Below are 65,124 nucleotides of genomic sequence, written 5' to 3'. Positions count from 1 at the left end.
ATTCTTTCAGCTGGATAATGCCCCCTGACACACTGCAGAAATTGTTTAGGAATGGATAAAGTATACACATGACAAAGAGTTCAAGGTGTGTTGATTTCAAGTTCCCCAGATCTCAGTCGGCTCAAGCATTCTGGGATGTGAAGGAAATAGTCTAATCCATAGAGGCCTCATCTCACAATTTACAGGGCTTAAAGAATTAGTATCAGTAAAAATAAACCTACTTTTGGCAGGTCATGCAGACATGTCAAAAGCTTTGTATCAGTTGGGGACACTGAGACCCCCACTAATATTTAGATATAGCCAAGTGAAGCACACGGCAGCCACGCACTCTACTCCTCGGTACTCAGTCTGTCATGTTGCAGGTGACTCTCATTACAGGAGACAGACTCCATTATATTCTATGGAACAAGTCTCCTGCAATGAGCGTTGAGTAAGGGAGTGAAGTGTGTGGCCTTTTCACCTGGCTATATCTAGAAATTGGTAAGGGGCTCAGAGCTGAAACCTAGACTAACCAAAACTTTTGAGAAGACTGCATGACCTGTGAAAAAGTTTTTTAAGTGATAATAATACTAAAGGATCTGCTTCTGACATTATAGCACCAGATACCACAAGATTCCTTCAGAGGTCTAGTAGAGTCCATGCTTTGATGGGTCAGAGCTGTTTTTACACCACCAAGGGGACATAAAATTAGGTAGTTGGTTTTAAAGTTATGGCTAACTTGAATAGTTTTATTCTAAAAAGTTTACCATACATATTTGTACTTATTAAGCAAAAAAGAAACTGTGCTACATAGTTACATAGTTCATAAGGTTGAAAAAAAACAAAAACAAAGTCCATTAAGTTCCACCTATATTCCCTATTGTGTTGATCCAGAGGAAGGCAAAAAACCCTTATGAGGCTGATGCCAATTGTCTCGTCCCATGATCAAGGTTCTATCCGTATAAATCTAGTATCCATAACTTGTTATGTTATTGTGATGTCCCAGCACAGGATATAGTCCCGTACAGTACTTAAGCCCTGTCAGGTTGAGTCCCTCTGTGTCCTAGGGGCCCTCCTGCAGTGTCTCCCCATAGTAATATATATTATGTATAGTGTTATGTGTGTTATGTATTAAGGACCTTTGTGATAGTCACACGATAGGGTGTTCACATGATGTGCTTATTACCCAGAGAGCAGCAGCTAACCAGGTGACCTGCAGCTTGACCTATGGGCTTCTGGCAGCCATTGCAATCGCTCTCTTCTACCACTCTTAGATCCTGAAGTACAGTAAAGACCAGACGTCTCAGAGCTAGTGTCCAGCATCTGGATGCCTCAAGCCTACCTACAGCCACATGCCAGTAAGTCAAGTCTTCTATGTCTGCTGTCACTACCTACAGTCAAGTCTATTATAGTCAGCGTGGTTGTCCTAAAGTCTGTCAAAGTCACTACAAGTCCCAGCAAGCTGCAAGGTCCTTTTGTGTTACTGGCCACCTCTCTGGGGTCCTGGCCTAGCTGTAAAGACTATTTCCATCTGTCTACCTCAGAAAAGCTACCGTTAACCCTAACCTGGTCTTGGACTTTTATTGCCCTGCCTAACCTTGCGATAGCGGTACTACCATTTGGGTGGTTACTTGGAAAACCACGCCCTGGCATCACAAACATTTAGGGGTTAATAACATCTTGCCCCTGGGCTACAACATCTGCCCCATGCACCTCACCTTTACACCCCGAGACACCACATTATTACTCTCCAGAAATAAATCCTGGCCCCCTTTGAACTCTTTTATTAAGTTCATCATGACAACTTCTTCTGGCAGAGAGTTCCATGGTCTCACTGCACCAAAGTGTAGACATGCCTGACGAAGCGACTGATCCGGTCGTGAAATGCATCGCAAATAAAGAAATGAACAGATTGAATATTACACAGAGTTGCTTACCATCTTACTGTTTGACCTGCGCTGAAAATTCACTTGTCATTTGTCACTATTCAGGGCAGACGGACAGCCTGACCCACAGCTGGCCTGGCCCACCGGGCAAATGCTCAGTGTGCCTGATGGCCAGACTAGCTCTGGTCAGTCAGATAGTGACTCCAGTCATCTCATTTTTGAACCGTATCCTTTTTATTGCTGGACTGAAAACAGTGGCAGAACAAAACTAGATATGGTCCATAAATGAGCTGACCGGAGTCACTATCTCACTCTGTCTGGCTCATTCAAATGAATGGGATGCGATGTCAGTCCAGCGCGATATGAGAGCGGCTGGGTTTTAAATTCCCCCGGCAGATATGACAGACGAATTACAAAAACGTGATGTGAATGTAGCCTTACATTTATTAGTGTTCAACCTCATCTGCGACTGCTCAGCCCAAACCTCCAACCTATCCAGATCCATTTGTAACAGTTCACTATTGTGTAAACCATTTTGCAGAGCTTAGTATCATCTGCAAACATTAATACTTTACTGTATAATCCCTCTACAAGGTCATTAATAAATATATAAAAAAAAAATATAAGATCCAAAACTGACCCCTGTGGTGCCCCACTAGTAACAGTCACCCAATCAGAATAAGTACCATTAATAACCACCCTCTGTTTCCTATCACTGAGCCAGTTACTTTACATACAAGGGAGGTTAAACTAACTGGTCTTTAATACTCGGGGTCACTTTTTGGCCCCTTTTTGAATATTGGCACCACATTTGCTAGAGGTCTGTCTATTACATTACTTAACTCACTTAGAACATGGGGAATGACTTCTGGATCTGGTGATTTGTCTATTTAGATTTTTATATGCAGCCCTGCATTTCTTCCTGGGCTGGACAGCACAATATGTCACGTGTGACCCTACCCTTAAAGGGGTCCAAAGGATAGGGTATAAGATGTTGGATCGCGGGGGTCCTGCTGCTGAGGACCCCCGCAATCTCCGGCGCAGTACCCCTGTCATTTGGAGCACGGAGCGAATTCTTCTTCGTGTCCGATGACTTGTGATACGGTCCGCCCCTCCATTCACGTCTATTGGAGGAGGCGTGACGGCTATATACCAACCGTCACCCCCTCCCATAGACATGAATGGAGGGGGTGTGGCGTGATGTCGAGAACACAGAAGCTGCAGGCTTACACATTCCGGATGCTGTCGCTGCTGGACCAGAGATCGCGGGGATAGGGGATAAGATGTTTTCAGCAGAGTATCCCTTTAAATGGCCAACACTTTCATTTTTAACATTTTTACTATTTATATAGTTAAAGAACATTTTGGGGTTAGTTTAACTCTTTTTGGCAAGGAGTCTTTTTGTCTCCACTCTTGCTGCTCTATGTGACAGACATTAATGATCATTAGCAATGCATACACACAGTTTATATAATGCTTTCTGGGAAAGAACAGTAACCATCATTAAAAATACATGAATGGTTTACCTCTGATGAAATGTGCAGAGACAACAGATACGCACAGAGCATAATGGTAAGATGTCTAACTGCTGAAAACTGAGATCATTTTGTGAGCGGCATACATTTAAAACATGAAAAATAGTTTAATCAATAAGTTATACAACCCCGAAATGATGCCATTGAAAAGTACAATGTTCTGGCAATAAGGCCTAAGTTGGCTTTGTCATTAAGGGGTTAAAAATCATTCAATAAATAAATAATGCAAGTTGTAAGTGCATATGTATTCACCCTCTTTGCTATCAAACCCCTAAATAAGGTCTGGTCCAACCAATGTACTTTAGAAGTCACCAAATTAGTTGAATGAGTCTCCAACCCCCTAAAGCTTTGCGAACAAACCAGAGACAAAGCTATACAAATATAAATCAGATTTGGGCTATTAAAAAAAATTACCAACCATTGAAAATCTCATGGAGCACCATTAAATCCATTATGACAAAATGTGGCACAACAACATGTGGTGTCCTGGTACCGCATCCTATCCGGTACCTGTGTGTATAGGTCCCCATAGCCAGAGTCCCTAGGACACGGGGTCCTTTTTGCCTAGTCTTCCCCTTACCACCTCTCATCTAGATAGTCATTAAGCTAATCGTTTATTCAGGATTTGTGTAAATATAATAGTACTAATGTATATAATTGTTTAATTACCTGTACGGAGCGTAGCGGGACCTACGGGTCACGTGATCAGGTAAACTCTATGGTTTGTAGTTCAAGGACCTTTGGGAGGAAGTCAGGTGATTACCCACCATGCCTTGTAACAGTGAGTGACAGCTGTATGGACCAATCTAAAATGGCTCAGCCCCCTGCCCATATAAGGGAGCTGCAGCCATTAATCTCTCTCTTGTTCCTGTGCAGCCAAGCAAGCAGCATCGCTCTTTCCTCGTGGGCTGTTGACAGGGAAGGATCTGCGCTACTGTCATCAGTGAATTTAGGCCCTAGCCTTGCGGCGACGGCTGATCTCTTCTAAACCATGAGTGTATCAATCCCTAAGCAGTCTGCAAGATCATCGGACCTTATCTATCCCCTAAATCCGGACAGATCTTCAAAATTACCCTAAATTCAGAGACTTATAATACAATTCAAGGTCTGCAACAACTGTCAGTCACTGAACTATATAGAGACTGTTTGAATGAGACTGTTATTGTGCATTGGATTCAGGGGCGCCATCAGGGGGGTACAACCCATACACTTGTATGGGGCCCGGAGCTTCAGGGAGGCCCGGACGTCCCTGTACCTTTTTTTTTTTCCGGCTTGTCAGTGAGTGACTGCGACTGTCACTCACTGACTCCTGGCTGGGCGCCTGTCAGAACTATGACCAGGAGTCGTAGTCCGGGGGGCCCGCAGGACTATGAGGCCGGCTCTTTCTAGGACGCGGGCCCCTTAAGAAGTATGGTTGGGCCGGACAGGCCAGGGGCTGATGGGAGTCGACGTTCCCCGCGCAGGCACGCACGTCTACTCCAGTTACCTGACCTGTCCCAGCGCGATCTCCAGTCCAGCATCCTCCCGACAGATCCTCCCCGTGCAGTGGAACACTGTGACAGGAGCAGCAGCTGCACCGAACCCCGCGGCAGGGTAAGTGAAGGGGCGGAGCGGGGGGGGGGTGTTGTTTGCAGACTACAATGGTGATGAGAGGTGCAGGGGAAGAGGTGCTTGGGGTGTTATAGGGGTGACGAGAGGTGCCTGGGGAGGTTATGGGGGTTATGAGGGTGATGAGAGGGGGGGTTATGGGGGTAATGAGAGGTGCAGAGGGCTGTTATGGGGGTGATGAGGTGCATGGGGGGGTTATGGGGGTGATGAGAGGGGGGTGTTATGGGGGTGATGAGAGGTGCAGGGGGTGTTATGGGGGTGATGAGAGATGCAGGGGGTGTTATGGGGGTGATGAGAGGGGGGTTATGGGGGTGATGAAAGATGCAGGGGGGTTATGGGGGTGATGAGAGGGGGGTTATGGGGGTGATGAGAGATGCAGGGGGGTTATGGGGGTTATGAGAGGGGGTGATGAGAGATGCAGGGGGGTTATGGGGGTAATGAGAGGGGGGTTATGGGGGTGATGAGAGATGCAGGGGGGGTTATGGGGGTGATGAGAGGTGCAGGGGGGTGTTATGGGGGTGATGAGAGGTGCAGGGGGTGTTATGGGGGTGATGAGAGATGCAGGGGGGGTTATGGGGGTGATTAGAGGAGGGGTTATGGGGGTGATGAGAGGTGCAGGGGGGTGTTATGGGGGTGGTGAGAAATGCAGGAGGGTTATAGTAGTGATTAGGAGAGGTGCGGGGGGTTATAGTAGTGATGAGGAGAGATGCGGGGGGTTATAGTAGTGATGAGGAGAGGTGCGGGGGGTTATAGTAGGGATGAGGAGAGGTGCAGGGGGGGTTATAGTAGTGATGAGGAGAGGTGCAGGGGGGTTATATTAGTGATGAGGAGAGGTGTGGGGGGTTATAGTAGTGATGAGGAGAGGTGTGGGATGGTTATAGTAGTGATGAGGAGAGGTGCGGGGATGGTTATAGTAGTGATGAGGAGAGGTGCGGGGGGTTGTAGTGATGAGAGGTGCGGGGGGGTTATAGTAGTGATGAAGAGAGGTGCGGGGGTTATAGTAGTGACGAGGAGAGGTGCTGGGGGGGTTATAGTAGTGATGAGGAGAGGTGCGGGGGGGTTATAGTAGTGATGAGGAGAGATGCGGGGGGTTATAGTAGTGATGAGGAGAGATGCGGGGGGTTATAGTAGTGATGAGGAGAGGTGCGGGGGGGGTTATAGTAGTGATGAGGAGAGGTGCCGGTGGGTTATAGTAGTGATGAGAAGAGGTGCAGGGGGGTTACAGTAGTGATGAGGAGAGATGCGGGGGGTTATAGTAGTGATGAGGAGAGATGCGGGGGGTTATAGTAGTGATGAGGAGAGGTGCGGGTGGTTATAGTAGTGATGAGGAGAGATGCGGGGGGTTATAGTAGTGATGAGGAGAGGTGCAGAGGGGTTATAGTAGTGATGAGGAGAGGTGCGGGGGGTTATATTAGTGATGAGGAGAGGTGCGGGGATGGTTATAGTAGTGATGAGGAGAGGTACGGGGGAGTTGTAGTGATGAGAGGTGCAGGGGGTTATAGTAGTGATGAGGAGAGGTGCGGGGGGGGTTACAGTAGTGACGAGGAGAGGTGCTGGGGGGTTATAGTACTGATGAGGAGAGGTGCGGGGGGGGTTATAGTAGTGATGAGGAGAGATGCGGGGGGTTATAGTAGTGATGAGGAGAGATGCGGGGGGTTATAGTAGTGATGAGGAGAGGTGCGGGGGGGGTTATAGTAGTGATGAGGAGAGGTGCAGGTGGATTATAGTAGTGATGAGGAGAGATGCGGGGGGTTATAATAGTGATGAGGAGAGATGCGGGGGGTTATAGTAGTGATAAGGAGAGATGCGGGGGGTTATAGTAGTGATGAGGAGAGGTGCGGGGGGTTGTAGTGAGGAGAAGTGCTGGTGGGTTATAGTAGTGATGAGGAGAGGTGCGGGGGGGTTATAGTAGTGATGAGGAGAGGTGCGGGGGGGGTTATAGTAGTGATGAGGAGAGGTGCGGGGGGTTGTAGTGATGAGAGGTGCAGGGGGGTTATAGTAGTGATGAAGAGAGGTGTGGGGGGGTTATAGTAGTGATGAGGAGAGGTGCGGGGATGGTTATAGTAGTGATGAGGAGAGGTGTGGGGGGTTATGGGGGTGATGAGAGGGGCAGGGGGGTGTTATGGGGTGGTGAGAGATGGGGTTATGGTATAGATGAGGAGAGGTGCGGGGGGTTATAGTAGTGATGAGGAGAGGTGCGGGGGGGTTATAGTAGTGATGAGGAAAGGTGCGGGGGGGTTATAGTAGTGATGAGGAGAGGTGCAGGGATGGTTATAGTAGTGATGAGGAGAGGTGCGGGGGGTTATGGGGGTGATGAGAGGGGCAGGGGGGTGTTATGGGGGTGGTGAGAGATGGGGTTATGGTATAGATGAGGAGAGGTGCGGGGGGTTATAGTAGTGATGAGGAGAGGTGTGGGGGAGTTATAGTAGTGATGAGGGGAGTTGCGGGGGGTTATAGTAGTGATGAGGAGAGGTGCGGGGGGGTTATAGTAGTGATGAGGAGAGGTGCGGGGGGGGTTATAGTAATGATGAGGAGAGGTGCGGAGGGGTTATAGTAGTGATGAGGAGAGGTGCGGGGGGATTATAGTAGTAATAATGAGAGGTGCTGGTGGGTTATAGTAGTGATGAGGAGAGATGCGGGGGTTATAGAAGTGATGAGGAGAGGTGCAGGGGGTTGTAGTGATGGGAGGTGCGGGGGGTTATAGTAGTGATGAGAGGTGCGGGGGGGTTATAGTAGTGATGAGGAGAGCTGCGGGGGGTTATAGTAGTGATGAGGAGAGCTGCAGGGGGGTTATAGTAGTGATGAGGAGAGGTTTAGCGGGGGTTCTGGGGGTGATGAGAAATGATGAGGACACAGGATAAGAGGTATTATATTTATTGGGTATAGTGTGTGGCAGGATTATATTTAGTGGGTACAGTGTATAACAGTATTATATCCAGGGTACAGTGTATAGCAGTATTATATTCAGGGTACAGTGTGTAACAGAATTATATTCAGGGTACAGTGTGTAACAGAATTATATTCAGGGTACAGTGTGTGGCAGGTTTATATTTAGTGGGTACAGTGTATAGCAGTATTATATTCAGGGTACACTGTATAGCAGTATTATATTCAGGTACAGTGTGTGGCAGGATTATATTGAGTGGGCACAGTGTATAGCAGTATTATATTCAGGGTACAGTGTATAGCAGTATTATATTCAGGGTACGGTGTGTGGCAGGATTATATTTAGTGGGCACATTGTATAGCAGTATTATATTCAGGGTACAGTGTATAGCAGTATTATATTCAGGGTACAGTGTGTGGCAGTATTATATTTAGTGGGTATATGAAAGACAAGAAGAGAAAACACGGAGTGCCTCATAGAATATTATCCTTTGTTGCAAATCAGCTACAAGGTATATAAAAACAGGGTGCTCACCTGTGTAGGTTGGGGATTAGCCACAACACTATTATACGTCAGTCTATCCCTCTCCGGGGAGAATTCCAGGGACATGCAGCACGAAGACTATAACCGGGTTGGACTAAACATATGTCCACCCATGATAGGTAGGCAAAGAGAAAGTGAAAAAAGCTCCAGTTGCGCAACGATTCCCCTTAAGTGCTATGAATGCACTTGTCAATCATGTAGAGTATAAAAAAGTTTAATTTATTAGTCCATAACAAGCGCTTTCGGAGTCTGAACTACTCCTTCTTCAGGTTCAAAGACTATAATTATAGTCTTTGAACCTGAAGAATGAGTAGTTCAGACTCAAAAAGCGCTTTTTATGGACTAATAAATTAAACTTTTTTATACTCTACATGATTGACCAGTGCATTCATAGCACTTAAGGGGAATCGTTGCGCAACTGGAGCTTTTTTCACTTTCTCTTTGCATATTTAGTGGGTACAGTGTGTGGCAGTATTATATTCAGGGTACAGTGTGTGGCAGTATTATATTCAGGTTACAGTGTGTGGCAGGATTATATTTAGTGGATACAGTGTATAGCAGTATTATATTTAGTGGGTACAGTGTACAGCAGTATTATATTCAGGTTACAGTGTGTGGCAGGATTATATTTAGTGGATACAGTGTATAGCAGTATTATATTTAGTGAGTACAGTGTACAGCAGTATTATATTCAGGGTACACTGTGTGGCAGGATTATATTTAGTGGGTACAGTGTATAGTAGTATTATATTTAGTGGGTGCAGTGTACAGCAGTATTATATTCAGGGTACAGTGTGTGGCAGGATTATATTTAGCGGGAACAGTGTGTGGCAGTATTATATTCAGGTTACAGTGTCTGGCAGTATTATATTCAGGGTACAGTGAGGGGCAGTATTATATTCAGGGTACAGTGTGTGGCAGGATTATATTTAGTGGGTACAGTGTATGGCAGTATTATATTCAGGTTACAGTGTGGGGCAGTATTTTATTTAGGGTACACTTTCTGGCAAGGTTATAATGATTACTGTCTTCATGCAGAGGATGAGGATCAGCTGACAGTGAGGAGCCAATGATGTCTGGATGTCAGACTCTGCAGAGAAGATGGAGCTGGAGGAAGACCTGGTCTCTTGACCAGATGAAGAAGAAAAGATAACAGAGAAGATATCACTCAAGTCAGAAGACGTCACTCAGGTCACTGATATCATTGTGTGTTCTCCTGACTGTCATCAGAGCTGTAGTCACTTATAAGTTCTGCAGTGATGATGGGTAAAACTGTGTGCAATCTGTGTCTCTCCAGCTGTTACAAAACTACAACTCACATAATGCCTAAGGCTCTCCAGAATGAAGGGAGTTTTAGCTTTCCGACAGCTGGAGAACCACTTCAACCGAGGTGATCGGTGGGGGTCTCAGCGGTCAGACCCCCACCCAAAAAAATAGCTGCTTATACTAAAATGTCCGGGCCTTGGAAGGGAGGGGAAGGGGGAGCCGTTAAAGGAGTGGTCTGGTGAAAAATAACTTATCCTCTATCCAAGGATAGGGGATAAGTTATAGATCGCGGGGGGTCTGAGCATTGGGCAGTTTGCCGGAAGCTGATGTCTGTACCCCGCAGGAAGCCGTGGCCGGAACACTCCCTCCATGAATGCTCTAATCTAATTAGAAATATATATCTAGAAGATAAAATAAAATTGGGGGCAGGCCACGGGGGTTTGGGGGGGGGCCAGGCCTTGAGTTGCGTAAGGGACCCCGAAATTTCTGATGGCAGCCCTGATTGGATGTACCCTCAAGCATTTAAGTAAAGTTATCCAAGTTCAACTACTTTGTGGACCTTCAGTCATTTTATGCATGCACCTATCGTTACTGGGAAGGGCGGCGATAGGCCAGAGAATTACCTCAGCATACTAGCCCTCAGCCTGGCGTCACGAACTATAGGGTTAACCTTAACCCCTCATCTACCGAAACACCACCCCAACTACCATACACCCCCCAAGGGCTACCACGCAGCCTTTTTGGCGTTGCACAAACAGGATTCGGGTGTCTGCCTGCTACAATTGCCACTAGTGAAAGTGTACTTCCCCCCAGAAAACGAACTTTATTCATGTTCTGTAAACCGTGTTGCTGTGTACGGGAGCAGTGTCCGTGGTGCGCCATACAAGGGGGCCACGAGAAAAGTAAGGGGGGAGGCAAAGATTTATCTGCAACTGAAATGTGTAAACTGCGCAACGAGTTCATGCTGCGATCCTTTGGTCCGGTCGGCACAGGCGGAGCCGAACTGCTGCCGGAAAAGAGCACGAAGAAAGCCCGTGCTGCGCCACGCCCTGCCCCTGGGCGTGGCCACCAAGTTGCTGTGTCGCAGTCGAAAGGGAACTCAGAGATACAGGAGTCATTTCTGGAGGGACCGGAAGTCGGGGCTGCACCGATAGTGTCCTTCCTGCCGGGCGCCATTTTGGAGAAGCCCACTATAAAAGACACCAAGCAGAGCAACCTCTTCAGTCTGCACGGAGAGCCGGAGAGTACAGACATGGCGGAGAGCAGCGTTCCACGGAGTGAAGTTGGCAAAATGGCGCCGGAAAAGCAGAAAGTTGTGGCAGTCGCAGCCCGACTTTTCCAAGAACTTGCTGACCATCTGCAGCAGTTGTCATTAGACGAAGAGGGGGCCTGCAATCTTCCCCCACTGCCTGATGATGACGACGATTGGCCAGAGACACCTCCAGTGGAGAGCGCAGGGACACCTGGAGGTGCATCACTGGTTAGATTGTCCCCTCACCACAGAACCTGGGGCTCGTGGGCTGAGATCCCGTCGGAGGAGTCTGCTGTGAGTACCCGCCAGAGGCGGCCTATTCTTCCTCCTACAGCCCTGAGGTCATTCCTCGAAGAAGAGCAACTGTGGCCAAGTTCGACAAGGTCAGAGGTTATGGGACACTCCTTTACTGCCACACTGGGCAGACCATCCTCGTAAACCAGCGAGCAGTGCAAAGGCCATATCTCCATAAGAAGTTCTACACCTTGGAGGTGGGTGAAATTGTGGAGTACACCCCCGTCAAGAGCCTTCATGGAGAATGGGCTGCAGCGGTCACCAGACCAACAGCCCCAACACAGCTTCCCCTCAAATATTTCCCGTCAACTGATTGGGAGTCCGATCCCTTCAACTTGAGGCCGACAAGGTCTGCTTCTAAAGCCTCCACCAGCGTACCCAAGGAGGAGGAGCCTCAACAGTCAAGTACATAATCTTCTATGTCCAGCAAAGAGTCAAGTTCATCATCTTCTATGTACACCAAAGAGCCAAGTTCTTCATTTTCTACAGATCGTCGAGGGTGAAGTCCTGCTCAAGTTCAAGAAAGTAAGCCCAAGTTGCGGGCACCAAAGACCGTACCTAGGCCCTCTTGGAGCAATGAGAGTTTGCCTCCTGCACAGGTACCAACGCATGTACCAAGGCCCTCTTCTGACATGGAGAGTTTGCCTGCTTCCAGGGTACCAACGAAAGAGTCATGGGTCCATCCTAGTTTGGAGATGGTACTCAAGCCCTATTGCCCCACTTTGATCCCAGCTAGTAAGCCTATAACCCCTTCTAATGCTGCTTTTCACCACTCCATACTCACCAATGTGGTGTGGCAAAGCTATGTCAAATCCAATCCTGCCCCTGATGTTGGCAGATACAGAGGAACCCAGAGAGGCACTAGAAGAGTAAAGAAGAATATTCTTTAAAGAGACTCTAAAGTAATGTCCTATTGTTTCTTATGTTAACCACTGTTATTTTGCAGCAACCAAGTTCAAGAATTGTGCCTAGCAGGACTGTCCTAAGATTGTTCCAGTTTAAAGTTCAGCAACGTAACCACTAAGCTTGTGCCTGACTATTAAGTCAAGAGACTCCTAGCCTGTAGGAGATTCATTAAGGACTGTACCCGGCTGAGTTGTGGTTAAGGCCGTGTTTACCTTTCCCTTCCATGGACTCTTAGTGTAGGTGGACTGCTGATCTTACACGCTACTTTGTATATTTCCCTTTAAATGGACTCCTAGTGTAGGTGGAATGCTGATCCTTACACGTCTATTTTATGTATATACCAGCAGCTTCATAAGAACTCTTATGCTAAATGTTGCACTTATCAGGTGAATGCGTCTGAACCATATTGGAGTGTTGATAATTGTGTAAATTGTGTAGTAAATATGTATATGGTTCTTGTACACAGGAAGGTATCCTCGTGTCTGTGTACACAAAAAAAAATAGGTAAGGGTTGTACATAGAAAGATAGTCTAATGTCTATGTACATAAAAAGTGAGTTAGAGCTGTACACAGAAAATATCGGTGTGCTGCCCGTGTACACTCAATACTAAAAACATAAATAATTCTTGTACATACAAATGTATAAAATGCTAAAGGTGTTTTAGTAGGTAACTCAACCGGTGACACCTCGTCTTCTCCGTGGGTAGTATTATTGCTGTCGCCAATCGCTAGCACCTGTCTCAACAAAATTAATAGGGAAGATTCCCCTTAAAATAGTACTTGCACACATAATACTCTAGATTACTGACTTAAATGTACTACCCCAAGTTTCTCTAGTACATACACCAAAGTAAATATCTCACTTAAGAAAACACTTTAGGGATTGTAGCATATTGATACCCAATTCCTGCCACTGTTAGGTACACTTCTTATTCTCCTTCTTTGCGTGTGTGAGATGCTGTACCTGGCCAGTAGGTGCTCTTGCGAGCTAACAAATGAAACACGTAATTCTTAAAGTAACCTAGTAAGGTTATTTTGAAAGTGCTCTAGGGGTAAGTAGCGTGTATCCGATAGACCCTAGCAGCCAATCTTACTGTGACCTAGCTTGCGGCTAGCCAGTATAACCTTTCGTGTACTAACAGGTAACTTATTGTTGGCGAGTAAAATGTGTGAGATAATAAAAATGCCTAGTCAGCTTGAAAGAGCTTGAAGTATAGAGAGCTGTACTAATGTTTAGTTTAATCTCATAAAAATGTGTAGAGATCTAATAAAATGTCATAGGAGCTAGCAACTACATGTCAGATAGCTGCCTAATTGTCTAGTAAGCTTTAAAGTGTATAGTAGGTTTAATAAAATGTCTAGGAAGCTAGAAACTAAAGTATAGATAGCTTCGTTAATGTCTAGATAGCACCAATGTCTAGATAAATTTCTATTGTCTAGTCCAGATACTACAAAGAGTATCAGAGAATGTAAATGTGTTCAATGTTTACTTAGAATGTATAGCAAATTTATAGATCATCCTGTTCTAGTCCTAGTCCCTCTGTCTTAGGGGACAGGCGTCGAGGTCCACTTATCTTAAGTAAGGGGGTTGTGGTGTCCCGGTACCGCATCCTATCCGGTACCTGTGTGTATAGGTTCCCATAGCCAGAGTCCCTAGGACGCGGGGTCCTTTTTGTCTAGTCTTCCCCTTACCACCTCTCATCTAGATAGTCATTAAGCTAATAGTTTATTCAGGATTTGTGTAAATATAATAGTATTAATTTATATAATTGGTTAATTACCTGTACGGAGCATAGCGGGACCTGCGGGTCACGTGATCAGGTAAACTCTATGGTTTGTAGTTCAAGGACCTTTGGGAGGAAGTCAGGTGATTACCCTCCATGCCTTGTAACAGTGAGTGACAGCTGTATGGACCAATCTAAAACGGCCTAGCCCCCTGCCCATATAAGGGAGCTGCAGCCATTAAAGGGGTACTCCGCCCCTAGACATCTTATCCCCTATCCAGAGGATAGGGGATAAGATGTCAGATTGCCGCTGTCCCGCTGTTGGGGAGCCCGGGATCCCTGCTGCGGCACTGCGCTATCATTACAGCACAGAGCGAGTTCGCTCTGCACTTAATGACGGGCAATACAGGGGCCGGAGCATCATCATGTCACGGCCCCGCCCCTTGTGACGTCACGGCCCGCCCCTTTCAAAACAAGTCTATGGGAGGGGGCGTGGTGGTCGTCACGCCCCCTGCCATAGACTTGCATTAAGGGGACGGGCCGTGATGTAACGAGGGGCGGAGCCATGACGTCACGCTGCTCCGTCCCCTGTATCGCCCGTCATTACACACAGAGCGAACTCGCTCTGTGCTGTAATGATAGTGCGGTACCGCAGCGGGGACTGCGGCGATCTGACATCTTATCCCCTATCCTTTGGATAGGGGATAAGATGTCTAGGGGCGGAGTACCCCTTTAATCCCTCTCTTGTTCCTGTGCAGCCAAGCAAGCAGCATCTCTCTTTCCTCGTGGGCTGTTGACAGGGAAGGATCTGCGCTACTGTCATCAGTGAATTTAGGCCCTAGCCTTGCGGCGACAGCTGATCTCTTCTAAACCGTGAGTGTATCAATCCCTAAGCACTATGCAAGATCACCGGACCTTATCTATCCCCTAAATCTGGACGGATCTTCAAAATTACCCTAAATTCAGAGACTTATAATACAATTCAAGGTCCGCAACAACTGTCAGTCACTGAACTATATAGAGACTGTTTGAATGAGACTGTTATTGTGCATTGGATGTACCGCAAGCATTTAAGTAAAGTTATCCAAGTTCAACTACTTTGTGGACCTTCAGTCATTTTATGCATGCACCTATCATTACTGGGAAGGGCGGCGATAGGCTGGAGAATTACCTCAGCATACCAGCCCTCAGCCTGGCATCACGAACTATAGGGTTAACCTTAACCCCTCATCTACCGAAACAACACCCCAACTACCATACACCCCCCAAGGGCTACCACAAAGCAATCTACCAAGATGAGGTGGCCCACCAAGACCCACAGACTTTTCAAGGAGGGCATTCAACAGAGATTTCACCAAGATACCAGACACTAAAGAAGCACCACAGATGAGCTACACAAAGGAGGTAGAGGTACCTGTGCACAGGGTCACTAGAAGCTGTACATTCTGCAGAGTGGTGCTTTATGGAAGCATGGCTATTGCTTGAAGGAAAACATAAGAAAACATTATTTAGCAGATGAGGCTAAAATTAAAAATTTTGGCCATCATGGAAAACTATAGGAAATCATTTCATTTATATATAGGCTTCTCAAAAATAAAAGAAGCAATCTGATTCGCTGCTATGGGCAACTGGTCAACTTTTCCTTTACAAAGGTTATTATAAATCTCTGCCACCATTCCCACAGTGAAGCAGGGTGTTGACATCACACTGTGCAGATGCTATTTGATTGAAAGAACTGAAAATATAGAGTTTTGAGAATGAGGCTAGGTTCACACGGCCGTTTGCATCCCACCTGTTATCCACCATAAGGGGTTATCCAGGTGATTTTAGTACATACCTGGCAGACAGTAATGGACATGTTTAGGAAGGATCTGCGCTTGTCTTGGGGATAAATGGCTATGTTGTGAGATTACCATAATACTGTGGCTAGCTTTCTGTGAACTGGTATTTCCTGTTTGAGTTTCCTTCTTTGCCTACAAATCCCATAATTCCATTTTCCTCCCACACATCAGCCACCCCACCCATTGAAACATAAATGAGCTGCATCCATTCAAAAGACCTGTGTTTTCCAATCAGGGTGCCTACAGCTGTTGCAAAAATACAATTAGTTGCAGATTGATCTTTTTCTCGCTCCCCCCATTGAAGCAGACAGGCTCCCTGCCATCAGATGACTAGTGATGTCAGGTCTCAGCCGCATTGCAACCTGGGAAAAATCTGAGACAACAGTAATTTTGCATGCTGTTAAAAATAAATATTGGGGTGAAAATCACAGAAGAATTGTGAGACAACTGTCACACACAGGTACATACACTATATTATGAACTACTCTAACCTTACAGACCCTGTAGCATAGTCAAATAAAAAAAATTCCTGGAATACCCCTTTAACCCCTTAACGGCCACAGATGTAAATGTACGTCGTGGTTTGACGGGACTTCCCACACCAGGACATATATTTACGTCCTGTGTATGACCGCGAGCATCGGAAGGGTGCTCGCGTCATACACGGCAGGTTCCGGCTGCTAGCAGCAGCCGGGGATCCGCCCGTAATGGCCGAAATCCGCGATCGCTCGGATGTCCGCCATTAACCCCTCCGATGCCGTGATCAATACAGATCACGGCATTGCGGCACTTTGATTGAATAATCGGATCGCCGGCAGCGCTGCTGCGGGGATCCGATCATCCAGCATGACAGCCGGAGGTCCCCTTACCTAGCTCCGGCCGTCTCCCGGGGTCTTCTGCTCCGGTCTGCGATCGAGCACTGCACAGTATTAGCAATCAAACGATTGCTATAGGACATAAAAAGTGTAAAAAAAAAAAAAAGTTGAAAAATGTAAAAATAAAAAGTAAAAAAAAAGTGAAAAATCCCCTCCCCCAATAAAAATGAAAATTGTCTGTTTTTCCCATTTTACCCCCAAAAAGCGTAGTTTTTTTTAAAAATAAACATATTTGGTATCACCGCATGCGTAAATGTCCAAACTATAAAAATACAATGTTAATGATCCCATACGGTGAATGGCATAAATGTAAAAAATTTTAAAAGTCCACAAATGCTGCTTTTTTGACACATTTTATTAAAAAAAAGTAATAAAAAATGATCTAAAAGTTTTATATATGCAAATGTGGTATCTAAAAAAAAGTACAGATGACAGCACAAAACATGAGCCCTCATACCGCCCTATATATGGAAAAATGAAAAAGTTATAGGTGGTCAAAATAGGGCGATTTTAGATTACTGATTTTGTACAAAAAGTTTTAGATTTTTTTTAAGCAGTACAAAAATATAAAAGTATCTAGCCATGGGTATCATTTTAATCATATTGACCCAGAGAATAAAAAACACATGTAATTTTTACCATAACGTGTACAGTGCGAAAAAAAAAACTCCAAAATGTGCAAAATTTAGGTTTTCATTAAAATTTCCTCCCTAAAATTTTTTGGGGAGGGTTCGCTGTACATTTTATAGTAAAATGAGAGGTTTCATTAAAAAGTACCATTGGTCAAGTAAAAAACAAGCCCTTATATGGGTCTGTACATGGAAATATAAAGGAGTTATGGATTTTAGAAGGCGAGGAGGAAAAAACGAAAACGCAAAAATAAAATTGGCCTGGTCCTTGAGGTGAAAATGGACTTGGTCATTAAGGGGTTAAGGGTCCGATTGGCTCTTTTAAAAAAAAAAATTTTTTTGAGCCGATAGGACCCTGAATCGGGTTGAATGTCTGATCTTGGGGGTCCCGCCGCTGAGGACCCCTGCAATCTGGGCTGTCACGCTCCCTCCCATGGATTTGCATTGAGGGGGCGTGACATCACACGGGGGCAGAGTCTTGACGTCACGATACTCCGGCCCCGTGGTTGTCACACTGCACACTCGGAGCCTCCAGCGCTGGCAAAGATGGCAAAGATGGGTGCTGAATGACAGAATGCGGGGGGCCACAGCGGCAGGACCCCAGCGATCAGACATCTTATCCCCTATCCTTTGGATAGGGAATAAGATGTATTAGGGCCGGAGTACCCCTTTAAGCAAAAACATTAAATGTATTCAAATCCTCTTGTCAAAGCCAAGACCTCCATCCCATTGGGAAACAAACCAAGAGGTGAATACGTTCACACTGTACATGTTTGTACCAGTTAATACAACATAACTATTAGGTAAAACAAAAGCTAGTGTCTACACACCTGGACCAGCTCTCACCTCTTGCTTATGACCAGAATCTCTGCTTTTATGGATTTATTAATAAATGTCAGGTTTTACCTCAATCTTGAAGCTGGATTTTCCTTTTTTTCTTACTGAACTATTAGGTAAGTTATTATAGGCACAAACACAAAAATAGGTAAACCTCAAATTTTATTGCATATGTTAGAATGATTTCCTTTATTTATTTGGTTAGGCTAAATAAAGTGAAATTATACAATATCTCACAGTTCATATTTGTAGAGTTCTGGGATTAAATGAGTTTTACAATAGTTATAGATTTGGATTTGGCAAAGAAACCTTCATTGTGTTGTGTGGTGTTGCCATAAAAAAAAGTTAGTCTGTTTTTTGTTTTTTTTCCGGTAAATTAGCTGACTGGAATAAGGGTGCATCCACTCAATACATCTTAGTTTTCCATAAAGAAGTATGAAAAGAATTAAGCACTCACTAGGGCTTTTTGGCAACGGTCCATATCCGGATACGGACCGTCACCCAACCGACTCCCCTACCAGCTGACATGCAATAAAGAAACTTACGGTTCCAAAAAGACCTGGTGAGTGCTTCATTCTTTTCATACCTCTTTATGGATTATGCTTTGGACTTACCTATGTGAGCACCGGGAAGGTCACAACACCAGGGAAGCCTAGTGGGATCTATATTAGTGAAACTGCATTTCCGGGTATTACCTGTCTTGGATTGTTTGTATCACATCTTAGTTTTCTTTACCATGACTAAAGTGACCATTTAGCCAATTATATGTATCACTTTAAAGGCATACACCAGTTATGATAAACCTCTCTTAACCACAGGGTAAGGGATATGTGTCTGCCTTCAGGTGGGCCAAAAGCTGGCAGCTCTGGCGACCTCCAGAATGGGGCTTTTCTCTTACTGCTTAGTGCTCCTGTCCCCAACTTTCAAGACATACTAGTCTCAACAGTGACAGGCCTCTCAGTCAATCATCAGCTGCAACAGTGTGCCACCCCAGCCAGTGAGTGAGCCGTCCCGTCACTGCTGAAAACATTCTGGAGTTCACAGGGGTCCCAGTGAATGTACCCCCTGTTATCAGACACTAAACCTTTATCCTGTAGATTGATATCTTGTGATCTGGGCCAGACTGGGGCCAAAAGTAGGCCTGGGCATATTAGATTATGCAACCCATTTTTTTTTTTGGTTGGGGGTCGCAGTAGTCCGACCCCCATTAAAATAAACTGGGCTGCATAGTCTAAAATCCTCTTGGGTCAAGTGGCTCTCCAGCTGTTGCAAAGCTACATGCATGATGGGAAATGTAGTTTTGTAACAGCTGGAGAGCCACAGATTGGGGTACAGTTTTGCCTGTCATGCAGGATACACAATGGTATAATGACTCACAGGAGAACCTTCTTTGTTGTCTTCTCTTTTTCTTTTCTTCTTCATTTGGTCAAGATGCTGTGTCTTCTTTCAGCTACATGTTCCTCTGCAGAGTCTGAGGCCCGGACATCATTGACTTCTCACTTGTCAGCAAATCCACATCCTCTGTATGACGACAATAATCATTATAATACTGCCATACATTAAAAATAATACTACCAGATGCTGTTTCTTCTGATTTCCAGAATCCCCACCCCTGTATTGTCTTCCCTTAGACTTATTAAGTCCTCTCAGACTAATCCTTCCCCTCATCCTCAGGGCTCCTCCACACTGTGGCCATTCAGCCAGCAGAATGTCTGCTTGCAGCAGGCGCCATCGATGCCATTGGCAGTAGGACCGCATGGTCGTGCGCCATCTCTATAGATGGGATTGCAGTGTGGTGGAATTCCGCCAGCAAAATGGACTTCCACCCAAAAAAACAAACATGTTCATTCTTTCAGTGAATGTCCATTCCAACGGAGAAATTCTGCTGTGGCTATTCTACAGTGCACCCAGGGCAGCAAAACAATTGGACTCTGCTGCAAGCTGATTTCTGCCAGAGCAATGTCCTCAATGTCGATGGGCCTTAAGTCCCCCCCCCCCAGATACCTTAGTCCTCTTCCATACCCATCTTTCCCCTACTCCTTCAGATCCCTTAGCCCCCCAGACTCCTTTGCCCCCCCCCCAGACCTCTCAGTCACCCTCCTTTACTCTTTTGTCCCCCTTCCCGACCCCTCTGTCTCCTTGTCCCCCCAGACATCCTCCTTTACACTTTCGTCTCCCCCCCCCACTTCCCTCCCGCTCTAGCCTCAGTCATCCTCCTTCATGCTTTCTTTCCCCCCAGATCCCTCTGCCCCCTTCTCCCCCAGACCCCTCAGTCTTCCTTCTTCTGACTTTTGTGCTCCCCCCCAGACCTCTCTGCCCCTTCTCCCCCCAGACCCCTCAGTCGTCCTTTGTCTAACCTGTGTGCCCCCTCTGTCCATTTCCCCCCCCCCCAAACCCTCCAACTTTTGTATCCCCCCTCCTCAGTCTTCCTCCTTCCAACTTTTCTGCCCCATCCCAGACTCCTCTGTCCCCTTGTGACCTAAACCCTCTGCCCTTTCCTCACTATGCTGGAGGCTCAGTCGGCAGGGCAGGGACACGTCTGTGACGTCAGGGGCGTGCCTGTGCATGGACGTCTTCTGCTTTTAAAGCAGCAGTGTCCCTGCCCCGGCTTACTAACAGGAGTTCTTGGTGCTGGGAATCCGGCCAGGAGCGAGGCCCCCTTCAGCATGATCTTGGAAGGGGGTCTTGCGCACTCCAGAGGGGGCTGGTGGTGGTGCAAATAGAGCAACAAGGGCTGCATTTGTCTGGTGCTGGGCAGATGAGCGGCCCTACGGATGGCCCGACTGACCAGGCAAATACCCAGTGTGCCCGATGGCCAGTCCAGCCCTACTTTTGATAATTCTCAATTTGCAGTGAACAAAATGTGAATCTTACAGGGTGGGCTATACTGTGCATCCAGAGACCCCCCCCCCCCCAACACACACACAGCACCAGCTACTAGATGATTGGTTGATTCACTTGGAGGGTATTTATGCTGATAACGTCACAAATGCTCTTTGGAATTTTGATTTTCTGAGAAGAGAACGAGAGCGGCTGCCAAATGCCCCATTAATACCCAGCAAAATCTTGCAACTATTGCCCACTGCATTTAGTTGTGGTTTTGTCTACATGCTGCAGCTATAACATGTGAGAAAACCTGACAGGGTGTGTCTTGGATAAACAACCCCTCTTTACATAGCCTCTTCTATTAATTGGAGACAAAAGGTGCACCAGGCATGGTCCTTAACACACTATGATAGGTATCCAGTGTCCACTGAATTCATGTGCTAAATCAATACAAAGTAGTAAAACAAATATACCCTTGAGGTGAAACCACATGAACAGTCTGTGTTGCAGTTGCTTTGTGTTTGCGTTGCGGTTGACCACATGCAGTAACTTATAAAATGCCGCTGTTAAGCTGTTTTTTTAATACTTGCCAGCAGTTTCTATTTACCAGTATTTGTGTTCATTTATATTTAACTTGCTCATTAGTTTAATTTGCTGTTTCTGTGTCTGCTTAAATAGTGTCTCAACCACACACAGTTCAGCAGAAACCAGGACAATGTGGTCAAGATCTGCGTGTAGATGAACACAAAAAATGATCGGCCACAGACTCAACAGCACAGATGCTAAAATGCACTATTAGTACAGCAAGGAAATATTTCCAGTACAGTGGTCCCTCAAGTTACAATATTAATTGGTTCAAGGACGACCATTATATGTTGAAACCATTGTATGTTGAGAACATGACTCTATGGAAACCTAATAATTGGTTCTGAAGCCACCAAAATGTCATCCACAAATAGGAAAAAGTGAGGATTAAACAAAAATAAGTAGATAACTAATACAGATGAAGCAAGTCCTTACATATAAAGTAAGACAGATCTGCTGGGAGCTGTAAATCACTGTCTATGTAGAGGACAGGAGCTTCTTCAGGGTCCTTTACAGTACACACAGTGTCCAAAAATTTTTTTAATGGAGCTGCCCTTACCTGGAGCATAAATCCCTGGCACAGGTAAAGAGTAGTACAGAACATGTAGTACCTCCCTGTACTGTAGGGAAGTGATACCAGACAGCCAGTCAGTGCATACGCTTCAGTAATACAGGTGTTTTACCAGTGAATGCCCATTCTGATTGGTCAGTTCTTCCAGCCATTGACATGTTTCACTGATCTGGACTGTCTGTAGCATTGTATGTTGAGTCTGGTTTCAAGTTACAATGGTTCAGAAAAGACCATTATATGTTGAAACTATTGTATGTTGAGGGATCAGTGTACTTACAATGAGAAACTGACGATGCATTTACAAACCGCAATGCAACCTGATCTTGTGGTTCCACCCTTACACAACAGTTCACCTGGCAAATCGCAGTGGTAGATTCCACATAATCGCAATAAGTGCCCTGCTGCTCAAAAAAGGGTTATTCTTATCAGATCACCTTTTATTTTCAGGGTGCATCAGAGTTTCGGAGCATCCATGTGTGCAGAGTAAGGATAGTTGTCATTGTTTTGGCTATTATAACCATCGCAGCTTAAGTCTTAATGTCATATGATCATTACACAATAAAAAAACATTAGATACTTGCAGTTTGTGCAATCTAGATTGTAAAAAGCCCTTGGAAGCTGCTACATAACCATTTTGTCCTTGGACTTCAAGGTCCAGCCGAAGTCCATTTGCAGAAACTATAGTACATTCTGAAGTCTAAATATTATTTGCTTGACCTGCGCGGTCTTTCTTCATATGGAGGCACTGGATCCTGATAGATGCTGATACATGAATCACTTGATGCCTTTAGGATTGCTTCTTCATATGGGGGAGGTAAGCATATAGTTAGAAAAGAGGCATCTGGTACCAGTGTACAGTAATGAAAAGGCTCTGTACTCCAGGGTAAAGTATGGAAGAAATCCATTTCTCTGTCTGGAAGATTCTCCTGGAGACTTATAGCAAAGATTTGCCCTTGAGGGATCTTACGCCGGCACTTCCGATAGAGGAAAAGGATGCAGAACCCTACTACCAGCAATGCGGTTGTAGGGAGTATGATGCATAAGAATGGCTGTAGGTCTTCTTTGGTAGAACTGATTTGATTGTGATGTTTGGTCTGGAAAAAGGAAACAAGAGAATCATTAAATGATACTTTCACCCTAGATATGGGTAAACTGGGACACGACACATGGCTCAGGCGAGCTTACAACCATGGCCAGCTATAAAAGGCAAATGAGGGGAGGCAATGGGATTTTTTGCTCTACAACTAAATGGTGCAACGCAGTCATGCCAAACAGTATGTGCACAATCTTGGTTGGCTTTAAAGTGGTGTGCTAGTACTGGTAGTTAGTGTTGAGCGGCATAGGCCATATTCGAATTCGCGAATATTCGCGAATATATGGACGAATATTCGTCATATATTCGCGAATATTCGCATATTCGTTATATTCTCGTTTTATTTTCGCATATGCGAAAATTCGCGTATGCGAAAATTAACATATGTGAATATTGGCATATACAAAATTAGCACATGCAAAAATTCGCATATGCGAAAATGCGCATATGCTAATTTTCGCATATACGAATTTTCGCACGCCAGTCTCACACAGTAGTATTAGAGCCTTCTTTACACCACACAAGCTGGAAGCAGAGAGGGGTGATCACTGTGATGTGTACTGTGAAAAAAAAAAAAAAAACTAAAAAAAAAAAACGAATATTCGTAATTACGAATATATAGCGCTATATTCGCGAAATTCGCGAATTCGCGAATATGCGATATTCGCGAATAATATTCGAATTGCGAATATTCGTGAGCAACACTACTGGTAGTGAGTGGTGTCAAGTATGAGTCTATGTTTTACCGGTAATGCACATACTTTATAATAGTTTTGTGGAAAAGACACTTTACTTTGGATATATAATTTGGAAAACTATAACAAATACTGGAGAGATTTATGAAAGTGAATGGAATAGAAAAGCATTGCATGAGCATTTGCCATACCAAATGGTGCAATAGCATTAGGCTATATACCTTTACTGGTACTTCAAGGCCCCACTGAGGATTCCATCAATTCTCTTCCCATAAATGCTAGGGAATAGTTTGGTGTCGTTGACTACAATTCCAAGGACCCCACTTTACTGCCCCTACCTTTAACTACTGGCTCAGCCCACTGCTTACAGGACTTGTCCAACCAGGTCTTCAACTCAGGCTGTGCAGTTGGCCACACTTACAGTTCCAGCTCTCCAGGCCACTGTACAGGCCTGTAGATTAACCAATATGGGCCTAGCTACAGCCTCCCCTTGGTTTGGTCACCTAACCATTAACCCACCAGATATATATATATATATATATATATATATATATATATATTCATATGCTGATAAGCCTACACCATCTCAGGGGCAGCTTCCATGCTTCCATGGCAAGAACAAGCTCCTCACAGACCAGCACCATTGTTTCCTGTCCATGGACCAACAGCCCTTCTTACTGCACCTCATGTGACTATCTTCTCGCTCTCCCCACTAGGTGCCATTTAAAGGGGTACTTCAATGGAATTTTTTTTTTTTTTTTTTAGCAAATGGTGCCAGAAAGTTAAACAGATTCGTAAATTACTGCTATTAAAAAAAAACTTAATCCTTTCAGTACTTATCAGCTGCTGTATAATCCACAGGAAGTTCTTTTCTTTTTGAATTCCCTTTCTGTCTAACCACGGTGCTCTCTGTTGGCACCTCTGTCCATGTCAGGAACTGTCCAGAGCAGGATAGGTTTGTTATGGTCATTTGCTCCTACTCTGCACAGTTCCTAAAAGGTGTCAGCAGAGAGCACTGTGGTCAGACAGAAAATAAATTCAAAAAGAAAAGAACTTCCTGCAGATCATACAGCAGCATACTGGAAGGATTAAGATTTTTTTTATAGAAATAATTTACAAATCTCTAACTTTCTGGCACCAGTAGATTTAAAAAAAAAAAAAAAAAAGATTCCAGTGGAGTACCCCTTTAACACTTCACACGGCTCCTCCTTCTAAACATGATGGAAACACAGATTTTCCTTCCACTATTGGAATATGTGTACATATCCTTCCCCTTCGGTTGGTAGGCTAGGAGGTACCCATCCCCATTTATTTCCTCCACAATCTAATATGGTAACACCACTGGGCATTTCAGCCTCCTACTGGCTGTATCCCTCCCCTATAAAACCATACTTAATTTAAATAAATTAGTGAAGCAACACAATTCTTTAACTTTGTGTGGGTGGGAATCGGCCACAGCTCTTTTTCTTTATAAAAAATATAAATATAATAAATAACTTTAACAAAAGGCACCGTTGGCTTCTTGCAGACCCGAGAGGTGCAAAGCTGAGACCTGCCAGTGTCATGGATTGTTCTTAATCATCATCTAAGAAGACCAGGTGTTGTCAATCTTAAAGGTTTTAAATGCCCAGACTCATCTGACCTTGCCCCAACAATCCAGCACCATGGGTTCTTCTAAGCAGTTGTCTAGAAATCTGAAACTGAAAATAGTTGACGCTCACAAAACTGGAGAAGGCTATAAGAAGATAGCAAAACGTTTTTAGATGTCAATATCCTCTGTTCGGAATGTAATTAAGAAATGGCAGTCATCAGGAACAGTGGAAGACCAAGAAAAATATCAGAGAGAACAGCTCGCAGGATTGTGAGAAAAACAATTCAAAACCCACGTTTGACTTCACAATCCCTCCAGAAAGATCTGGCAGACACTGGAGTTGTGGTATAATATTCCACTATAAAGAGATAATTGTACAAATATGGTCTTCATGGAAGAATCATCAGAAGAAAACCTCTTCTACATCCTCACCACAAAAATCAGCGTTTGAACTTTGCAAATTAATATATAGACAAGCCTGATGCATTTTGGAAACAAGGTCTGTGGACCGATGAGGTTAAAATTTTACTTTTTCGCCGGAATGAGCAAAGTTACGTTTGGAGAAGAAGGGGAACAGAATTGTATGAAAATAACCTCTGTCCAACTGTTAAAGGGGTACTCCGGTGCTTACACATCTTATCCCCTATCCAAAGGATAAGGGATAAGATGCCTGATCGCCTATCACGCCCCCTCCCGTAGACTTGCATTGAGGGGCGGAGCGGGACGTCACACGGGGGCGGAGGCGTGACGTCACATGCCGCCGGCCCTGCGGTCGACCGTAATCATACCCGGAGTGAACACGCTCCGGGACTGATTACAAACGGGGTGCCGCGTGCATGATCACGGGCGTCCCCAGCTGCGGGACTCCCGCGATCAGGCATCTTATCCCCTATCCTTTGGATAGGGGATAAGATGTGTAAGCACCAGAGTACCCCTTTAAGCATGGGGGTGGATCAATCATGCTTTGGGGTTGTATTGCAGCCAGTGGCACAGGGAATATCTCACAAGTAGAAGGAAAAATGGATTCAATAAAATTTCTGCAAATTTTGGATGCTAACTTGATACCATCTGTGAAAAAGCTGAAGTTAAATAGAGGATGGCTTCTACAAATGGATAATGATCCTAAACCCACCTCGAAATCCACGGGGATTACATCAAGAGGCATAAACTGAAGGTTTTGCCATGGCCTTCACAATCTCCTGACCTCAACATAATTGAAAATCTATCGATAGACCTTAAAAGAGCAGTGTGTGATAGACAGCCCAGAAATCTCAAAGAACCAGAAGACTTTTGTAAGGAAGAATGGACAAAGATACCTCAAACAAGAATTGAAAGACTCTTGGCTGGCTACAAAAAGCGTTTACAAGCTGTGATACTTGCCAAAGGGGACAGTACAAGATATTAACTCTGCAGGGTGCCCAAACTTTTGCAGACGCCATTTTTTTGTTTTATTTTGAAAGTGTAAATGATGGAAATAAAATCAAATTTTTGTTGACAAAATTATAATAATGTCTAATCTGTAATTAGATGCCTTTTGGAGATTTTTCCATCTTTCCTTGGCTTCTTTATGCACATTAATACAAATTTTTACCTGGGGTGCCCAAACTTTTGATCCCCACTGTAGTGCCTTATTTGTGATCTAAGTAGATTTTAGGGGTCTTAAATGCTAGTATGGACTGGTTTACACATCCAGGTGGGAGGAAATATGATAACAAGCCCCTATTAAAAATGAAAATTAGTTGAGAAAAGGAAGAGTTGAGGACAGTTAAAAAAGGATTTATTACTAGCTGCTCTCTCCCCTTTGGGGATTAGGTCAGGCCATTGTAACCTTGGATCATGTGATGAGGCTTCCTGCTTCTGTAAAAGAGTAAAACCTGTCCTAAAGCTTGAACCTTAGTGAAGCTCCTAAGGAAAGGTCTATGCCTATGTTATCTAATGTAATGTGTATAAATTGTTATGCCCTTTAAATACTGTTGTCAGGTGTTGTAACCAATGAAGGTACCAGTGACCATGTGGCCTATAGGGTGACCTATGGGACCCCTCCAGAGTCTACCCCATATAAACCCTGGGAGGAGCTAGCTAGTTAGTCTTATCTGAGCTACAGTAAAGTCAAGACCTGGAGAGAGTGTCTGGTGTCCTGAGGAGACCAAAGGCCTACCACGCAGCCATGCTTTCACTAATCCAGTGCCCCACAGGTGAACGTCAAAACCTGGTAAGCTACATACGCGTGGAGTCGGTCTAGTCAAGTCAGTCAAGATCAGTTTGTACCAAGTCAGCGTGGGCCTGCAGCAAATTGTCCAAATCCACTATAAGTCCCAGCCAGCCCTAGAGTCTCTAAATTCACTGGTCACCTCCTTGGGCCTAACTGAGCTGTCAAGACTATTACACCTGTCTACCTCAGTAAAGCTGCCATTGTTCCGTAACTTGGCGCCAGAGTAATTATTTGCCCCGTGCCTAGCTCAGGATTCAGCGGCATACCTTCGGGTGGTGCAGAGGTTAAACCACGCCCTGGCATCACGAATACAAGGGGTTAACGCCATCTGCCCCTAGGGTAATAACATCTGCCCTCATCACACCCTCACCACAGACTAGTGACACAGTTCCAGCAACAGGCCCCCTCATGCACATGTAACCCTTTCTAAGCAACCAGAATTGGGCATTCAACAAAGACTGCACTGTTTAGAAAGTGTGCAGCTCAAAACAAAATTAGACCTACTGGGAGAGTGAACTGAGGTTAACTGAATGGCACTCTATACCCAATGTGCCTGAAAATAATCTATGAGATAGATAACAACGAATACAGTCTGTACGTTCTCTCTATAGGGATATCAGTAGGTCTTTCCCATACAAACTCCCTCATACCTACAGATATTTGTGGTGGCCCAGTACAGGAGTTATACCCCTGTACCCTTGCTGCCCTATCAGGCAACCTCCCTGCAGTGTCCCCTGGGCCCCCCCAACACCTGTCCCCTTATGTATATATATTTTTTCTGCCATGTGTTATACTGTAAAATGTATATGAGTGTTATTACTTTAAGAAATGTTAATATGTGATCACCAGTTGTCATGTGAGTTGTCATGTGAGTGTAACCCGTGAGGTATCAGTGACGATGTGACCTAAGGGTGACCTATGGGACCCCTCCTAGTCTACCCCATATAAGCCCTGGGAGGAGCAAGCCCTCTCTCTTATGCTCTTGATTTCCAGTTAAGTCTTTGCTGAGGTCCAGTGCCGTCAAGTCCTAGAGTGTGTCTGGAGTCCATAGGAGGCCTCAAGTCAGTCCTGCAGCAACAAGCCTTCAAGTCTACAAGTAAGCTACAGTCACAGCTTAGTTAGTCTCAAGTCAAGTCAGTCACAGTCATCTATTGTCAAGTCAGAGTGGCCTGCACTAAAATTGTCCAAATCAACTACAAGTCCCAGCAAGTCCTTAAGGTCTCTAAAGTCACTGGTCACCTCCGTGGGCCTAGCTGAACTGTATAGACTGTTCCATCTTTCACTCAGTAAAGGTACCGTTGTCCGTAACTTGGCGTTGGAGTCATTATTGCCCCCGTGTCTAGCCCAGGATCCAGTAGTATACCTTTGGGTGGTATTGAGGATAAACCGTGCCCTAGCGTCACGAATACAAGGAGTTAATGCCATCTACCCTGCATCACACCCTCTACCACAACTTTTGGCATCCTATGAACTGGATAAAGGTGTGCGCCTTATGTCTAAAGTACCCCCTCAGTCTGAACTGTGTTCAGTATTGCCAAAAAATCGCATGCCAATGCAAATAAAATTTGCGCCAGAAAGTGTACTGGACTTTGTCAGTGAAAAGTGTTTTACCCGAGGCGCTGGCGAAATAGAGGGGGAGGTGAAGAAAAGACGGTTGTCCACCATTGTGAAGTGTTTAAGTACTGTGTCAACCTTGTGCAAAATCAAGTCCGAAGCTATGCTACATTATATGAAGTGTTGCCTGTACATGCAAGGGTTAAATATGTGCCGGAGAAACGCGCAAAAATGTCCCACGCTTGTCAGCATCCTGCCCCTGGACATGGAAACCATGTTGCTGTATCGATGCCAAAGTAGAACTGTAAACATCCTCCCCTTGTTGCCGGGGGAAAGGAAGTCAGCGTTTCCAGCCAGCACCCATTTTTCCGAAGCCCTGCATAAAAGGAGTAGCGCTGCCGGATCCCAAGTCCCAAGATGGCGCCGGAGGCCCGGAAAGTCGCTGCGGCAGCTGCGCAAATGTCTCAGGAGCTGGCAGATAGCCTACAGCACACCTCCATCGGGGCCAAAGAGGCCTGCTACCAAATCCTGTTGCCCGAGGACGATGGAGACTGGTCAGCAACCCCAGCGGAGGGAACACTGGCATCTTCCCGTGCATCATCGCCGATGAGGCTGTCACCTCACCACCGGACCTGGGGATTCTGGGCCAAAATCCCCACAGAGGAGTCAGTAGTAAGTACCCTGGCTGAGGCCGCTTTCTCTACCCCTCCTTCTAACCTTAGCCCAGAGCAAACCCCCCAGGTCCAGAAGTCTGCTGTACATTCCCGGTCACCACCATTTCCCTGATGGCTCTTTGGCAATGAGCCCGGACTAATCCAATACATGAGGGAGCACTTTCTTCTACCAGGGAAGCCCCATCCCTCAGTTACGACAGTCCAGTCATCTACAGATGTGCTCAGGCCTACTCCTGTTATCGAGGAGGTTTGGCCTAACCAGTGGGTCCCAACTGAAGTGCCTCAGGTGAACTGGACTACCCGAGTGAGTCAATTAGAGGGGGCAAAGTCCCATGGACCCTGCTACATGTCCCAGCCTCGGAAGCAGTCTGACAGGCAAGGCTGGGATGGCAAGAACCCAGGCTGAAGGGTCTACGTGTACCCACTCTGCTAATGAGTCATGAGACTAACTTTGTTTGTGAACTATTCTTATTGTTTTCAGGTTATGCAACATTTAAGGAGAAGTGCCTGACGAACTTGTCAAGAAGTTTATTTGCAACCATATGTGTAAGCATGTGCCCGGCTTTTAGCCGTTATCCTTTGCTGAGAACTCAAAACTTACCAGGACTGTGGAGCGGTACTAAGAAAAATATATATATATAAATATATATTTTCAGAGTAATATATTTTGTCTATCCCATTATTTGCACAGGTGCAGGCAAAATGTTGTTTTATGTTGTCCATGTGTTTACAAATTTATTCCCAAAAGGAGTATGTATGGACATTTTCACAAAGCGCTACATGGACTCGTCCCTTGTTTTTGTTTCCCATATTCAGACCTGTGAAGGACATTCTACAATAATGCCCCAGGAACTGTTATCATCACCAGGCCCCATTGGCCACTTCCCGTCGTCCTCCCTCCAGGACTGGGTGCCGAGGACGGCTGTGTTTAAGAGGGGGAGTTTGTGGTGGCCAAGTACAGTTATACCCCTGTACCCTTGCTGCCCTGTCAGGCAGCCTCCCTGCAGTGTCCCCTGGGCCCCCCGACACCTGTCCCCTTATGTATATATATATATATTTTCTGACATGTGTTATACTGTAAAATGTATATAAGAGTGTTATTGCTTTAAGAAATGTTAACATGTGATCACAAGTTGTCATGTGAGTGTAACCCCATGAGGTATCAGTGACCATGTGACCTAAGGGTGAACTATGGGACCCCTCCTAGTCTCCCCCATATAAGTCCTGGGTGGAGCTAGCCCTCTCTCTTATGCTCTTGATTTCCAGTTAAAGGGGTACTACGGTGGAAAACTTATTTTTTTTAAATCAACTGGTGCCAGGAAGTTAAACAGATTTGAAAATTAGAAGAAGAAAGCAGGTAGATGCCAGCGGATAAGAAACTTCACCTTTATTTTCATCACGTTAAAATCGTAGACATGGAGAGACTTCAATAAGACATATGGATAGCATCTGATGGCATCTGATGAAAGGTCACATGACCTGAAACGCGTCATGCCCGGCGCTTATTACAAGGATTTTATCCATATGTCTTATTGAAGTCTCTCCATGTCTACGATTTTAACGTGATGAAAATAAAGGTGAAGTTTCTTATCCGCTGGCATCTACCTGCTTTCTTCTTCTAAACTTGGAGGATTATTTTGCCATGCGGTGACCGGGTGAGCTGACTATTTGCTATTTTACAGATTTGTAAATTACAAATAGCACATCAATCCCACATTAGTGTAACAGGTCTACGCTTTGACCACAAGATAAATACCACAAGAGAAAAGAGCGTATAGCGACCAAATTATTGATGCAAAAATAATTTTTATTAAACACATATGCTCAAAGATGACAAAAACTTAAAATCACATAAAAACATAATGTCAGAAAAAGGTGCAAGAGGATCGACTGAAATGGGGGCTACACGCATAAAGATCAGCCTAATAGCTGAAAAACAACGGCATCAAGGCATCAGACAATGTAAACATGGCACCGCATAGAGATAAACAGTAAAGTGCAGAAGTACATAGTAATGGTAAAAGTGCAATGGTTGCTATCCAACAAAGCAAACAGTACCAAAAAAATATTAAAGTGCTATACTAAGATGCTAAAGAGGGATGCAAAAAGTAAATTACCACAGTGGGATAGATTGCGAGCGTGTGCCTCCACCACCAGACGTTTCGCTGAGGAGCTTCTTCCGGGGTGTCAAAGGGCGATACATGTGTAAAAAGATTTTATTTTCATGTTTTCGCCGCTATGGGGGTGTTGGAGGGTATCGCCCTTGATGATGTGGCTGCATTGAGTGCAATGCAGAAAGGGATATATATCCCATTCCTTTTACTCTGGAGGAAGGTCTGGTGTGTGGTGGTGAGTGTGGAACCAATGTCTGCTCTGACTAGTTTGTCTCGCAGATTGGGTGCCCTTTTATTGCGGTCTCCTATACGTTGGAGAGACCACCCAGAATGTAGGAGACCGCATCAACCGTCACAAATCAACCATCTGTTGTAAGCACTTACTCTTTCCCATTCCACATCACTTTGATCGAATGGGCCACAACATTTTCCAATTAAGATTCCAAGTGATAGACCTTGTTGAGACACCACGTAGGGGGGGGGGGGCGACATGAAAAAGTTACTACTTAGAAAATAAGCTTTCTGGATCAATCGTCTCAATACACTAGAACCCAGGGGTCTTAATCGTGACTATGAACTCAGTCAGATTCTATAACTTATGCTGTTGATTATATTTTTATTCTTTACGTCTTCCTTTTTAGATTCACCATTGATATCACTGTCACTGTCAATCACAAACATAGAGCACGGTCAGAATGATTCCTCAGGAATCTCTATATAGCCTCAGACCAGTTTGTATCTTTAATGCCATGATGTATGCTCTTTTGTTTTTCTCTTTTGTTCAGTTTGATGGTTGTCTATATGCTATTTGGTGTAACACTTTGTACAGTGAACATACCTTCCGGTTTTCAAAACAGGTGTTTTCACCTTTGACCCGGAAGGGGATGGCTTCCTACCCGTATATACCTGTCTATTGCTATGTTCAGGTAGATCAGTTGATGAAGGCCATGAGGTGGCCGAAACGCGTCCTGTGAATTGCCATATCACTATGTATGCTTATGAATAAACACTTCAGGTGAATTGCATCAAGATTGTGTGAGTGCCGGGATTCCTTCTATTTACCTATTGCTTACCTGTCCACAGGCACCACGAGTGCCGACTCTCAATACTACTACCTCTCTGCTGACATCTCTGTCCATTTTAGGAACTGTCCAGAGCAGCATATGTTTGCTATGGGGATTTTTTCCTGCTCTGGACAGTTCCGGACATGGACAGAGGTGTCAGCAGAGAGCACTGTGCTCGTGATGTCAGCAGAGAGCTCTTTGTTCCAAAAAGAAAAGAATTTCCTCTGTACTATTCAGCAGCTAATAAGTAATGGAAGGATTCATATTTTTTAATAGAAGTTATTTACAAATCTGTTTACCTTTCTGGCACCAGTTGATAAAAAAAAAAAGTTTTCCCCCGGAGTACCCCTTTAAGTCTTTGCTGAAGTCCAGTGCAGTCAAGTCCTAGATTGTTCACCATACAAAGTAAAGGGATACACAGTACAGCGCACACCCAAAATTATAAACATATAAGTTTATTAGGTTATCAAATTACACAGCAGACAAAGGACAGTTTGAACTAGATGGACTGTGCAAAGGAAATGCTGCCCAGTTGCCCATAGCAACCAATCAGATCGCTTCTTTCATTTTTAACAAGACCTCTGCAAAATTAAAGAAGCGATCTGATTGGTTGCTATGGGCAACTGGGCAACATTTCCTTTGCACAGGTTTTGATAAATCTCCCTCTATGTTACTATGTTACATTTAAAAACAATTAAAAGGGCCAACAAGACCACTGCACAAACAGGGTGGGTCCCTAAAGGACCCCTACCCAGGGCACCAGCTTCACACAATATATTGTATGCCCGCTCTAAACTGTACTATGAATAAATGCACATTGTGACAATCCTAGCTATTATACAACCTGCATCCAGGTAAGTAAGGTAAGCTGGAGGAGGATATGGGCTGGTGCCCACCTGGACCCCACACGTTACGTTGCTCGTCGGCAACTTCCTTCACCCCTGAGGAAGTTGCCAACGAGCAACGTAACGCGTGGGGTCTAGGGGGGGCGCCAGCCCGAATCCTCCTCCATCTGCTGTCTTTCTCCATACCTGATCTTACTTACCTGCAGGTTGTATAATAGCTAGGATTGTCACAATGTGCATTTATTCATAGTACAGTTTAGAGCGGGCATACAATATATTGTGTGAAGCTGGTGCCCTGGGTAGGGGTCCTTTAGGGACCCACCCTGTTTGTGGAGTGGTCTTGTTGGCCCTTTTAATTGTTTTTAAATGTCTTTTGTCTGCCGTGTAATTTGATAACCTAATAAACTTATATATTTTTAATTTTGGGTGAGCGCTGTACTGTGTATCCCTTTTCTTTGTATGGTGAAATGTCAGTGCTTTGATGGACATAGTAGCACCCCTTTGTATCATACGGTGATTGATATAGCTGAGCCCACTTGTTCTAGTGTGTGTTGTAAAGTCCTAGATTGTGTCTTGAGTCTATAGGAGGCCTTAAGTCCGTCCTGCAGCAACAAGCCTTCAAGGTTACAAGTAAGCTACAGTCACAGCTAAGTCAGTCTCAAGTCAAGTCAAGCCAGTCACAGTCATCTATTGTCAAGTCAGAGTGGCCTGCACTAAAATTTTCCAAATCTACTGCAAGTCCCAGCAAGCCCTTCAGGTCTCTGAAGTCACTGGTCACTTCTGTGGGCCTGGCTGAACTGTATAGACTGTTCGATCTGTCACTCAGTAAAGCTACTGTTGTCCGGAACTTGGCGTCGGAGTCATTATTGCCCTCATGCCTAGCCCAGGATCCAGCGCTATATCTTTGGGTGGTGTTGAGGATAAACAACGCCCTGGCAACGCCCTGAGGATAAACAACGCCCTGGTTTAATGCCATCTGCCCCTAGGGTAATTCCATCTGCCCTGCATCACACCACATATTCCTATAGAGAGAACCTAAGAAAGGCTGTACTGTCTCCCAGCAAAGAAAACGTTGCACCTCCTCCTTGTCTACCTTTGTCTGGTATCATCTGCACCTACACCATCTTGCATTCACACTAGAGCACTAGACTGTTTTCTTAATCCCTCTCCTGTCTGCTCCCACTGGATTTCTGAACATTACAGCCTCCGTTCCCACAACGTGTGTTTCCCACTCCTGCCGACTTCCGCGACATGTGTATCTAATCCAGTGTGCTCCCAGAAACCTTATGCAACACACCGGTGTAATTTTATTACCCTCAGTGTTATTTCATGACCCCCATGTGGCATTTCATCACCCTCTTGTGCCATTTCAGAGGTTTGGGGGACTGTGCAGGATTTTGCGCGACCCACTGTATGTTCTGTGACCGTCCACTCCTGTAAAAAAAAAATTATCATAGGACTTGTGGGATCCCAATACCATTGCAGTCCTTTACCCCACACTCCATCAGTTAGGCACAGTACCTGATTGTGTTCTTTAAGAACCTGCATCACCATCACTTTAGCGCAACCTCTCACTCTCTGACAACTATGTTGTGACTCCAAGAGGACATTGGGGTTGTTTGTACCATTCCATCCATTTGTGACATAGCCATGACAAGTACCCATGAACCCTGTCTTTCTACTGTGTCCTCTGTGGGTCACCACACTTGTTATTAAGTGTAAAATGAATTATACTCTATATATAACAGTTCATAAAAACCATGATAGTCTATGCACCCCAACACCATTTCGTTGTCCCACTTTCTCAAGGGGCCACGTTCTACTTCCTATCTAACACAGGGCTCTTATATATCATGTCATTAGTCCCGTTTTGGAGTTTTGTTTCTTTGATGCTTTGTGTGTGGGGTGGTGCGGCCCGGAGCCAGGGTCTTTGTCGGGCAGAATTGGGGCTGCCTGGCCACTGGGTCGCTCCCCCTGTGGGCATGGTGTTGCAGTGGCGGTTACTGCCGCACAGCACTACACCAATGTTGGGTTAGGGACCCACTCTAAATAGAAGGCCTTGACGTGGCGAGTGGGCTTGTACTTTTTGATCAAAAAGTATACTAACAACCTGTAGTGTTTGAATTTATGCTGAGAAGCAAGTAGATCAAAATACAAATTGTGGATGTGTGGCTCTGTTTCTTTTTCTCTATTTTTATTCTACAATTGTAGTCTGTCCCCTCTTTATAGCAAGCACTCTGCTCCACCCATTCGGCCCAGGCATTTTTAATTAGCAGGCGACTGCATAAGGGTTTCCTCCTAGCATTCTCCCAGCCCTCTGGCAGGGAGCACTTAATAGGTATTTACATTGGTGTGGTTGCACTGCGGCAGCCATTGTTACTGGGAAGCTTTGTCTGTGGGGTGGTGTGGCCCGGAGCCAGGGGCTTGGTCGGGCAGCAGTGGGGCTGCCTGGCCACTGGGTTGCTCCCCCTGTGGGCATGGTGTTGCGGTGGTGGTTCGGTTATGGACCCACTCTGAATAGGTGGCCTTGATGTGGCGAGTGGGCTTGTACTTTTTGACCAAAAGTATACTAATAACCTCTGGCAACCTCTGTGCAATGTTAATAACCAAAGTGCCATTGATATCTGTGCTTTATATACCTTATAATTACTCAAGTGCACTAATACATGAATTATTATCCATATATATGATGATTCCATACATTAACAAATATACTAAAAATACAAATCCATACATAAAGTGACTAGTTAAAAAGAAATTATTTAGCAACCATTTACTCCATTATAGAAGAGAGTTTGCTCAAATAATCCATTTATGTGACCCAAATACCATAAAAACGTGTAATAAAATCTCTAAAATATCTAAAAAAAAGTGTCCATACATATATTTCTGTACATAAATATACTAAAAATACTAAAATACACCACCTTGAATAAAAAACATATGTAAACAATTCATAATATTACAAAAAAAAAAGGGAGAGGTGTAGCGCCTTATAAATACATTGTTAAAACTTTATTGCCATAGCTTCTTTTTGCAGATTCTGCCGGGTATGTTCATGTTCATAACATAATAAAAGGACTCAACTCTAAAACTGAAGATAAAGGAATAAGACACACAGTTAAAATCACTAATGGACATAACATTGATAGAAACGCAGCAAATGATAACTGTTCTTTTAGGCCTCTAGGTGTCATCGTGCCCAACTGCACTATCCGCCGACACTCTTTCTGTGCCAACACTTTTTTTTTATATTTTCCTCCTCTAATGCCCAGGTTTACTCTTTCGATCCCCCTCACTTGTAAACTTGAGGGATCACAAATTATGTTCAGATCTAAAGTGCCTAGGTGGAGTTTTTAGCACTGTAAAATCCTGAGCATTCTTTGCCGTCAGTATATCTCGTACATGTTCCCGGGTGCATATCTTTAACTGCCTAGATGTTAGGCCTACATGAATCTTTGAGCACCCACAAGTTGCATGATATATATAAAGCATCCAACACGAGGACTACTCACACCAAAGGGGTGTGGTACATTTGCCACATAGTGGCTTCTCATAAGTTTGTTTTTAAGGTTCATGCCCCTCCTAGAAGTGACAGACACCCTCCCCTGAATTAATGTTGCTAACACTGGGTCCGTTTTCAAAATCCCCCAGCGTTTTTCCACAGCTTGTCACATTACATTCCACTGGCCGTTAAATATGGAGATGAATCTCACTTTTGTTTTTTTGTCTCCTCTTATTTTGGTATTTCAACAGATAATTTCTTTGTTCTCTCTTTGCTCTCTGATACCCTTGTTTTATCATTCTCTTACTATAGCCTCTCATTTCAAATCTTTCCTTTAAATCCTCATTCTCCTTTTCAAAAAGGATATTGGAAGAATATATCCTCCGCATTCTGAGGAACTGGACGGGGACGGGGCACAGGCCGGGCCAATTGCAGTGCCGTGCTTTTGTAGGTAAAAACAATCTTTTAAAGTAAAAAAAATTGTGGCTTAATATAAAGTACAAAAATTCCAACATAAAATGGCAGAGGTCTGTGTCAAAATTACTTGTTTCAAGAAAGAATTTAGTCGCATTTAATCTGTCTACGTTTTCTACATGTGTACAGCGACTCAACGTCTGCTGTGACTAGGAGCATCTAAAAAAAATCCCCTCGAACCTCCCGAGCACGTTTGTAGTGTCTAGTGTCTTTAACATATGAGGGTATTGTTTCCACCAAAGATTTTAAATATATGTCAATGTTAAACAGCATCACACACTCCGTCTATACCTGACACTATAGGACGGCCGGGAGGGTCGAGGGGGTCCTTGTGCACCTTTGGGATCCGATAAAATGTTGGAACCTGTGGGTACATATTGAGCAACCCCTATTTTGTTGTTTTATTGATAATACCTTTTCCAAAGGCTTTCTCCAAATTTGAAGCCAATTCTCTTTGATATGCCTCCACTGGATTGTGTGCTAATTTAACATAGGTTTCCCTATCTCTGAGTTGTCGGAAGGCTTCTTTTTCGTAAGATGTTTTAAGCCAAATTACTATATTCTCCCCTTTGTCTGCCTGTTTTATTACTACATCATCCCAACTTTGGACTTCCTGCAGTGCTTCTTTTTGTCTCTTTGTCAAATTATCATTAGATGTTTTGTTTGGGATTTTTTTAAACTCTTCTGTTACCAGCTTAGTAAATACATCCGCTGCTGGGCAGAGAGAAAAGGGGGGAATAATTTGGATTTAGGCAAAACAGCATTTACCAACTCACCATAATTATATGGTGACTGTTCCTCCCATAAATCTTCCAAATTTTTTTAACGCTGTCGCATTTGGCGTGAGGAGTCCAGGTTACGCATGTAGTTTTTTCAGCATGATCTTACGTGAAAATAATTGTAGGTGTTTTAATGCTGTAAAAAAATTAAAGTTGTTAGTGGGGGGGGGGGGGGGGGAATGTTAAACCTTATTTTAAAACTTCACATTGTGTTTCTGTTAAGTCCTGGCTATACAGGTTAATTACCTCCATATTGTTCTTGGCCCGTTTATGTTGATGTTTTGGAGGGGACCTTCTTCTCTTGTTTCTATATCAAGAGTCTCTGTTTGATTGTAATTGAGGATCCCGGAGCTCATTCCTTATTCTCCCTTCACTCAGATGGGAATTTTCTTCCCTCGAGGTGTTAGATGAAATTGATGTAGATCTCGATCTCGGAATGGATTCCTCATGATCGCTTCTCTGTCACCATTTGTACATTCGGTTTTGAGTCAAATCAAGATTATCCCTCTGAAATTTTTTAGATTTTGTAGTACTAATCTCCTTTCCCCAATTTTGAAACAATCCTTCCAACTCTTGGTTTAATTTTTCCAGTTCATTATTGGGCAACTTATTTTTAATTTCCGTCTGTAGCATTTCAACTTCTCTTTCTATTTCCATGAACCCACGTGAACAAATACCTGCCAGATCTTTCCATTTAGTTCTGAAGATGGCATCATCCACTGGGAAGGAGGGGCACACTTGAACCCTTAGACCTCTTGGTATGAGACCCTGTGATATATATTTTTCAAGGAACACTTTGTTCCACCAAAAAGAGACTCTCGATATGGAACCAAGAGAAGAAGGCCCCTTCCAAAACATCAATATAAACAGGCCAAGAACAATATGGAGGTAATTAACCTGTCAAGCCATGACTTAACAGAAACTCAATGTGAAGTTTTAAAATTAGGTTTAACGTTTTCCCTCACTAACAATTTAAATTTTTTACAGCATTAAAAGACCTACAATTATTTTCACATATGATCATGCTAAAAAAATGGCATGCGAAACCTGAACTTCTCATGCCAAATGCCACAGAAAGGGAAGGGTTACAAAATTTGGAAGATTTATGGGAGGAACAGTCATCAGATAATTATGGTGAGTTGGTAAATGCTGTTTTGCCTAAATCCAAAATATTCCACCCCTTTTCTCTCTGCCCAGCATTGGAGGTATTTACTAAGCTGGTAAAAGAAGAGTTTTAAAAAATCCCAAACAAAAGCTCTAATGATAATTTGACAAAAAAAAAAAAAAAAAAACACCAAAGAGAAGCACTGCAGGAAGTCCAAAGTTGGGATGATGTAGTAATAAAACAGGCCGAAGGGGGGAATACAGTAATTTGGCCTAAAACATCTTACGAAAATGAAGCCTTCTGCCAACTCAGAGATAGGGACACCTATGTTAAATTAGCACACAATCCAGTGGAGGCATATAAGAGAGAATTGGCTTCAATTTTGGAACATGCCTTTGAAAAAGGTAAAAAAAACAAAAGAGGGTTTGCTAAATATGTACCCACAGGTTCAAACATTTTATCTGATCTAAAAGGTGCACAAGGACCCCTTCGACCCTCCCTGCTGTCCTATAGTGTCAGGTATAGACGAAGTGTGTGATGCTGTTAGTAAGTACATTGACATATATTTAAAATCTTTGGTGGAAACAATATCTCATATGTTAAAGACACTACAGACGTGCTTGGGAGGATCGAGGGGACCTTTTTAGAGGAGGACGTGCTCCTAGTCACAGCAGACGTTGAGTCAGTGCACACATGTATAAAACATGTAGACGGATTAAATGCGACTAAATTATTTCTTGAAACAAGTCATTTTGACACGGACCATTTTTTGCTGGAATTGTTGCACTTTATATTAAGTCACAATTTTTTTACTTTCAAAGATTGTTTTTACTTACCAAAGTGAGGCACTGCAATGGGAGCAGCCTGTGCCCCATCAAACGCAAACCTTTTCCTAGGAGTGGGAGGTTTTGCAGTGCTGCGGGGCGCAGCTTGTGAGCCAGCTGCAGTGCTGGCTGCGATACATAGACAACATTTTGTTCATATGGCAGGGGTCTGTGTCAGACTTGGAATTATTCATGCAAACTCGGAATTCCAATGATGTCAATATTAAATTGACATATAGATATAGCCATCATGAGGTAGATTTTTTGGGATGTAAAAATAATGAGAGAATCAAACGGTAGCCTCACAACTGATATTTTTAGAAAGAAAACATCTACAAATTCAATATTGCATACGTCTTAGGCGCATAATAAATCGACAGTGAAGGCTATAACGGTGGGACAGTTCCTGTGAATGCGGAGGTTATTTTCTTCCGATCTCCTTTTTGAAAAGCAGAGTGAGGATTTAAAGGAAAGATTTGAAATGAGAGGCTATAGTAGGAGAATGATAAAACAAGGGTATCAGAGAGCAAAGAGAGAACAAAGAAATTATCTGTTGAAAGGAGACAAAAAAAAAGAAAGTGAGATTCAACTCCATATTTAACTGCCAGTGGAATGTAATGCAACAAGCTGTGGAAAAACACTGGGGGATTTTGAAAACATGTTAGCAAAATGAATCCCGAAGATGGTGTCTTTCACTGCTAGGAGGGGCATGAACCTTAAAGCGAACTTATGAGAAGCCACTATGTGGCAAAAGTACCACAACCCTTTGGTGTGAGTAGTCCTCGTGTGGGATGCTTTCCATGCGGGGATTGCGTAGCATTTGCCAAAATTGTAAGGGCTAAAACCTTCACATCATCGGATGGAGCAAGGGAATATTCGATCCGCCAGTATATCTCTTGCAACACCCAAAACGTTATGTATTATGCAACTTGTGGGTGCTCAAAGATTTATGTAGGCCTAACATCTAGGCAGTTAAAGATACACACCCAGGAACATGTACGAGATATACTGACGGCAAAGAATGCTCAGGATTTTACAGTGCTAAAAACTCTACCTAGACACTTTAGATCTGAACATAATTGTGATCCCTCAAGTTTACAAGTGAGGGGGATCAAAAGAGTAAACCTGGGCATTAGAGGAGGAAACTATAAAAAAGTGTTGGCACAGAAAGAGTGTCGGCGGATAGTGCAATTGGGCACGATGACACCTAGAGGCCTAAATGAACAGTTATCATTTGCTGTGTTTCTATAAATGTTAGGTCCATTAGTGATTTTATCTGTGTGTCTTATTCCTTTATTTACGGTTTTAGAGTTGAGTCCTTTTATTATGTTATGAGCATGAACAGACCCGGCAGAATCTGCAAAAAGAAGCTATGGCAATAAAGTTTCAACGATGTATTTATAAGGCGCAAAGAAGAAATAGATGGATGTATTTGGAAATCGAGTCGCTACACCTCTCCCTTTTTATGTATTTTTTGTGTCACTTAATATTTGTGAGAGATTTGTGGTAATATTATGAATTGTTTACATATGTTTTCTATTCAAGGTGGTCACTTATTATGAATTGGTGTATTTTTAGTATATTTATGTAAAGAAATATATGTATGAATGCTTTTTTTGATATTTATGTAGAAAATAGAGAGATTTTATTACACTTTTTTTATGGTATTTGGCTCACATAATGGATTGTTTGAGGAAACTCTCTTCTAAAATGGGGTAAATGGTTGCTAAATAAATACGGTAATTTATTTTTTTCAACTAGCACTTTGTATGGGTTTGTATTTTTAGTATATTTATTAATACATGGAATCATCATGTATATGGATAAAAATGCATGTATAAGTGCACTTGAGTTATCAATGGCACTTTGGTTATTAACATTGCACCTTAAGTAACATTATAGTATAAAGTAATTGTTAACATCTAATCATAATTTTTAAACACATTAGTATGTATCACATTGGTGTTTAAATAAGTTGAGGTATAGCGGATCTGTTCTATATTTCTTTCCTGAGCTATTAAGACGCCTTTATTATTTTTTGCCTAGTATTTATCTAAGTCCGTGATTTGTCTTAGTGAGCAGGTGCGGTGGTCTTCTCCTTGCGGCCCTGCCTCATCTGGCGCTGAGTTACTGGATGCGCGCGTTCTGTACTTCGGTGTGGGCGTGCGCGTCTAGGTCGAGGCACCAGAAGTGGGGCAATGAGTGGCGGACGGGAGCACTGTGCCTGCGCCAAAACGGGACTAATCACGTGATGTTTCATATCCGTTCTGACAGATATATAAGAGCTCTGTGTTAGAGAGGAAGTAGAGGGTGGCCCCTTGAGAAAGTGGGACAACGAAACGGCGTTGGGGCGCATAGACTGTCATTACTATGGGTAAGCATATCTGCACTGACTTATGCATCTCTTGAGCACACTGGGAATATGGATGACCTATTTAGGCACCCAGTGTATCTAGTCTGAGCACTGTGACGCATGCTAGTTGTGGTCGCAACGTGATCCATGAATACATTTCAGATCTAGTGTTCATGGCATATTTCTCTATGAGGCATATGTGCAATATTGAAGGAGTGCAGTACCAGTATATATTATAAATTACATAAATGTGCAATCTCAACCACAGCACAAATAATCAGAGGTCCAGGACCTATCCTGGACCTCTGATTATTTGTGCTGTGGTTGAGATTGCACATTTATGGACTGCTGACCTGCCAGTTGGCTGACCACGTGCACTTACAGAGGGGGTCTTTGCTGGCTCTTTCGCTTGGTATTATAAATTACAGTTTCTCTGCCGCAGTCCGGAGTTTATTTCTGCTTTATATCTTGTTCTATATGTTGAATTTGTCTTTTTTATTGAGAATAATTCTAATAAAGATATATGAATTTTATTCAAGTGGTTTCTATGAACTCTTTTGTGTTTTCTTGGTGTACAATAGATTGTTGATTAACATAAGATCACTATTATTGAAGGATGATGCTAGGTGACAAAAAGTGTCAGTTTGGATTTTATTGTGTGTATCTATATATAACAGATACAAAGGAAAATACACATTACTGGCAGCACTATCTAGTAATTGTTTTTCCCTTGAGATATTCTATTCGCTTCTTTTGTACAGAAATAGGCATCCAAATGTTAGCATAAAGTTATATACTGTATATTTACTTTATTGATAACCGTGTCCAAAGATTGGAGCCCTGCCATAATGGCATGAGGGCAAAGCTTGTCTGAAATACATAAAACATGATTGACTTTAGTGACATTTAGATATGGTCAAGGATGCGTTATTTCATACATTTTATCAGTCAATGTTTCTTAGCCATGACCCATCCCTGACAGCCATTATGTTTAGTTTTTTTCTCTATGAACATTGCAAACATATGAGCTGGAGGTAGATCTGCTCAGCTAAACTTCTCCCTCCACCCAAAATAGACACATACTGCAGGGATTAAAGGGGTACTCCAGTACCGGTGCCAGAAAGTTAAACAGATTTGTAAATTACTTCTATTAAAAAATCTTAATCCTTCCATTACTTATTAGCTGCTCTATACTACAGCGGAAATTATTTTCTTTTTGAAACACAGAGCTGTCTGCTGACATCATGAGCACAGTGCTCTCTGCTGACATCTCTGTCCATTTTAGGAACTGACCAGAACAGCATATGTTTGCTATGGGGATTTCCTTTTACGCTGGCAGTTCCTAGAATGGACAGAGGTGTCAGCAGAGAGCACTGTGCTCATGATGTCAGCAGACAGCTCTGTGTTTCAAACAGAAAAGAATTTCCACTGTAGTATTCAGCAGATAATAAGTACAGGAAGGATTAAGATTTTTTAATAGAAGTAATTTACAAATCTGTTTAACTTTCTGGCACCAGTTGATTTAAAAAAAAAAAAGTTTTTCACCGGAGTACCCCTTTAATTTAAAAGGAATGGGAAATATAAAGGAAGGACTTTATTGGGCTGAAAGAATCGCTAGGTCGCAAGTCAGCCATTGACTATTGGGATGCATGGCAATGTTTTTCATCGTTACTGAATAAAGCCAAGCTATCTGGAGACTAAAGGGTGTGTGCAGCTTTCTTATCTTTTGCTGATGGAGATAAGGACTTATACTTCTCCTTCCTGCTTGATCAATTTTTGGCTGTGGCACAAAACTCTGTGAATGATACAAGCCTTTAACATGCACAGTCAAGATATTTAAGAGACTTTTTCAGTAGTTGGAGTTGTTACTATTATAAAGTGTATATACAATGGATTTTACAAAGTTATTCAGTGTCTATCATATGTGAGAATATAACTGGAGGAAGAAGAGGCTGAGACATGTAGAGAAATGACATTAAAGTGGTACTCCGCCCCTAGACATCTTATCCCCTACCCAAAGGATTGGGGATAAAATGTCCTATCGCGGGGGTCCCGCCACTGGGGACCACCGCAATCTCCGTGCTGCACCTGGCGTTCGTTTAGCATGTCGAGTTCAGCGCTGGAGGCTTGTAACGTTACGGCCGTGCCCTGCTCCTGACGCCCCCTCAATGCAAGTCTGTGGGAGTGGGCGTGATGGCCGTCACGCCCTCTCCCATAGACTTGCATTGAGGGGTCATGGCCCTGACGTCACGAACGGGGCGTGATCGTGATGTCACGAGCCTCCGCCCCGCTTTGCCAGTTATACCTCATGGAGCAAAGTTCCCTCAGTGCATCGGATGTCTGGGGTACCACAGTCGAAATCCCCTTTGGATAGGGGGATAAGATGTCTAGGGGCGGAGTACCCCTTTAAGGGTTGCTCATATCTGCATTATTATTTCTGTGCTTCTGCTCCAAACAACATGAACCCCCGCGATCTCGGCTGCTGCACCCCAGACATCCAGTGCATGGAATGAACTTCAGTGCCAGATGAACCTCAGTGCCGGATGACTGGCAATGCAGAGCGGAGGCTCGTGATGTCACGATCACACCCCGCTCACATCATGAGCGGGCGGGCCGTGACATCACGAGCCTCTGGCGATGCACCCAACGCTCTAAACGAATGTGGGGTGCAGCAGGGAGATCGCAGGGGTCTCCAGCGGCAGGACCCCTGCGATCAGACATCTTATCCCCTATACTTTGAATAGGGGAAAAGATGTCTAGGGGTGGCGTACCCCTTTAAAGTATTTGCAGTAGATAGCCTCTGTGGATTCTTATTTCTGGAGCCTGTCATTAATGACATTGGGTACATTCTATGCACCACCTGCATCCATAGTCACACATATATGACACATACATGTTGCTACATAAGATGTGGTGTTAACTAATGTAAATGGTGAATCATGACAATCATGCACATGACAGAAATCAGACCAGGAAATTCTATTTGTACAGCCTGGGACTTTGAGTGTTAAAATTAAAAAAATGATCACAGTGTATGTTTAAAGTGTTACTGCTATTTTATTTTTATTTTTAATTGGCTACCATGGCCACACACAGATTAAGTGGGAATTCCCATCTGTAGTTAAACTCTTAAACAAGTCAAGGTAAATATTTTAGCAAGAACATTCATTTGATAAACTTGCCTCCTTGCCCTGATAGCCCCTCCAGCTCCATTTCTCCCCTTGTTGACTTCTCATTTTAACCTAGACAGCAAGCTGTCAAAAGGGGAGGAAAGAAGAAGGAAAATCAGAGAAGGGAATACTTATCCCCTTCCCAACCCATGACACACATGTGGGCGTACATGACGTGGGCCTGCGGGTCAGGTCCGCGTCATAACCGGGAGATGTCCACTGCTATCAGCAGCAGACATCTGCAGGTAATGACAGACATAGGAGATCGCTCCGATGTCCGTCATTTAACTGGTTAAACACCGTGATCTATACAGATCACAACATTTAAACATTAATTGCAGCTGTTCCCTGGTGTGTAGTGGCCCCATAGCCCCCTGTGATATATGGATTGCTAGGGAAGCCTGAGGCCCTGTCATTAAAATATTTTTGCATATGGTAGAGCAGATAAAATAAGATTTGTAGAGACACTTTTACAGGGAATAAATTACAAATATTATTTATTTTACCTGCTCTAACATATGCCAAATAATAATTTTGCTGCCCTTAGCAATTGAGCACAGATTTCATAGATCAATGTAATGCAATAGCATTACACTGATCTATGTAAGCCATGTATTGATGGCTTATGATAGGCTCTGGGGGGGGGGGGGGCAAAACATGTGTACAAAAAAAGTTAAAATGTTTTCAAAAATATAAAAAAAATCCCTAATAAAAATTCAACCTCCCCCCCCCCCCCCCCCTCACATGTTTTAAATAAAAAACTGTACCAAAAAGAAAAAATACTCATGTTTGGTATTGCCATGTGCGTAATTGTCCAAACTATGAAATTATTATGTTTATGATCCTGTACGGTGAAGGGGATAAATGCAAAAAAAATTACAAACATGAACATACTGATATTTGGTTACATTACATCTTAAAAAAAAAAAAAAGCCAGAATTTCAAAAAAGGGGTACTGTTAAAAACTACAGCTTGTGGTGCAAAAAACAAACACTAACACAGCAAAGTAGATGTAAAAATGTTAAAGTTATAGGGGTGAGAAAAAGGTAATGAACAAAGTTTTTTTTTCTTTTTCATGTTTTACATTTTTCATAACCATAAAATGAAACAAAAATCATTCAAGTTTGGTATCCTTGGAATCGTACTGACCCATAGAATAAGGACTGCATGTCATATTTACTGTATTTTGAACTCAGAAAAATTATTGGCCTACAAATTGTGCAATTTCATATTTTTTACAATTTTACCCTACATATAATTTTTTTTCTGGCTTTGTTATACTATTGTATGATAATAAAAAAAAGTGCATCATTTTTTAAGTACCACTTGTCACACAGAAAATTAGCCCTAATACAACTTTGTCAGTCGAAAAATAAAAAAAAGTTATGGATCTTAGAAGGAAAATAAACGTAAAAGTTTTGCTGAATCATAAATGGGTTAAATAGGCACTGTCATGAAATATATATATATATATATATTTTTATAAATAATTAGTGCATGTAAATATAAATGTATCTCTAATATACGTGCATATTTTTTTTGTCCATTTGTCCCTTGAAAATCACCCCTGAAACAGTGGCCACTAGGGGTTCTCATATCCTCTCCCACACTGCTCTTGGGGCGGGCTTAGCACTGTGCTGACCTGTCAATCACTCTGCAGAGAACAGTTTGAGAGGAGGCAAAGCTGGGAGAGCAGACCAAAAGGCAGTGGCTGTCAACAGTGTGTGCTATTTCCTACACAGACAAATCTCTTCATAATGCTGTACTAGGTGTGTGTGTGTGTGTAAGTGTGAGTGTGTAGGGCTTTGTGTGTAAGAGCCATGTACTGAAGCTGTGTGTGTGTGTGTTCAGCAGAGCTGAGTGTGTAGGGCTTTGTGTTTAATAGCCATGTACTGAAGCTGTGTGTGTGTGTGTTCAGCAGAGCTGAGTGTGTAGACAGAGCTTTGTGTGTAGGAGCCATGTACTGAAGCTGTGTGTGTCTGTGTGTGTGTTCAGCAGAGCTGAGTGTGTAGAGCTTTGTGTGTAGAGCAGTGATTCCCAATCGGGGTGCACACTCATGTCCACCCTCCTGTCACCCATGTCCACCCCCGCCCCCCTGTTACACATGTCCACCCTACTGTCATTCATGTCTGCCTTGTCCAACCCGTCCATCCCTGTGACCCATGTCCCCCCGTCACCCATGTCTCCACCCTCCTGTTATCCACATCCGCCTTGTCCACCTCCCTGTCACCCATGTCCACCCTCCTGTCATCCATGTCCACCATGTCCACCTTGTCCATCACTGTCACCCATGTTCACCCCCCCCTGTCCACCCCCATTCACCCCTCTGTCCCTTTGCCACCCCAGTCCACCCCTCTCTGTCACTCCTGTCCACCCCTCTTTTACCCCCCTGTCACCCTTGTCCACCCCTTTGACCCCCTGTCTCCCATGTCCACCCCTCATCCAACCCTCTGTCACCCCTGTCCATCCCTGTCACCCATGTTCACCCTCCATTGTCCACCCCTCTGACCACATCCTTTTCACCCATGTCCACCCCCTATTCACCCCTCTGTCCCTTTGTCACCCCTGTCCACCCCTCTGTTACCACCTTGTCACTCCTCTCCACCCCTCTGTCACCCATGTTCACGCTTCTACACCCATCCCTGTTGTGTAGCCTACCCCTTGTCGCCTCTATTCCAACTAATAGCCTAGTAAGTTATATGTAAATATAGTAATATAAATGTAAATAAATAGTTAATTACCTGTTCCATAGCGTTGCAGGACCTGCGGGTCACGTGACTAGGTAAACTCTATGGTATTCTGCTTAAGGACCTTTGGAGGCCCTGTGACTTATGCAATCCCATTACTCTGTGTAATGGTGAGTGACAGATGTTCGGACCAATCAGATTCACCCCGCCCCCTGCCCATATAAGGGAGCGGCGGCCATCTTTTCTCTCTCTTGTTCCTGGGCTGTCTAACGAGAAGGATCTGCGCAGCAACTATCGCAGTGAGTTGGGCCCGAGCCTTGCGGCAACGGCTGAGTAATTCAGAATAGAGAGTGTATCAATCCCCAGACACTCTGCAGCATCACCGGACCTAATATAACCCCTAAATCCGGACGGATCTGCAAATATCTACCCTAAATTCAGAGACTTTCTAAATAGCTCAAGGTCCGCAACAACTGTCAGTCACTGAGCGATATAAGGACTGTTTGCATGAGACTGTTACTGTGCCTTGGATGTATCGCAAACACTTAAGTAAAGTTGTTCAAGTTCAATCTCCTTGTGGACCTTCAGTCATTTCATGCACCTATCGTTATTGGGAAGGGCGGCGATAGGTCGGAGCGTTACCTCAGCATACCAGCCCTCAGCCTGGCGTCACGAACTATAGGGTTAACATTAACCCCTCATACCGATACCATACCACCACTACCATACACCCCTAAGGACTACCACACATGTACACCCCCCTATGCCCCCTGTCACCCATGTACACTCCTCTACACCCCTTTGTCACCCATGTACACTCCTCTGTCTCCCATGTACACCCCTGTCACCCATGTACACTCCTCTACACCTCTCTGTCACCCATGTACACTCCTCTACACCCCTCTGCCACCCATGTACATTCCTCTAAACCCCTTTGTCACCCATGTACACTCCTCTGTCTCCCATGTCCATGTACACCCCTGTCACCCATGTAAACTCTTCTACACTCCTCTGTCACCCATGTACACTCCTCTGTCTCCCATGTACACTCTTCTACACCCATCTGTCACCCATGTACACCCCTCTGTCACCCCTACACCCCTCTGTCACCCATTTACACTCTTCTACACCCCTCTGTCACCCATGTACACCCCTCTGTCACCCCCTACGCCCCTCTGTCACCCATGTACACTCTTTCACACCCCTCTGTCACACCGTACAACCCCTGTCACCCATGTACACTCCTCTACACCCCTCTGCCACCCATGTACACTCTTCTACACCCCTCTGTCACCCATGTACTCCCCTGTCATCAATGTACACCCCTCTATCACCCCCTTTGCCCCCTGTCACCCATGTACATTCTTCTACACCCCTCTGCCTCCCATGTACACTCTGCTACACCCCTCTGCCACCCCATATACACTCTTCTACACCCCTCTGCCACCCATGTACACTCTTCTACACCCCTCTGTAAAAAAAAATGTGCAGAACCTAATGGGTTTGTTTTGCAGGTTTAACGGTGAAGAATTGTGACTGGAAGAAATTGCCATGATGGCCAGGCTAGATGGAGAAGAAAAGGGAACCACGTTGATTAGAGAAGACATCATTTGTGAGTAGCTGTCTAAAGCAGCAGTGTTGCTCGTCAACTTCGGTCAGGGTGCCCTGCAAAAATGTTTTTTTCCGGAGGGGTGCTCCGAGCCGAAAAAGGTTGGGAAACACTGGTGTAGAGCCATGCACTGAAGCTGTGTGTATCAGCAGAGCTGAATGTGTAGGGCTTTGTGTGTAGGAGCCATGTACTGAAGCTGTGTGTGTTTGTGTCTATGACGGTAATTTATCAAACAATTTAGACAGCTTTTTTTGTCTAAATTTGTTGCAGGAAAAATTGCAGGCTGGTCCCATGCGACTTTTCCTGCGACTTTTCATTTAGACTGTTTAATTTTTATGACTACGAAGTAATCTGATTTAGATCACTTTGTGCAGTGGTCACTAATTTATCATATGCGACTGTTCTGTGACAAGTCACAAAAAAGTTGCACGGACCAGATATAGAAAAAAATCACAGGGCAATTTAACCCTACCCTATATCACTCCATGCGACAATTGTATTAAGGTCCATGTGACTTTTAATACAATTGTCGCACGGCCCCCCATTGCTCTGCGACATTTAAAAAGAGCAGTTCAGCGGGCATTCATCAACATCCGTGCGCCATTTGTTATATTTGGCGACTGGACGTCACTTTGCTCACAACTTTGTTTTTATCTAAACTGAACTAAAAGCAAGTGAGGGCAAGCATCAGCACTGCCTGGGAATGCCCACAGAGTTCTGGAGAACTGAGGATGCCTACAGAAGGTAAGGCTGCTTAGAGCCAAAGGGAAAACAAAAACAAAAAAAGAAAAAGCTGGACATGATCAGAGACCATTACCAAGTATGGCTACAGTGTTTTTTTTTTATCTGCTCAGTGATGACAGGTACACTTTAATGAATGTATTTTAAAAAAAACATTTGCAAAAAAAATGTATCATGAGATGCCCTCACTGCCCCACATACTAGCTTAAAGGGTTACTCTGGTGGAAGCCTTTTTTTTTTTTAGCAATTGATGCCAGAAAGTTAAACAGGTTTGTAAATTACTTCTATTAAAAAAATCTTAATCCTTCCGGTACTTACTAGTGGCTGTATACTACAGAGGAAATTCTTTTCTTTTTGGATTTCTTGTCTGTCATGACCACAGTGCTCTCTGCTGACACCTCTGTCCATGTCAGGAACTGTCCAGAGCAGGAGAAAATCCCATAGCACACATGCTGGTCTGGATAGTTCCTAAAATGGACAGAGGTGTCAGCAGAGAGCACTGTCGTCGTGACAGAAATCCAAAAATAAAAGAATTTCCTCTGTAGTATGCAGCCGCTAATAAGTACTAGAAGGATTAAAACATTTTAATACAAGTAATTTACAAATCTGTTTACCTTTCTGGCATCAGATGATTTAAAAAAAAAATGTTTTCCACCGGAGCACCCCTTTAACCCCCTTGTGACCCAGTAAATTTGGATTTTTGGCTCACATTTTTTTCTTCCTCACTTTCTAAGACCCATAATTTCTTTTTTTTTTCACTAACAAAGTTTTATTAGGGCCTTTTTTTGTTAAACAAGTTGTACTTTTAATTAGCACACTTTATTTTATCATATAATGTATTAGGAAGCCAGAAAAAAATGATATGTAGGGTGAAATGGAAAAAAAATATTGAGTTGCACATTTTGTGGGGCAATGATTTTTTGGGGTTCATAATACAGCAAAACTGACATGCAAACGGTATTCTGTGGGTTAGTATGATTCCAATGATGCCAAATTTGGAACATTTATGTTTTGTTTTAAGGCTTTAAAAAAAAAATATTCGTGAGTCTTCGCAAAACAACACAGGGACTACTGTCCATTGCCAACAAAGGTTCATTCCCCTGTCGTGTATGTATAAATTGTTCATACATGGACAGGGGAAATGAATTTATTCACCCCATTACAGGGAAGCGTTTCCATATCAAATTCTACCTTACCTGTAACACAGAATTCATTGTATATGTATTGAGATGCCCGTGCAACTTGCTTTATGTTGGGAAGACCATAAACGAAAAACTTGGGTGAACCAGCACCGCTATACAATACGTAAAGGCCCTACTGATTTACCTGTACCCAAACAGTTCTTGGACAAAGAGCATAGTGAAAAGGATCTCAAATTTACCATTGTTGACCACGTACCATCATTAAAACGTGGCGGCAATCGTATTGCGAAATTAAAGCGAAAGGAGCTGTGGTGGATTTATCATCTTGACACTTTAAAACCACGTGGGTTCAATGTGGATTTTAAAATATCACATGACATATGCAAAACTTGAATACCGGTAGAACATTATTTATGTATATGGATTGTTTTAAGTAACTTTATTACCTTTATTATATCACTTATTCTTTATTTATTTTTTGTAGAGATGGGCAAGGAGTTGGAGGAGCACTCGTGCCAATTGATCGCAACAAATTCATGTGGACCAGCTTGTACTACATATGTCTAGTGATGGACCAAGTCCATGGAGCAATGCATCGTTCAAGAACAGATGCCGTCCGTCTATGAAAAGTCTCATTTCTTCAGAATTGAGGTATGCACCGAAGCGGATCCCGGTCTGTTGCCCTGGGCAACAACGGAGTCTGCGGGATTCTGTGGATTCTTGGTGTGCCATCGGTGAACGTAGGCCTCCCGGACCATATGTGCTCTATACCCAATAAAGAAGAGTGCTGTGCGACTGAACAAAAGGACAATGGGCACTATTTCCCACACTAGAAATGGCGCTGTGACCCTCTAGAACTGTTGTGCTCATGAACTGAGGCGAGCGTCTGAGCTCCACGGCAACAGCCATCACATGACCTGTCACGTGAACCCTTCAGCGGAACATCTCTTCCGGTCCTGTGGATGGATCCCGGTAGTGCCTGTGTGTCCACGCTAAACAGCATATGGATTCTACGGCGATCTATGGCGAGTGTCCCGCGCCCCGCCCATCTCATCACGATTAATGCACTATGCACCTGGAATCTAACCACGGTATGCACAATATCTATAATTCTGCTGTAGATAGCAGCGATCAATTTGTATCTAGACTATCTGCTGCATATGTTCATAGCACCGATGTATGTTTTGCACTTTATATGTATTTATTTAATACTCTTATTCACAATGTTTACACTGAATTGCTTTATTGATTGATTGGTCCTGCGGGACCATAAAAAGTCACATGATGTAACAATAGTTGCTTGATAATGATGGTGTGAGACCATCGAAACGTCGCTCCTTGCACATTTGGGATGAATAAATAGTTTTCATTTTTTCACCATACCTTGAGTGCCACAGCATTTCTTTGGAAATATATATATATATATATATATATATATATATATATATATATATAGAAAATCTGAAAAAAATTGAAAATCTGAAAAAGAAAAAAAAATTCTGTTCATTGCCATGTTCGGACCCCTAAAACGTTTTTATTTTTCTACCTACAGAGCTGTGTTAGGGTTTATTGTTTATGCCATGAGCTGTAGTTCTTAACTGTTTTTTTGGGGGGGCGTTTATGCTGTTGAATGTTCAGGATCAGGAATGTATTAATTTAATAGTTCAGACAATTACGCATGTGACGATAAGAATAGTTTTTTAGTTTTGTTTTTACAGTGTTTTATTTGAAAAATAGGGGATTTTATATTGTATTATATTTATATTTTGCAAAAACATTATTTACTTTTCCCATCAATAAATGGCTTACATAGATCAATGTAATGCTATTACATAACAGAGATCCATGTAATCTGCACTTGATTGCTAAGAGATGCCTAAGGCAGCCTTCAACAATCACTGAGCTAGGGAAGACACCTAGGGACACGTAAGGCCCTGGGCTTCCCCAGCAAATCATTGGCCATCCAAGGTGCCAATGGGACCGCTAGACACCAGGGATTTCCAGCATTTAATGTTTAAATGCCATGATCGCTATAACATTAAAATGATACCAATAGTTACATGCTTTTCTCTAAAAAAATAATTAAACAAAATAAGTATGTTTAAAATTATTTTATTCTGACTTCCTATAACTTTCTTATTTTTCAATATATGGGGCTGTATAAAGCTAATTTTTGCACCATGTTCTGTAGTTTTTATCGTTACCACTTTTGCATAAATATATATATATATATATATATATATATATATATATACATATATATATGACTTTTTGATCACTTTTATTCCTTTTTTTTTCTGGGATGTGATGTGGCCAAAAATCAGCAATTTTGGACTTTGGTATATATTTTTTTCATTTATGCCATTTACTGTATGTGATCATTAACATTATATTTTAATAGTTTGGACATTTTGCAATACCATATATGTACATTTTGGAAAAGTGAATCATTAATTTTTTTATTGGGGGAGGAGATTATTCACATTTATTAAAACTTTAAGGGACAATTTATAGCAATCTTTTGATACATTTAATACTGTTCAGTGCTATTCACAGGCATAGCACTGATCTGAGATGTTGGCAATCTACTTCTCGCAAGGACTGGCCGTGGAGCAGGTGAACAGAGCTCTGGCCGCCATCTTGACTCATCTGACCCCTGCGATCGGGCTGTGTGTGTTCTGATGAGCCTTTGTAAGCCCCTCTAATACTTCAGATTCTATGATCAGTATTGATCATGGCATCTGTGGGGTTAATGGCAGGAATCAGCATGATCGATATGAGCAGCCAGTGACCCGAGGTCTATGAAATGAGCGCAGCTCCTGTGCTTGCTTCACAGTCCTGATGGGACTTAGAATGTACATACCAGGCAGCCAGGGCATATAGGTATGTCCTGAATCCTCTAGGGTATCTGTCAAACAAAATGTCCCAGACTTACTCTTTAATTGGTTACTGGTTTTCATACTTATGGCTTCTAATTCCCTTGTTTATGATGCTCACACTGCATGCAGCTTACTGTGGAGGAGGGGATGTTCCCCTTCGTGTCCTTACATCTCATGTGATAACTTCCTCCCTTACTCCTCAGAGATGACAACTGGTTGCTATGTGCACTGTGGCTCTGGACATGCCCCCGACTCACAGAGCAGGCTGATTGACAAGCAGGGAGCATGCACAGGCTCCTGCTTTTCCTGCCCACGCTTCCTGTATTTTGTCCCAGCCACACAGGCAATAAAGGCAGGGATAAGACAGTGTTCTGGGCAGTGAAGGAACCGCCAGTGATAAAAAGTATAGAACATTTTTATACAAATATTTCAAAAATTTTTAACTCTCCACGTTCCTCAGAAGGGATGTGTCTATCAAAAAATACATTTTTAAATTAACCTACAAATTTACCAATGTTTCCACATAAAATTTGGTGGATTTGTGCTCTGTAAAACCTGACAGCTCAAAGCATGTGTAAAAAAAGCAAAGCGTAAGGAAAATCACCAAACACAATAGTAAATATCATGGAAAAATACCTGGCGGAAACTAAAACCCACAAAGAAAACTCCACTCCACTCTTAAGGGCCATAATGTTATTATCTACATTATATAAAACATTTTTGCAAATGACATTACATTGCCCATGTAACTGTGTAAGTTGAGTTAGGAATAGTCCTTTAAACTATTTTGCAAGCAGTCTTGCTAAGCGGTGCAATTTTTTTATTTTGCAGGCTTACGTACCGTTAATAGGAAGTATTACACCTCTTTTCAGCAATCAGTTTATCATTCTCTGGAATCATGTTCGAAAGCCATTTTGTCAAAATATTTTCCAAATGTACATTTATGGCCAATGTCATTAAGGGGTTTAATATTCAGATTTAAAGTTTATTAATATTTTGCATTGACGGCATGCACTGTAGTTGTTTAATAGTAAAATTAAAAACTTGCCTAATAATTGTGCACACAGTGTAGACTTTGCCTAAGGGGTCCTGCTTTCTCTTTGCACTTGTACATTCTGAGTTGCTTGATACAACTCCCTCTCCCACTTATGCTGCTATTTCTAACACTGAGAGAAGGGAAGGCTGAAGCAGAAAGCCATCAGATGGATTTTTCTTACACTCAGGAGAACAGATAGCACACACTGTGCACAAGCTAAATGGTAGGAAATTTTTAATGAAGACTGTTTTGAAAGTTGCTTAATTTTACATTTAGGAAGCAATGGAACACCAGTGCAAAAATATCCATAGCCTTTAAGAATTGTTTTTAGGATTGTATAATACTCTGAAGAGCCTTATATATATTTATGGACTTCTCTACAGGAGGCAACCTACATAGCAGAAGATCATGAAGGGGATCTTAGAATTGACAAAGAACAGATAAATCTCACTTTTTTTTAATCATGTCCCATGCCCTGAATCTTCCGTTAAGTTCAATGGAAGCTTCATTGCTGAAAAGAAGTGACGTCACTTCTTTTCAGCACTTTTCCCATCCTCCCATTGAAGTCAATGGAAACTGTGTTTTGGGCAGTAACAATGTGCTCAGGGCCGGCATTAGGGGTGTGCGAGCTGTGTGGCCGCACAGGGCGCCATAGCAACAGGGGCGCCAGGTGGCCGACACAGCTCGCACCAGGTATATGTAATTTGTATTGCCCGACGTGCAGTCCGGGCGCTGGGCAGGTAACTTCTTCAGTCATTTAGTGCTGCTTCAGGCTAGCAGCGCTAAATGCCAGTGTAATGAAGAAAACTGTGCCCTGTAGCGGAATGTGACCCTCCGCACAGGGACACAGTTTTCTGCTTTGCAGGCCACTCCCTCTCATTCCATTCCTACTACCCTCCCTCAACTGTGTCCCTATGCAGAGGGTCACATTCCGCTTCAGGGCACAGTTTTCTTCATTACACAGGGAGGTTTCACGTACCCCGCCCTCCTCTGCGTCTCTGGTTGGCTGGCCTGCCCGAGTCTGAAGAGGGACGTCGCACATGTGACGTACCTCCGCAGACCCGCACAGGAGGACGTCAGTGACGTCACTCGTCAGGCCGACGCCGGGGAGAAGCACAGCGGAGGACAGGTAAGTGTGTCTATGTGTGGATGTCTGTGTGTGTGAGTCCGTTGGGGGGGGGGGGAACCTTCTTCTACCTAATGTGGGGAACCTGCTTCTACCTAATGTGGGAAACCTGCTTCTACCTAATGTGGGGAACCTGCTACTACCTAATGTGGGGGACGATACTGCACCTAATGTGGGGAACTATACTGCACCTAATGTGGAGAACTATACTGCACCTAATGTGGGGGAACTATATGGCACCTAATGTGGGGAACTATATGGCACCTAATGTTGGGAACTATATGGCACCTAATGTGGGGGAACTCTATGGCACCTAATGGGGGGAACTATACTGCACCTAATGTGGGGGAACTATATGGCACCTAATGTGGGGAACTATATGGCACCTAATGTGGTGGAACTATACTACACCTAATGTGGGGGAACTATATGGCACCTAATGTGGGGAACTATACTGCACCTAATGTGGGGAACTATATGGCACCTAATGTGGGGGAACTATACTGCACCTAATGTGGGGAACTATATGGCACCTAATGTGGTGGGGGAACAATACTGCACCTAATGTGGGGAACTATACTGCACCTAATGTGGGGAACTATACTGCACCTAATGTGGGGGAACTATACTGCACCTAATTTGGAAAGCTATACTGCACCTAATGTGGGGGACTATAATGTACCTAATGTGGGGGAACTATACTGCACCTAATGTAGGGAACTATACTGCACCTAATGTGGTGGGGGAACTATACTGCACCTAATGTGGTGGGGGAACTATACTTCACCTAATGTGGGGAACTATACTGCACCTAATGTGGGGGAACTATACTGCACCTAATGTGTAGAGATATACTGCACCTAATGTGGGGAACTATACTGCACCTAATGTGGGGAACTATACTGCACCTAATGTGGGGAACTATATGGCACCTAATGTGGTGGGGGAACTATACTGCACCTAATGTGGGGAACTATACTGCACCTAATGTGGAGAGCTATACTGCACCTAATGTGGGGGGAACTATACTGCACCTAATGTGGAGAGCTATACTGCACCTAATGTGGGGAACTATACTGCACCTAATGTGGAGAGCTATACTGCACCTAATGTGGGGAACTATACTGCACCTAATGTGGGGGAACTATACTGCCAACCTAATATGGGGGAACTATACTGCATCTGATTAAGGGGAGCAGGGGACTGGTGAAGGGGTACATGGGACTGATTAAGGGGGCAGGGGACTTATTAGATATATAAATATTTGTCTATGGGATAGGGCGTGGCGGCAGTTACTCCCTCTCCCATAGGGTTGCATTGAGGGGGCAGGGCGTGACATCACGAAGGGGAGTGATGTCACAATAATCCGGCCCCTGTATTGCCTGTCATCAGCCATGGAGCAAACATAGCTCTGTGCTGCTGGATCCCCGTGATCAGATATCTTATCCCCTATCCTTTGGATAGGCGATAAGATGTCCAGGGGTGGAGTACCCCTTTAAGCAGAGCCCCTGACAGCAGTTTCATTAATTATACCATGAAAATTCCTGACTGCAGTTAAATAAATTGATTTCATGCAATATCAGAATAATGTGTGCAATCTGTGCACGTGGCCTACTGCTTCTAGTGTTATGCAGTTTGTAGGACAATAGATATTTGATCTCAGGATGGTTCTTAACTTTGCTTATGGATGATGATTAGTTTTTAGTCAAGAATTCAGTTAGTGTTCCTATAGTATGATACTATATAAGTATCAGTATCCACAGGATTTGTTTGCAACAATAATACTAAAATAACTGTAAATTTTAACAGTAATAATAGGGTAATTTTAACCCGTACAGGACCTAGGGCGTATGGATACGCCTTCTGTACCTGGGTCTTAAGGACCCAGGGCGTACCTGTACGCCCGTGGGAATTTCGGTCCCCGCCGCGCGCCGGGCGGGGACCGGACTGTCGTGACTGCTGATATCGATCAGCAGGCACCCCGTGCAAATGCCCAGGGGGGTCATCAGACCCCCCCATGTCGGCAATCGGCGCAAATCGCAAGTGAATTCACACTTGACCTTATATTCCGGTGACCCGGAATATAAGGGGGATCGCGGTTGTCTAAGACACCCACGATCCCCCTGTAGCGATAGGAGTGAGGTGGCAGAGGTGCCACCCCTCCTATCTCTGCTATTGGTGGTCTAGACGCGACCACCAATAGCAGATCGGGGGCGGGGGGGTTTACTTCCGTTTTCCCCGTTCTGCCCACCCACAATAGGCGGGGCAGAATGGGGAAACGACGGGGACTGAACGCCGAAGATCCACTTACCCGTCGATGAAAGCTGCGGGACGGGATCGGCGGTGATGTCGTGCGGCAGAAGAGGACGGCTCCCTGGATCCGACTGAAGCCGGTAAGTGGCCTAGCAACATCTAGAGGGCTACAGTCTGAGACTGTAGCCCTCCAGATGTTGCAAAACTACAACTCCCAGCATGCCCAGACAGCTGTCTCGGCATGCTGGGAAAAGTAGTTGTGTACCTCTAGCTGTTGCATAACTAGATCTCCCAGCATGCCCTTCGGCGATCAGTACATGCTGGGAGTTGTAGTTTTGCAACAGCTATAGGCACACTGGTTGGAAAATACTGAGTTAGGTAACAGAACCTAACTGAAGGTTTTCCAACCAGTGTGCCTCCAGCTGTTGCAAAAGTACAACTCCCAGCCTGGATGGTCTGTCAGTACATGCTGGGAGTTGTAGTTTTGAAACAGCTGGAGGTTTGCCCCCTCCAGGGTACATTCACACGGACAGGTTTACAGTAAGTTTCCTGCTTCAAGTATGAGCTGCGGCAAATTTTTTGCCGCAGCGCAAATTTCTAGGGGGAAGCTCACTGTAAATCTGGCCCCGTGTGAATGTACCCTAAAAACACTACACTACACTAACACATAATAAAGGTTAAAACACTACATATACACCCCCTTACCCTGTCCCCCCCAATAAAAAATGAAAAACGTATAGTACGGCAGTGTTTCCAAAACGGAGCCTCCAGCTGTTGCAAAACAACAACTCCCAGCATTTCCGGACAGCCACTGACTGTCCAGGCATGCTGGGAGTTTAGCAACAGCTGGAGACACCCTGCTTGGGAATCACTGGTGTAGAATGCCCCTATGTCCACCCCTATGCAATCCCTAATTTAGTCCTCAAATGCGCATGGCGCTCTCTCACTTCAGAGCCCTGTCGTATTTCAAGGAAACAGTTTAGGGCCACATATGGGGTATCTCTGTACTCGGGAGAAATTGCATTACAAATTTTGGGGGGCTTTTTCTCCTTTTACCCCTTATGAAATGGAAAAGTTGGGGACTACTTTAGCCTGTCAGTGTAAAAAAATAAAAAATTTTACATTAACATGCTGGTGTTGTCCTTTACAAGGAGTGTAAAAAGGAAAAAGGAGTGTTAAAAGGAAAAAAAGACCCCAAAAATTTGTAACACAATTTCTCGGAGTACGGAAATACCCCATATGTGGGCGTAAAATGCTCTGCTGGCACACAACAATGCTCAGGAGTAAGAGCGCACCATGTACATTTGAAGCCTAAATTGGTGATTTGATTTTACAGCGGTTCTGCCATAAAAGCAAAAAAAGAAATACCCACACGTGACCCCATTTTGGAAACTACACCCCTCACGGAACGTAACAAGGGGTATAGTGAGCCTTAACACCCCACAGGTGTTTGATGAATTTGGATGGAAAAATGAAAAAAAAAATTTCACTAAAATGATGGTGTTACCCAAAATTTTTCATTTTCAAAAGGAAAAATAGGAAAAAAGCCCCCCAAAATTTGTTACCCCATTATTTCTGAGTAAGAAAATACCCCATATGTGGATGTAAAGTGCTCTGCTGGCGCACTACAATGCTCAGAAGAGAAGGAGCGCCATTGGGATTTTGAAGATAAAATTTGTCCGGAATTGAAGGCTACGTGTGTTTACAAAGCCCCCATAGAGCCAGAAAAATGGACCCCCCCCCCCCACATATGACACCATTTTGGAAACTACACCCCTCACGTAATGTAATAAGGGGTACAGTGAGCATTTACACCCCACAGGTGTCTGACAGATTTTTGGAACAGTGGTCCGTGAAAATTAAAAATGTAATTTTTCATTTGCACAGCCCACTGTTCCAAAGATCTGTCAAACGCCAGTGGGGTGTAAATACTCACTGCACCACTTATTAAATTCTGTGAGGAGTGTAGTTTCCAAAATGAGGTCACGTGGGGTGGTCCACTGTTCTGGCACCACGGGGGGGCTTTGTAAACGCACATGGCCCCCGACTTCTATTCCAACCAAATTCTGTCTTCAAAAGCTCAATGGGGCTCCTTCTCTTCTGAGCATTGTAGTGCGCCAGCAGAGCACTTGACATCCACACATTGGGTATTTCCATACTCCGAAGAAATGGGGTTACAAATTTTGGGGGTCATTTTCTCCTATTACCCCTTGTAAAAATATAAAATGTGGGGGAAAACCAGCATTTTAGTGAATTATTTTTTTTTTCATTTACACATCCGACTTTAGCAAAAAGTCGTCAAACACCTGTGAGGTTTTAAGGCTCACTGTACCCCTTGTTGTGTTCCTTGAGGGGTGTAGTTTCTAAAATAGTATGCCATGTTTGTTTTTTTTTTTTGCTGTTCTGGCACCACTGGGGCTTCCTAAATGCGACATGCCCCCCAAAAACTTTTCAAAAGCCAAATGTGATTCCTTCTCTTCTGAGCATTGTAGTGCGCCAGCAGAGCACTTGACGTCCACACTTGGGGTATTTCCGTACTCAGAGGAGATGGAGGTACAAATTTTGGGGGGCATTTTGTCCTATTATCCCTTGTAAAAAAAATAATTTTGGGGAAAACTAGCATTTTAGTGGAGAAAAATTAATAAATAATTTACACATCCAACTTTAACAAAAAGTCGTGAAGCACCTGTGGGGTGTTAAGGCTCACTGGACCCCTTGTTATGTGCCTTGAGGGGAGTAGTTTCCAAAATAGTATGCCATGTGTTTTTTTTTGCTGTTCTGGCACCATAGGGGCTTTCTAAATGTGACATGCCCCACAAAAATCATTTCAGAAAAACTCACTCTCCAAAATCCCATTGTCGCTCCTTCCCTTCTGAGCCCTCTACTGCCCTCTACTTGCATTAAGAGGGCAGGCCATGATGTCACGAGGGGCGGAGCCATGACGTCACGCTGCTCCATCCCCTGTATCGCCCGTCATTACGCACAGAGAGAACTCGATACAGGGGACGGGCAATACAGGTGACGGAGCAGCGTGACGTCATGGCTCTGCCCCTCGTGACATCACGGCCTGCCCTCTTATTGCAAGTCTATGGCAGGGGACTTGACGACCGCCACGCCCCCTCCCATAGACTTGTATTGAGGGAACGGGCCGTGACGGGTGGAGCCATGACGTAATGATGCTCCAGCCCCTGTATTGCCCGTCATTACGCGCAGAGCGAACTCGCTCTGTGCAGTAATGATAGCGGGGTGCCGCAGCGGCGATCCCTGGGGTCCCCAGCAGCGGGACCGTGGCGATCTGACATCTTATCCCCTATCCTTTGGATAGGGGATAAGATGTCTAGGGGCAGAGTACCCCTTTAAGCATCAATAACTCTGGAATGCTTTAACCTTTCATTCTGATTCCGAGACAGTTTGTTCGTGACATATTCTATTTTATGTTAGGGGTAAAATTTTGTCGATACTTGCATAATTTCTTGGTGAAAAATTCAAAAATGTTATGAAAAAAGTTAAAATTAGGATTTTTCTAACTTTGAAGCTCTCTGGTTGTAAGGGAAATAGACATTCCAAATAAATTATATTTTGATTCACCAATACAATATGTCTACTTCATTTTTGAATCATAAAGTTGACATGTTTTTACTTTTGGAAGACATCAAAGGGCTTCAAAGTTCAGCAGCAATTTTCCACAAAATTTTCAAAAACTGAATTTTTCATGGACCAGTTCAGATTTGAAGGGCTTTCTTATTAGAAATTCCCCATAAATGACCACATTATAAAAACTGCACCCCTCAAAGTATTAAAAATGACATTCAGTAAGCGTGTTAACCCTTTAGGTGTTTCACAGGAATAGCAGCAAAGTGAAGGAGAAAATTCAAAATCTTCATTTTTTTACACTGGCATGTTCTTGTAGACCCAGTTTTTGCATTTTTACAAGGGGTAAAAGGAAAAAAATCCTATCAAAATTTGTAACCCAATTTCGCTTGAGTAAGGAAATACCTCATATGTGTATGTCAAGTGTTTGGCGGGCGCAGTAGAGGGTTCAGAAGGGAAGGAGCGACAATGGGATTTTGGAGAGTGAGTTTTTCTGAAATGTTTTTTTGGGGGGCGTGTCACATTTAGGAAGCCCCTATGGTGCCAGAACAGCAGAAAAACCCGCACATGGCACATAACAAAATTTTTGCATTTTTACAAGGGGTAATAGGAGAAAATGACCCCCAAAATTTGTATGGAAATACCCCATGTGTGGACGTCAAGTGCTCTGCTGGTGCACTACAATGCTCAGAAGAGGAGGAGCGCCATTGAGCTTTTGGATAGTGAATTTGTTTGGAATGGAAGTCAGGGGCCATGTGCATTTACAAAGCCCCCCGTGGTGCCAGAACAGTGGATCCCCCCACATGTGACCCCATTTTGGGGTCCATTGTTCTGGGACTATGGGGGCTTTGTAAACACACGTGGCCTTCAATTCCAGACAAATTTTCTCTTCAAAAGCCCAATGGCGCTCCTTCTCTTCTGAGCATTGTAGTGCGCCTGCTGAGCACTTTACATCCACATATGGGGTATGTTCTTACTCAGAAGAAATGGGGTTACAAATTTTGGGGGGCTCTTTTCCTATTTCCCCTTGTGAAAATGAAAAATTTTGGGTAACACCAGCATTTTAGTGCACTATCACTCCTGAGCCTTGTTGTGCGCCCACAGAGCATTTTACGCCCACATATGGGGTATTTCTGTAAATTGCGTTACAAATTTTGGGGGTCTTTTTTTCCTTTTACCGCTTGTGAAAATAAAAAGTAAAAACCTCCAGCTGTTTCAAAACTACAACTCCCAGCATGTACTGACAGACCGTGCATGCTGGGAGTTGTACTTTTTCAACAGCTGTAGGCACACTGGTTGGAAAACCTTTAGTTAGGTTCTGTTACCAAACTCAGTATTTTCCAACCAGTGTGCCTCCAGCTGTTGCAAAACTACCACTCCCAGCATGTACTGATCGCCGAAGGGCATGCTGGGAGATGTAGTTATGCAACAGCTGGGGGTACTCAACTACAACTCCCAGCATGCCGAGACAGCTGTTTGCTGTTTGGGCATGCTGGGATTTGCAGTTTTGCAACATCTTGAGGGCTACAGTTTAGAGACCACTGCACAGTGATCTCCAAACTGTGGCCCTCCAGATGTTGCAAAACTACAAATCCCATCATGCCCAGACAGCAAACTGCTGTATGGGCATCCTATTAGTTTTTGTTTTGCAAGATCTAAAGGGTTACAGTTTAGAGACAACTGCACAGTGATATCCAAACTTTAGCCCTCCAGCTGTTGCAAAACTACAAATCCCAGCATGCCCACACAGCAAACAGCTGTCTGGGAATGCTGGGAATTGTAGTTTTGCAACATCTGGAGGGCTACAGTTTAGAGACCACTGTATAGTGGTTTCAAACTGTAGCCCTCCAGATGTTGCTAGGCAACTCACCGGCTTCCGTAGGATCCAGGGAGCCACATCGCCGTCCTCTTCTGCCGCTGATCCTCGACGGTTTCCCCATTCTGCCTGGCCTATTGTGGGTGGG

At 43.8% G+C, this 65,124-nt stretch overlaps 1 protein-coding gene across 3 annotated transcripts; it reads right to left on the bottom strand.

Annotated features, from left to right (window-relative positions):
• Positions 1-22,509: 22,509 nt before the first annotated feature.
• On the bottom strand, positions 22,510-43,793 carry SMIM28 (small integral membrane protein 28). Of its 3 annotated transcripts, none has more exons than XM_056563334.1 (2): positions 43,735-43,793; positions 22,510-23,138 (listed from the first exon to the last, which is right to left on the bottom strand). In XM_056563334.1, exons 1-2 carry the CDS (start codon positions 43,771-43,773, stop codon positions 22,749-22,751), a joined length of 429 nt encoding a protein of 142 aa, XP_056419309.1. In that variant the 5' UTR covers positions 43,774-43,793; the 3' UTR covers positions 22,510-22,748. The 3 variants fall into 3 exon arrangements, with proteins under 3 accessions (XP_056419309.1, XP_056419308.1, XP_056419310.1); XM_056563333.1 differs by lacking the exon at positions 43,735-43,793 and adding an exon at positions 35,201-35,307; XM_056563335.1 differs by lacking the exon at positions 43,735-43,793 and adding an exon at positions 33,886-33,999.
• Positions 43,794-65,124: the final 21,331 nt, after the last annotated feature.

Source organism: Hyla sarda, chromosome 3 (assembly GCF_029499605.1).
Source record: "Hyla sarda isolate aHylSar1 chromosome 3, aHylSar1.hap1, whole genome shotgun sequence".
Classification (NCBI taxonomy): Eukaryota; Metazoa; Chordata; class Amphibia; order Anura; family Hylidae; genus Hyla; species Hyla sarda.
The sequence above is the reverse complement of the archived record's forward strand: the minus strand, read 5'-3'. Positions and strand labels throughout refer to the sequence as shown.

Bases quoted from the DNA above. Each gene is read 5' to 3' on its own strand.
- SMIM28 (XM_056563333.1), bottom strand. From the start codon at position 35,254: ATGGCACAAGAGGGTGATGAAATGCCACATGGGGGTCATGAAATAACA. The intron at 23,139-35,200 runs GTAATAAAATTA...TCCTTTTTCCAG, and splicing joins GTCATGAAATAACACTGAGG to ACCAAACATCACAATCAAAT.